Source organism: Trachypithecus francoisi, unplaced genomic scaffold (assembly GCF_009764315.1).
Source record: "Trachypithecus francoisi isolate TF-2019V2 unplaced genomic scaffold, Tfra_2.0 Contig01461, whole genome shotgun sequence".
NCBI lineage: Eukaryota > Metazoa > Chordata > Mammalia > Primates > Cercopithecidae > Trachypithecus > Trachypithecus francoisi.
Window position 1 is genome coordinate 914,166 of NW_022681433.1, and position 72,089 is coordinate 986,254.

Sequence of the window (72,089 nt, forward strand, 5' to 3'; positions counted from 1 at the left end):
TTTATTAAAGAGATGGACTCTTTCAAACTGGTTAAACTCTAACCCATGAGCAAAATCACATTCACCATTAGAAGGAAGAAGCAAGTACAAATCAGGTGGCAGTCACCTGCAGAGCCAGGATGTCCTCGTGTAGGATGGGGAATTGTGTGTGCGTGCGTGTGTGTGTGTGCGCGTAGGGAGGAACCTCTAAGGAGTTGAGGTAAAAAGGAGTGCATATGAGCCTTGTCCCAACCCCAAAATAATCTCTTGAAAACACACAGCCCACACCAGCACATTGTAGTCATTCAAATGTCATCAAAATGTGGTTTCACTCATATTTCAGTGAAAGCAAACCCTCACTGAGTTAGGTGAGTTGAATAGCTCATTGCTTGTGCTTCTGTTGTGGCATTTATTTCATTCTAGTTTGTTTATGGCTTGACTTTTAAATATTTATTTCACCCCTGGACTCTAAGTTCCTTTTATCTATGCTGAGTTGGATAGCATTTCCCCAAAATTTATGTCCTTCTGAACTGGTGCAGACTTAATCAAGGTAAGATGAGTGGGCCCTAAATCCAGTCGCCAGTGTCCTCATAAGGAGGGAGAGATTTGGAGACACAGAGAACACACAAACACAAAAAAACACACAAGGAGGAAGAACCACGTGAAGAGACATGGGAAAGAAGCCATGTGAAGACAGAGGCAGAGGCTGGAGCAATGCAGCTGCAAGGTAAAGAACACACGGCTGCCAGCAACCACCGTGAGCTGGAAGAAGCAAGGAAGGATTCCTCCCGAGAGTCTTCAGTGGGGTATGGTCCCACTCACACCTTGCTTTTGGACTTCTAGCCTTCAGAACTGTGAGAAAATGTACTACTGTTGTTTTAGACCAGCCAGTCTGTGGTCATTTGTTATCTAGGCAGCTGTAGGGAATTAATACAGTATCTATTCTGGTATCACTCACAATGCAGAGCATAGTACTTTGCTTAATGTAGGCCCTGCACAGCATCTAGAGAAAAAACAACATAAGCTTTGTACAAGGACGTAGCAAATGGGCTAGGAGGATGGTGATGGTGGCTCCTATTTGCTGAGCCCTGTCTTGGGCCAATCCTTATGACTCAGCTCAGACAGGATGACTCCTGCTTCACAAGCAGGAAACTGAATCTAAATGATGGTCGCCCACCCAGGGTACCAGGCAGTGGAGATCAGACTCCAGGCCTGGGTCTGGCTGACACCTAAATCTGCAATCTTTCTTTCAAAAGATGTTCACATCTCATGAGGCGTTTTGTTCCACCAACCTGAGGTTACTGAGATCACACTTCTGAGAAAATGAAGTGTCTGCAGGAAAAGGAAGAAACTGGCATTTGCCCAAGAGAGTGACATCCAATGATTCTAGGACCCTCTTTAGGGAGAATGAAGTAACTATCAACCTTTTTAGAAAAACTCTTTGCCTCTGAAACCACCTCTGATCCCCTGGGTGCTGCTAATGGAGTAACTTCTATCTCACTCCTTTGTCAACTGGAAGAGACACATCTAAGAATTTTCAAAACAGAAGACTCTACAGGGTTTCTTTCCAGACATTGAAAGCCAGTATCAATATGAATAATATTGTTATAACTTGTCCACATCTGATAATATCAAGAGACTACCACAAGAAACAGCCAGAGCAGTAGTCAAGGCGCAATAATGACAAGCCCCTACAAAGGAAATCAGTCACCAAAGGAGAGGGGAGGTGATGGTAGATGATTAGGAAATAAAAATTTTAAATTACAAGAATAGAAGAGTAGAAGTATCATAAAAGTGTTATTAATCAAAAGGGTAGATTTCTGCTTTGTAACTGAAATCTAACACTCACTGTGTATACATTTTTATTGTAGAAAGTGACACAAGGCTAAATCATAATAATGTGAATCAATAATTAATTAGCATTTATAAATGCAGCTACTTGGAAACATATTTCAATTTCATAGCAAGGAAGCTGAAGAATCAATTAACAAAGCCAAAAGTGAAGCAAGCACGTGTTTGGCCAGGCTAAACGTAGAAGTGAAATCTGAGTCAAAGTTGTGCTCCCAAGATGTACGAGTATAACCTGATGGCACTAGCTCAAGCCAAACCAATAATCAGACCCAGAGGGAAAGGATAGGCATGAGGTGCCCAGCTTCCCCCCAGAGTCACTCAGGAAATAGATCATCCTCTCCAGATATTTTTTTCTAGGATGTCCTAATGGAGATGAACAGAGAAAAGGAAATAGGCAAAGAGGGGGAAGCAAGTATACTAAACAAGAATTGGTGCACATGTGGTGCTTTGAAAGGTGCAAGGGTGCCTGGTCTGGTGTAGTTGTAAGTCAATTCAAGAAGACAGATGGCTTCAAATTTGACACTCTTTCCATCCTTCAGATTTGGCATGTGTTAAGAATAAGATTGAAATGAAGTCATTAAAATGAGCAAACAATTGAGTTTGCCATCATATGTGTTGGTTTCCTGATATGATTTTGTCACACCTCAACACACTTAGCTGTCACTGAGTGTTGACATGACCTGGTTCCATCTCTATTAGATGCAGCAGCCTCCTTATTCCCCAAGGCCCACCACAGACACAAAATGGTCATTTGAGGCAAGAGCCAGGCATTGCGGGGAACAGGAAAAGAAAAAAGGGAAGAGTTCAAACACACACAAAAGCGTAAAAGGGATGAGTGAGAAGAAAAACAGAAGTAAAAAAGTAGCATGTGAAGAAGAAAGTAGGGTATCGCATCCTGCATTTTAGACCCTACAACTCAGCTTGGTAAGACTTGAGCATGACTAGAAAAGAGAAAAAGCCTTTTCCATACCTCCTGGCATATCCACTTGCTACCACTGCCTCCTTCAAGGCATAGGCCAGTTTATACTCACTTTTCCTTAAGTCATAGATTCATTCCAGCAAAGCTCTGAAACATCTCTGACCTACTATGGTGCTAATGTACATAAAATTCACATTACAGGCAGGCACCATTATTGGGGTCTTCTTTTTCTTCTTCTTTCTTCTTTCTTCTCTCTTTTTTTTTTGAGACAGAATCTCATTCTGTTGCCCAGGCTGGAATGCAGTAGTGTGATCTTAGCTCGCTGTCATTTCCGCCTCCCGGGTTCAAGCAATTCTCCTGCCTCAGCCTCCCAACTAGCTGGCATTACAGGTGCCTGCCACTACACCCAGCTAATGTTTTGTATTTTCAGTAAAGATGGGGTTTCACCATGTTGGCCAGGCTGGTCTGAAACTCCTGACCTCCTGATTCACCTGCCTCGGCATCCCAAAGTGTTGGGATTATAGGCGTGAGTCACCACGCCTGGCCTGGGGTCTTCAAAAGAGGCTGTCCCTTGGCTTTGCAGGCTCTCTATCATGTTAGTTCTCCAGTTTGGCTGGTGCCACCATGTCTTACCTCACTAGGTCCTGGGGTGTTTTTTGTTTTTGTTTTTTTCTTTCCTAGAGCTTGTATTTTTAGCTCCTCTTTGAGAGACTACACATTCGGTTACCTCTAAGTTAAAAATGGTAACGGATATTCTATATCCACTTTCAAAACTTTTTAAAACCCCACTTTCTATCCAGTCTGATATCCTTTTCAGACTTTCTGTGACTCCCAAGATGGGTTCCATAGCCTCCTCTCTGCGCCCACACCCCACTGTGTATGTCCACATCCTAGGGCTGACCACACACACCCTTGCTAGGCTGGCTCCCAACCAGAATGGAAACTCCTCAAGGGTAGGGAGAGTGCCATAGCATCTGCAGTGCCTGGTACAGCGCCTAGCACATAGCTGGTACTCAAGAAATAATACGGAACAAACAAATGGATGAATGTCATTCACCTTTGGAAATGACAGATTTGAAATTGTCCCTATACACTTTATAAAATGTATCAGGGAAGCAAGGAGTGGGGAAAACAAAAATAAAGCAAGCTTGCAACACACTCAGCATCCATCACTAGGTCAGCTTGCTCTCCGACCCCTTCCTCATAGCTATTTGCCTATTGTCTTAGAATCATGTAGACTCTAAGATTATGGTTCCCTTTAAATACTCCATAGATAACAGCTTGAACATCACAAAATGTGAAGTTTTCCCTTTGAGACATTCTTTCAGGTCCTGCATATCAGTAAAACTACTGACGCCAGCTGGTCTGAAGAGGACCCCATGAGAAGCTCCCTCACCGAGGAATGCAGTTTCCACATCCTGATGATTTCATCCCTCTTACCCCAGCCAATGACCCCAATTTTCTTTCTTTCTTTCTTTTTTTTTTGAGACGGAGTCTTGCTGTGTTGCCCAGGCTGGAGTGCAGTGGCCGGATCTCAGCTCACTGCAAGCTCCGCCTCCCGGTTCCTGCCATTCTCCTGCCTCAGCCTCCCGAGTAGCTGGGACTACAGGCGCCCGCCACCTCGCCCAGCTAGATTTTTGTATTTTTTAGTAGAGATGGGGTTTCACCGTGTTAGCCAGGATGGTCTCGATCTCCTGACCTCGTGATCTGCCCATCTCGGCCTCCCAAAGTGCTGGGATTACAGGCTTGAGCCACCGCGCCCTGCCGACCCCAATTTTCTAACCCCTCACTCTCCCTAATCTGCTTAAAAACCTCAGCCCAGAACTCCTCGGGGCAGATGAATCTGAGTCCCCTTCCATCCCCTTACTTGGTGCCCTGAGATCATTAGACTCTTTCTCTGCTGCAAATTCTGCTGTCTCAGTGTACTTGGACTGTTACTGTGCAGTGGACACATGAACCTGTGAGTCCCATAACAGGATCGTATCATGAGAGCCAGGGTAGCTAATGAGGCACTCTACATAAGAAGACAGTGCCCATGGAGAGTGGAGAAACTCTCTGATTGCTTATCAAAATTATTTTTTCCTTAAACCAAGGCTCAGCAACTGGGACATGCAACACAGAAGTCATATTTTGTACCAACTGACCTTAGACGTACTGATGGTTTTTAAATAGTAGGTCTATTTTGGCCAATGATTGAGTTCCACCATTGTAGCTCTGCTGTGTGAATTTTACAGTTTCTTCTTTGTAACATCTGCTGTTTCTTCTCTCCTTCTATCCTGTCACAGTCATCTAAAAACATTTATCCATAAATGAAAAGTGCCTTAGATTATGGTGTACAATGCCTTCCCAAGCTGCTCATTTTCTTATATCTCTCCCACAAAAGTAGCCAACCTGGGTCAGACAGCTTTCCTGTATAAATTTCCATGAGAACAAGAGTCCAGGACACTGTTAATTCTTCCTTACTTACCATAGTGAGGTATAAAATGTTCAGGTGTTCCTCCAGGTCGGTCAGTTATTCTTTTGTGTGTGTGTGCATTTTCTTACTATTTTTTAAATTATACTTTAAGTTCTAGGGTACATGTGCACAACATGCACAGTTATTCTTGAAGACATTATGAACTTACACAAAGCACCGTATTTTTCTCACAATATCAACATCATATAAATTTTGGCTTTTTTGAGTGAAGTAGCCTCCATTTTCTATCTGGGTATATCCTTGCATACAAATTCCTTGCAAATTATTTTTCAAATTCCAAGGATCATTAATTTAATTGAATCTGCTTCTAATTTTTTTTTTTTTTTTTTTTTTTTATGAGACAGAGTCTTGCTCTGCCACCCAGGCTGGAGTGCAGTGGCCGGCTCTCAGCTCACTGCAAGCTCCGCCTCCCGGGTTCACGCCATGCTTCTAATTTTTAATTAAATCTGCATTTCTCCCAGTAACCTTTGGAAAGAGATAGAAGCCACATTACCATATTGAAAATAATAGGATCACACAGCAAAAGAGACATGAAGAAGTACAAAATCACAAGGCAGGTTTTCATATAAATTTATTTTTGTACCAAAAAAATTAACATTCAAAGGCAATATTTTTATTGTACAGTATAAAATAACATTTACTAAATTAAAATTGGATTTTTTGCTGATAAACCACTAATAACTTTTCTATTTTGAAAAAAAAAATGTACAATTTGCAGCACTTGTAGAAAAACACCTGTTCAACAATTATATAAATACTCTTGACAGATTTCAGTAGCCCATTATGTATCCTTTTTGGCAATGTCAGCTTTCTAAAGTCAATTAGTTTCTAAATTTGAAAGGCACCTGGTGGCCAACATCCTGCTTATTATTCAAGGCATCCATTTTAATTTTTTTGCACAGGCTTGACAAGTCTGAAAAATCTATTAACTTAAAAGGAATGAAGAAATATACTGCATTTGATATTAGGAAACAACATTTTTTTTTCCCTCCTTAGCTGCAAGTTTTCCCCAGGGGATTTACAAAGTGCACCAGTTAAATATGTCTGTACATTTAAAACATTAAATATGTCAACAGCAAGACATTTTTAAATATTTTGAATCAAATACTATAGCACAAATATAATTTACAATACTTTGCAAAGAAAACATTACATCTGAAATATAACTTTAGATATTATATAAAAATACATATATTTTCTCTCCTCATTAGAAAAAGTATTTTTTGCAGGTTCCAGCATGATGTAACAATTCAAAAGAATTTACCCCTTCAGATGATCCTTCACTTGTGCTAGATGACACCCTCTCCATTTCAGCTGCGTAGGGGCACATGACCAGGGACTAACCCCTCCCATAGCCCACATACAGTTTCTCATAAGGTCAATCCGTAATTGCTCCAATCTGGTTTAATTCTAGGAATTCATTACAAAATTTAAAAACCATTGTGTAACACACCATGAGTCTAACATCTCCCACTGGCTGTAAATATGCGTGTTCTCTACAAGGTCAAGAGCATGGATACTGAGTCTCGAACCGTTGGGGCCATGCCTCTTAGTAGTCTCACACACCTATATACATCTTTCTTGGCTTGTTTAAAAAAATGTTTCCAAACATCCAGGAAATACATAACACTCCAAAAACTGGGGCTCAATCTATATCTCGAACTTTAAAAGCCCCAAAGTATGTTGCATCCTGATCCGGATCCAGCAGAGAGGGGTTGGAGACCTCGACGCTGATTTCCTCACCAGACCGTAACTTAAAAAATCCACCAACGTTTATAGAATAAAAATGGAATTCGGAATTCCCTGACCAATATTTGGTGCTTCCTCCTTTCATCAGGGTATGAGAACTTGGGATTTTGATGCTGGTTTTAGTGACGTACACCATTAGCTGAAGATACTCTGTAGCTAGGTCTCCCGAAGTTTCATGATGTCGAAAGCAAATGTTGGCATACAGGTAATAAAAGCCATCCTGATTAACTACTAGTTTTCCATTGCTAAAAGTCATGTTGGAGATCTTGGCCCAACCCCGATCATGGTACCAAGAGGACAGACTCACTTTATGGGAACCTGTGGAGAAGAGAGGCATATGATTTAAAAGTCAGTCCTTAAAAGAGAAGGACGTCTTCACAATTCTATGAGGTTAGGGAGAAAAAATAGCATGGCAGTCATTATTGCAAAGGGAGAATAACTTCTTGGGATTTCCTTTCTAGAAGGGGAGAATACATTCAGATGTACTTGGTGCTTCTATTAGGCATGGTAGAGGGTACGAAAATGAAAACTCATTTTTCCTGGCCTCAAGGCGCCTATAGTGCACCAGGGGTAAGTACGATATGTGTTCACATCAGAAGTAAGGCATCAGTACCAATAGGCAAGGTTCAGTAACTCCTATGGGAGCTCAAAGGAGGGAGAGGCAAGAACAACTTTCCACCCAGAAGGGTAAAGAATGCCTTTGTGGAGTTGCTGCTAAGTCTGAAAACTTAAGAGAAATGGGATTCAGCTACACAGACGAGAGCAGAAAGGTCATTCCAGGTTGAAGGGAGAGATTCGCCAAAGGCAACTGAGACAGGAAAGCAAGAAACTAGGATAGGAAGACAATTTCCATATGTCACAAGTCTCAACCTTCTCTTCTAATTCATGAAGAGGGAAAGTAGGAGATGAAAAACTGGGTCACAGTAACTTTGGCTGAAAGGTCAGACATCTAAACTCAATTCTCATAATCTATTTTCTTCACCTCCAGTAGCCCAAATGTCTCCCTCTTTGGCTTGCACAACTAAAAAGTTAACCCCAGAGAAGCTCAAAAAGAACATATTCTTAGCATTGCACTCCCTAGCTTAACAACTTCACACAATCCTTCTGACCAAAGGTCTATAAAGCTTCTCCTGACTGACCAGAATTCTCATTTAGCCCTACTCACCCCTGAAATGAGGTGGCACCTGGTCCTCTTGCTACAGCTTCTGTGCAGTAAAACATTTCTAAAGAACCTTCTAAACCAGCAATGTGTCCAGTGCTTTTCATATTTCGGGTCCTTGGTGTAATTTCCTGGGTCATTAAAAATTGGCAATACCTCTATGGTAAACCCAATTAATCAAACATTTGTATTGATGTGGACAGTATTATTCAACTGGAAAAGCTGGTAACTAATGGTGGGAAAGTTGTAATACTGTGGAAAGTACAAAAATACATTTTTCCTCCAGAGGATTTTGTAAATACTTATCCTAAACTAAGGTGGTCAACAGTTTGAAAGCAAAACAAAACAGAGTGAGTCTCAGACTGGAGTTGACAGAGTTCCTGCAACCAAGAGAAGTTCATTGCTGCCTGTCACACCCACCCACAACTTAGGCCCTGAGATGCTGAGGGAGATAAATCAGCCCCCAGAGATGAAGACTTATAGTGGATTCCAGAGATCCATCAAAACTGACAACTCTCTGGTTAGAGTGAATCCTTACGAGAACCTCATAGAGAAAAAGAAACACATGGCTGGGCACGGTGGCTCATGCCTGTAATCCCAGTGCTTTGAGAGGCCGAGGCAGGTGGATCACGAGGTCAGGAGTTCGAGACCAGCCTGGTCAACATGGTGAAACCCCATCTCTACTAAAAATACAAAAAATTAGCTGGGCGTGGTGGCGGGCACCTGTAATCCCAGCTACTGGGGAGGTTGAGGCAAGAGAATTACTTGAATCAAGGAGGTAGAGGTTGCAGTGAGCCGAGATCGCATTACTGCACTCCAGCCTGGGAGACAGAGCAAGACTCTGTCTCAAAAAACAAACTAACTAAACAAATGAAAAAACAGAAACACACACTAGTTACCTTCCCAGCCTAGTCTGGTTTGGGGGACCTTGAACATCTACATCCTTCTCTAGAGACCCACAAGTTAGAGAATGTTCTACTATTTTATTTCTAAAGAACTGGGAGCCTGGGGTGTGATCAGGGAGCCTCAAAACTAGGCTGCAGGAACCAAATAGGTAGTTCTTTCAACACTTGGGAGAAAAACTGCAGCAAGGGCCATCCGATGGTGGGGCGGGCCATCCGATGGTGGGGCGGGCCATCCGATGGTGGGGCGGGCCATCCGATGGCGGGCAACCCATCATGAGAAGACTAAGAATTCAATGGTTTCAATCTGTCTGTCCAGAAACAGGGTATTTCCTGAACTCCACAACCTATCTGGAGCGGGGTCATCACAGGCCCTCTTGCCTCCTGGGCTCACCACAATAAACACCCTTCTTTTTCATTGGAGGTCTTATTTCAGGTCATCCCAGATTAAAGCACCCCAGATACAAATACCATCATCTGGTCCCAAGTGAGTGAGCATGATCATCACGCCCCTCATGAACACTAGTAAAAGCAAGTCCTCGAATCCATTGACAAAACCCATGAAATTCAAGATGCTTCCCATCTCAAGTTATCCCATGCTGCCCTCATTCTTATCCCACTCTTGTAGTCAATTCATTGTTCAATCAGTGATTTTTTCTTGTAGTTATCTCTTAACAGAAGAGAAGACTACCCTCTCAATGGGTTGAATCAGCTAGCGTTAGAGCAAGACATGGCCTAGGAAGGCAAGGAAAGAATATGAAATAGAGAGGCGGGAGAAGATAGGAACCTTGACCGATTACCACTCCCATTGTTAGGTAAGTCATGTGGAAGAAGTGCCCTTATTTCCTACTAAACATCTCTCTATTTTTGTGCACCGACTTACTCATACATTCACTGGTTCATGCTTTTGATCAGTCACACAATATCTATGTGGTGCTTTCTAGGGACAGTCACTCCGTCCGTAATTAAGAATTATATCAAACAACTGTACCCTAATGACACTTACCACTAATAGTAGAGAAAATAGAAAATAAGCATATAAAATATGCATTTTCACTTCTGCATGCTGCATAGCGCATGGTTGACATTCAGTTATAAGCAACTACCAAGTGAAAGCTGCAGAAATTCATGGCAAGCAGGAGAGTTCAGCTCAGGAAGGGGACAGAGAAGCCAGAGGACAGCGGGGCCTTGGGTCAGACTTGGATGGGCTGAGAAAAGGGAGGGTATTGTCAGTGAGGGAAACTGAGCAAAGAATGGAATATGCATGGCACATATGGGTGAAAAGGACCAAAGCCAGTCAGTGTGAAGAGAAGACTCAGAAACAGACTACGCCAGGAAAAAACATGAGAGAAGTATGCAGTGATCACATGGCGGGCCTCGCATGGAAACCTGGATTTTCATCACTGAGGCACACTGACAACCTCTGACTCCAGCCTGCCAGCTTTCCCAGCCTCCCCTGCCCTACACTTCAGTCCCTCCTGCTAAGTGCTGCAGGACAGGTCTCTGCAAATATTTAGCCTGAGTATCCTCCTAAAGAAAGCCATGTATTCTGACCTCATGAAATATTTCCCAATGCATTTTCATCTAAGACATTTTGAAAATGCAAGTGGTATCAGTCCATATAAGGCAGAGCAGATTCTGATTTTACTTGTGTAAATAAGTACAAAACAGAGCCCCAAAATGAACATGCACATTTAAAGCCACTTCCTCTGAAACCTCCACTACTGGCCAAAACTGGGTAATAAATGGACTCAAGGAATTGTGGGCCCAGCCAGAGCCACAGATTCTATTTTCTTAAACAGAAGTATACACTACCTCTTTTCACTCAGTCACAAACTCAATAACTGTCAGAAAATAACCAGGAGTTTTGCCTTGTGTTTTTGGCAATGATTTGATGCTAGGTGCCTGCAGAGAGAGTTTGATAACTAAAACACGCTTGCTATTGCCAAACAGACTTTGGCACACAGTCTAATGCAATATTTATCATGTGCCATTTAAAGTGAACTGAAAAGATAAAAGATAATACATTAATAGCACACACAGCTGATGCATTCGTATTAATCTGATTGCCTTTGCTAACATGCAAAATAGTTTTCCACTCAGAGAAATTAATACACATGCATCCATATTTATTTGATTGCCTTTGCTAACATGCAAAACAGTTTTCCACGCAGAGAAAATTAGTGTAGCTCCATCACAAGACATAGACACACAGAGAGAAAAAACTATTTATGAAGCAAGTGTCTGGGACAGGAGAGGTCATTTGGAAAATCCTCTAAAAGCCAAAGAATTGGTTTCTCCCTGTCTGTGTCTTTGGTCAGGAAAAAGCCCTCCCTTATCCATGCCATAATAAAGTTTTCCAAATAATTCAGCAAAACTTGAACTTTCTTTCTTTAACTCCAAGAAAAACTTGCCTTAAATTATTTGCAGGAAAAAGGTGGAATAGGTATAATTACTTAATTAAACTCAAAAATAACAAGTCACACTCACAAGTGCTTACTTGGCTGTTCGTCCACACAAGAATGTTAGTACTCTACCTCATTTCATCTTCATAGCTACCCCTTGAGGCAGATGCTATCATCATCCCCATTTCAAACGTGATGAAGCTGAAGCATAAGTGATTCCAATAAATTGTACAAGGTCACAGAACCAGTACAATGGAGCCTCAAACCCAGGCCGTCAGATTTTAGCACCCCTGTTATTAGACGTTACATGAATCTACTTCTCACAGGAAAAGAGAAACATAACGGCTTTGAATTCTTTCCCTCTGGCCAAGCCAACTGACCACAAATACCTTGTGGCCTGCTTATGTGATAATAGAGAGCATGGAAAGCATGGACTTGCTAAGTCATCAACGGGATGGGAATTTAACTTCTAATCCTACCATCATCATGAACTGGGAACAAATGACAACCTATGTATCATTCAGTTTCCCTGTCTGCAAAATCTGCGTGATAATCCCTACCTTGCAGGATTGCAGTAAGGATGAGAGGTAATGAGGAAGGGAAAATGCCTGATTGACAGGTGGAAGAGTTCATCGGGCAGTCACAGACTCAGCCATCTCCTGTAGAGTGCCAGGGAGGACACTTCAAGATCCCCCTTTAAGATCTTCAAGTGTTCCATTAGTTGCATGATGATAACAAGAATGTTCAATCGTCACTCTATCATAACTTTCTTTGTTATGTTTTTGATAGCTATCTAGCCCATGGCGAAGTAACCAGTGGGGGTTGTATGATGGAATAACTGGTGTATTAGGGTAGCTGTAAGCAGAGAGCTCCAGGTTTCTTCATTTTCAAGATAATCAGGTCTCTAGTCCATTGAGCTAAACATTTACTCAGAGAAAATGATAAGCTCTTGGAGAAGGGGGAGGAGATCTCATTTTCTAGAGGGTTACTGTCTCTTAAGGAACTTAACAGGGATCTAAAGTGTCCTCCCTGGACCTCTGCAGGAGATAGCTGAGTATGTGACTACCTGATGAATTCATTCACCTCTGAGGTCAGCAGCAGGGCTGTGTCAACTTCAGCTTGGGAAAGTACAGACGAGCATAACAAAGGATCGTCCTTCCAGGTTACAGGCTCTCAGCTGACAGTCATTTAAAATAAGCATCCATTCTGATGATCTGAAAATGAATAGGGTGATGATGTCCATTCTGACATTTTTGAGAATCACGGTTTCCAGGATGTGAGTCATCACCTGAGGATGAATGGTCTTTCCTTTGGCTTTGAAGTAAGGGCTCTCAAAAATTCAGTGACAGACTGAAAATAGGTTTCAGTATTGAAATGGGCTGATAAATGACTCTTACAATATTTTTCAGGCTGGATGCAAATGGAGCTTACCAGTTGGGATGTCAGTGGCATTAATAGTGAGATGAGCAAAAGGCTGAGCTTCAAGCTTGCTCCTCTTGGCCAGATCTAACCATGAACCATCCACCATTGCTGGAGATGAGAGAAACCGTATCATTATAGCCGAAAGAGTAGTGGTCCTGTGGCAATTCACACATACATACGGATCCATGCTTACCTTTCTCTGCTCTGATGTGCTGTGATCCAACGATATGTTGTAATTCCTGAAATAAAAAGGAAAAATAATTTTATTTGTAAAATCATTCTTTCCGTAAAGCAATAAGAATTCGGGGCTGTTGTATATGCAACAAATTAACCCTCTTTTCTTTCCAAAGGTGCCATAATAGCACTGGCAATGACATTCCTATGTGTACCAGGCAGCTATCAACGCTAGTTCACCCCAAAGAATTGGTGTTGACATGTTTGAGACCATACCCAACTTCAAACAAAATACTTTGGACAGTAAGAGGAAATAAAAGATGATGTAGATTATAAACCATTGCGTAATTAAACATAATTAAACATCTGTAGCAGGTACACAAATGGAGATAAAGTTAACTAAGAAAATAACAATTACACAGAACATATGACCCTCTTAAATCTTCTGGAAGGCTCTTTTCATGTCTATTTCACTAGTGAATTTCTGTTATAATACTAAAGCTCAGCCCACAGGAAAGAGAATGATGCTTAGCTCCCAGTGGTTAATTTTTTACTTTACAGTTACAGTGTACTTAAAGCACTATATGGAAGTCTAAGAGCCTTTAGAGTACCAATAATTAACTTAAAATATTGCCACAAATAGAGGGTTAGAATAACAAGCCAGAAAAAAGAAAAACATAAAGAGTACAGGCAATTGCATATCTCAATTTGAATCCTGAGAATAAAAGATGAAATAGGTAACCACATGACCACCTGTGTCAAGCCATTAGCTGACATTAAAATGTCACTTCTTAGGGCAAGAGTAAGGTGGAGAGGATGAAAGCTCAGGCTTTCGCCTTGGTTCAAGTCCCTGCATAAACGGAGGATATTAACAGCACCCCATCACAGGGTGCTTGTGAAGACTAAAGGAGATAATGTGTGTAGGCACTTAGCATAGTGCCTGGTAAATTTAGATGTCTATTATATACCCATCATCCCAGGACTTTGGGAGACTGGGGTGGGCGGATCATTTGAGGTCAGGAGTTCAAGATCAGCTGGGCCAACATGGTGGAACCCCGTCTCTACTAAAAATACAAAAATTAGCCAGGTGTGATAGTGGGTGCCTATAATCCCAGCTACTCAGGAGGCTGAGGCAGGGGAATCGCTTGAACCAGGAGGTGGGTGGGGAGAGGTTGTAGTGAGCTGAAATCGCACCACTGTAATCCAGCCTGGGTGACAGAGTGAGACTCCATCTCAAAACAAAAACAAAAACCAAAAGAGATATCTATTATATGAATACTGAAAAAAAAAAAAACAACAACAACAAAACAAAACACTCCAGAGAGATTCCTAATTTCCCCTATTACTGGAATAACTATTCATGCTAACCATTCTCCCCACGATGTTTGAAAGGTAGGCCATGCAGCTTAAGTTCTTTAACTGTCTAGAGAGGAGTGCTTTGAGATAGAGGATGGATGGATAGATAGATAGATAGATAGATAGATAGATAGAGGCAATAACATAATTTCAATTGTTATTAGCTGGAAGGATTCTGGAGATAAGATAACATTTATTCTTCTTTCTGCTTCCAAACTTCTGAGAGAGAGACAAGAATCTACATTGTTTTTAACGACCATTGGAGGAGACAGCACAGCTGTCTTCACTGATCTGTTCTGAAGTTCTAAAGTCACAGTGTGGCTGACTCTTCAAAAGAAACCCTAGGACTCACCCAAAGCCACCTTCTGCTTTTGCTTAGACGCAGGCACTGCACTGCACAGCTCTGGGAGCGCCGTGTGTAGGGCGGGTATTTAGGCACATGGTGGCCCCTTTTGGGTTGAGTGGCCCTTACCAGGCCTCGTTTTCTTCCCCACTCATGTCGACCTCCAGTCTTCCAAGATTTCCTCAAGACCTCAATGGTGCCCAATTTCTGGAATTTCCTGGTTTTGTCTCCCCTGCCTTCATGACAGACTTACAGATACACAGTGTATCTTTTTTTTTTTTTTTTCCTTTCTTTCTGCAGGTTTTTATTTTCTCCCTTAAGGCTATAGGAGGATCTCATTATTAAGCTGCTCATGGTGCTCTACTACCTGCTGCAAATGTGAGTATAATTGTGCTATCTTTCTCCCATCCGCAGTTTCCCAGCCATTGGGCCCCTTATCCTTCAAACGCTGCCACTTGTTGAGTGGCTTCCAGGCATTTTCTTGTTGTAGCAGGTGCAAGTGCTATGGAAGTGTCGAAGTGTGTGGAGGGATCTGACACGCAACAGGGATGTGCCTTGATAGCAGTTTCTTCTTTCTACCCAGCTCTTGTCAGGCAGGTGGATGGCTGGCCTTAGGGCACAGACCTTACTCTGCTCATCTCTTCTTCACTTTGGTGCCAGCAAAGCTGGATATACAGTATATCTTTAAACATTGTGTATATCTTTATATGGTTATATATACACAATATATCTTTACTCGATTACTGGCTCTTACAGATTGAAAGAGGAACCTTGGTGACAGAGTAATTCTGAGATTTAACGCTACCTCTCTTTTTCCCTCTAGCTCTAATCTGCCTTTCCATCAGAGGAGAGACAAGGAAGGGGAGAAGGAAGCAGAACTAAGTCTGGCATATATCTACAAATACCTGTTCTGTGATTTTTCTATACAAACACATCTACAATCAAGAAAGCCAGGCCAGGCATGATGGCTCATGCCTGTAATCCTACTACTTTGAGAGGTCTAGGTGTGAAGATTGCTTGAGCCTAGGAGTTTGAGACCAGCCTGGGCAACATATGGAGACCCCGTCTCTATAAAAATAAATTTTAAAAAATTAGCTGGGTGTGGCGACATGCACCTGTGCTCCTCAGGAGGCTGAGGCAGGAGGACTGCTTGAGCCCAAGAGGTAGAGGCTGAAGTGAACTGTGATGTGCCACTGCACTCCAGCCTGGGTGACAGAGCAAGACCCAGTCTAAAAAAAAAAAAAAAGAAAAGAAAAAGAAAAACAAGAAAAGTGTCTTTGTCCTAGCTCGGTGGTCCTCAAACTTGAGCATGTATGCATTGTACCACCAGCTCCTGGAGGGCGTGTAAAACAGGCTGCTGGGACCAGCCCCAGAGTTTGTGATCCAGCAGGTTTGGGGTGGGGCCTGAGAATTTGCATTCAGCACCAGTGAGCTGACGTTGCTGGCCTGGGGCCTCATCTAAGAATGATAATCCCTTTCACATCCTAAAAGGGTCACAGAGGCACAGACTGGAGATTTTCTGGAAGCTTGAGACCCAGGCCAAAGAAGCAGCAGATTCAAGCCACTGATTCAAGGGACAGGGAAAGTTCGTCCTCTTCTACCCGGGAATGAACTTTTCTTTCCCATTTAATCAGAAACTTCTAGGTCAGAGTTGCTACAGACCCATTTTGTTTCAAGAAAATTCAGTAACCAGCAGCACCTCTCAGATGCACTTTCAATGTCTGCTTTAAGAAAAAAAAAAGAACAAAAGGCTTCATGATCCAGGATGAATTCAAACTCTAGCTAGAGACCCATGAGGTAATGATGCTCTCATTTGATATCTTTTGGGTGTCGAAGGATTGCAATTCCCCTCAGAAACCTTATAGGTAAGTTTCAGAGTCAAAAAGAGAGCACATGATGTGTCTATAACCTCAAGGTACAAAGAAAGTATTCCCAGTATCTGTATCTGCACCCCAGCTTTTTGAGCTCTAAAACCATTGTTACTTATGTGCACATATATCAATCATAAAAAATAACATTCTTCTAAGACTACACTTTTAGGGTGTCTTCTGGCCTTGAGAGTGTAACTGAAGTTTTGTAGGTAGTACTTGATGCATTCCAGTGCCACCTAGGCAGTTTAGAAGATAACCCATACCCCCAACCTCAGCCAGGATAACGAACCCAATTAGTCTGACAGTGACTTGGTAGTTTTTTAAAGATGCTCCCAGATGATACTAATATGTAGCAGGTACTGAGAAACATTGTTACTAATTAAGTGTTCCTACGAATACTTGTTTGGTGACATCTCAGTTAAGGATTTACTATAGTCTCACGACTTGCATATATATTCCACATATTGAAAATTTAATAACCTCTTACATTTGTAGACAGCAAAGTATTTTCCTTGTTACCATATTTTATTTTTATTAGAATCAGAGGCTGGAAAACCATAACTACTACTAACCTCACTTTTCAGACTAAGAAATAGAGGCAGAGAGAGAATAAGGCTTCACCTAATAAAGCTGAGACTTGACTTTGGTCTCTGGATCTATACACCCATATCCTTTTACAAGGTATCATCATAAAATACACTCATGAAAGCTGGGACAAAGTACCACTCGTCTGCCCAGGAATCCTGAGCGCGATTCCCTCCCTGAAGTAGTAACTCTGAAAAGGTGGCTCACCTTGACTGGCATCTGGGGATCCTGGGATCTGACAAAAAGGAGCCAGGACATCAGAAAATATGATCTCAGAATTTCCAGGGGCTTCAGAAAACAACTGGCTCAGAACCGGCCAACCCATGTTTACGGCTGATGAACCCCCAAGACTAAGACCTGCAGGACATGGATAAGGGACATCGCATCTCCAAACATGACCCTATCGAGTCCACTCCACAGAGCAGGAGCCATTCCGTGTTGCCATCTTCTCAAAGATCAGAGACTTTGCTCTACACATGCCAAGCACAGACCTTCTGATGGCCCCTTAATATTTTTCATTTTCAGGATTATAGGAGTCCTTCTTAAGAAGAACACAAAACTTCACCCCAATTGACAATCCCGTTTATTTTCTAAGCTTTGCATTTACATTTCTTTTCATCCACATTAGTCCTCTACATCTGCCAGATTAATTAGAGTGTTTTAAAATTTCTATAGTTCTTTATTCCAAAATCTTATCATTCAGACGGCACTGCCGGTTTCTTTGAATTCAGAAAGTTCTGATAATCTAATTTTGGGAAAACAGTACAAAAGAACATCCCGACTCCTTTCTTCTGAACAAATTATTCACATGAAAGAAATCTTTTAAAAAATTTATGTATGTTTTATCTTATTTTAAGCCAGCTGTAAATGAACAAAAACCAGTTAGTTAACACTCTGAATAAACATCCAACGCAACCACATGTTACCCACACCATCGGAATGCCTGTAGATTTGTGTAGAGAAGTGCAGGTAACTTCAACAACGAACAGCCTGGAGCAGAAGCCAGAAACAGTTCCCAGGCTGAGGAAGCCGGGCAAAGGGCGCCCCTAAGTTCTTCTCTTGGCTAATGAGCACCATGTCCAGCTCCCCAGGAGGATTTGTGATCTACCTTCTCAGGATACAGCATATTCATCATCTGTTACATGCAAAGGGCAGAAAGAATTGCCCCTTGGTTTCTATAAGCAACCATGACAATGAGGATCATTACTTACAATAAGTTACCAAGAAAATTCACAGGAATGAATCAACTTATTCATGGTCACCCTGTAACAAGTAGGCCTTGCAACGAATTTATACATTTTTAGATAAGAACAATTTTAGACAAGTAAATTATGATAGCTTTACTTAACCCTTCAAAACAAGACAAAAAAAAGGAAACCAAACTACCAGAGCAACCAAAGAAATCTCTGCCCATGCAAGGATAAAAGAAACCTTCTGACATACTGCCACCTAGTGGACACTGTCCCACATTGACAAGCCTGGGACACCGCCGCAGTCAGTCTTTGCAGATTTGAAATCCCAATGTCTGAAAACAATAGAGATGAGGACATTTCACAACATTTTTTAAAAATCTTCTCATTGTGGTATTTTTCTATTTAGACTGCATTAACTTTTCATCTTTGCTGTCAGAGTACATTTAAACAGACAGGAAAACAACCAATGTGATTTTTTTTTTAATTTCAACTTTTATTTGACTCATAAAAAAATGCTGGGATTACACAATTTCTTCTCCAGGAAACAAAGTACACAAAAGATCAATGTGATTGTGTAACTGTGGTCTCTAGTACTGCCTCTCCTGAACTCAGCATCCAAAAAGTGCAATTCCCAGGAGCCTGGCTGTGCAGACTTTGTCTCTGGTCCATTGAGATCAGCTTCCTTCAGATCTTTTAAACATCTTTTCAAATGTTTTAGGATATTTGCCAAACTTAAGGAGGAGGGAGATGTCTCAGAGCTGGCTCAGTCTCAATAAACTAGGGCCACTTAGGAGAGATGGTACTGTGTAAGAATAAATATAAGCACAAGTATTTTCAACTCCTTTAAGTAGTTATGGGAATTTTGCTCCAGGCAATTTAAACATTTACAGCAAAGGATACGCCTGCCCCCTTTGTAAATTCAGCTGAATAACTGCCCTAAACAAGACTTTGATAACATTCCAATTCAGGAGAGAATGTTATTAAATTGTTTTTAAGATTGTTTGACTACAGTTTTTTTTTTTTTTTTTTTTCCCAACTTACAAAATAATATAAATAGGCCTGGAGGAGGGGCTCACACCTGTAATCCGAGCACTTTGGGAGGCCAAGGCAGGAGGATCAACCTCAGGCCAGGAGTTCGAGACCAGCCTGGCCAATACAGCAAAACCTCATCTCTACTAAAAATATTTTTTAAATTAGCTGGGCATGGCGGCAGGCGCCAGTAATCCCAGCTACTCGGGAGGCTGAGGCTTGAGATCGCTTGAGCCCAGGAGGCAGAGGCTGCAGTGAGCTGAGATCACACCACTGCACTCCAGCCTGGGCAATAGAGTGAGACTCCATCTCAATAACAATAATAATATTAATATTAATATTAATAATATAAATAGATTTCAGCTCCAACTGAGAACATTCTCAGCTGCAAAGATATTCTGAAAAGGTCAAGTTGCTGGAGTCTGAGCTTATCAGACTGAAAATCTCACCTGTGCGTTGTGATGTGAATTGTGTGAGCCATGTGGTACCTGTCAATCAGAGAATAGAAGAAGGAATTTGTACAGCCAGATGCTTTGGAAATCACTGGCACCAGCTCATAGCTGGGGTCTCAGGTGGCTGCCTCCCTCTGCAATACCAGCAGCAGCTGCAGAGACATCTGGCTGGTTGAACAAGGATTTAACACCCCGTTTGCCAGATATAATACAGGGTTCATACACTTGTTAACATATGTAATGCATTCATTTTAACATCTTAATGATACCCTTCATGTAATTCTTCTCCAACCTAGTTACAAGAATAGTGCATTCATCAGCCGAGTTAGCACATGAATGCCACACACGGGTTATTTCTGAAAATGAATAGCCAGTTTCCAATTCCTGCAGAGAAGTCCTGCAGATTTCCACCTTGTAAAGAGCTAGGAAATCCATTCCCTCCTCTCCAACCTGGGTACCACCGCCTTCCTTCAAGTTTTCATCACCTCTCATTAGGACTACCATAATAGCTTCCTACCCCCTCTTCCTGTCTCCTGCCCTCCTCAAGCTGATCCACTGCGGTTAGAGAGGGCATCCTAAAGTACACATCCCTTCTTAAAATCCTCCAGGGGCTGCTTCCAGACTTTGGGTACAAGTCCACGTTCCTTACCAGGGCTTAGAAGGCCCTGCATAACTAGGCCTGTGTAATATTGTAATTTAATAAGAAATATGCAGTTTGTCTTCATCCCAGGTTCCTGGCACAGAGGTCCTAAAGCCTTTGGAATTTCCTGCATGACGGGTGTCACAGAAGCATCCTTTGTTATTCATAATCGGCCCCTTCCAACCTTACCTTAGTTTATGCTAATGATGTGACCCTTAGAGAATGGGGTCTGGTTTCCAGAGGGACCAGTCATGTGATTAGAAGATCGGACCTTTCAGTCCCAGCCTGTATTAGTCTGTTTTCACATTGCTATAAAGAACTGGCTGAGACTGGGTAATTTATAAAGGAAAGAGGTTTAATTGACTCACAGTTCCACATGGCTGGGGAGGCCTCACGAAACCTACAGTCATGGGGGAAGGCAAAGGAGAAGCAGACAAAGAAGAAGCAGACACCTTCATCACAGGGTGGCAGGACAGAGTGAGTGCAAGCAGGGGAGATGCCAGATGCTTAGAAAGCCAGTAGATCTCATGAGACTCACCACCATGAGAACAGCATGGAGGAACCACCCTCCATGATCCAATTACCTCTACCTGGTCCTGCCCTTGACACGTGGGAATTATGGGAATTACAATTTGAGGTAAGATGTGGGTGGAGACACAGAGCCAAACCATATCACACCCCTTGACTTCCTGACTTCCCAGTTGACGTTAACCACCAATGGCCAATGATTCAATAAACTATGTCTATGTAACGAAGCCTCCATAAAAACTCTCAACAATGGGCTTCAGCCCGGGTACCACTGCCTTCCTAGCAGGTGAACATGTCCAGGTGTTGAAGGAGTGGCATGCCCTGAGAGGCATGGATGCTACATGACCCTCCCCATCCCCATACCTGGCCCTAAGCATCTCTTCCACTGGGTGGATCGTCGTTGTATCCTTTATAATAACCTGGTCATAGTAAGTCCAGTGCTTTCCTGAGTTCTGTGAGCGATTCAAGAATACTACCAAACCTGAGTAGGAGGTCATGGGAACCCCCAATTTGTAGCTGGTTGGTCCGAAATACAGGCAACAACCTGGCACTTGCGACTGGCGTCTGAAGTGGGGCAGTCTTGTGGGGCTGAGCCTTTAACCTATTGGGGCTGTGTTACCTCCCATGAGTTAGTGTCATAATTCAATTGCAGAACACCCAATTAGTGTCTGAAGAGTTGGAGAACTGCTTCGTGTGAGGGCAAACTCCACATAGTTGGTGTCAGATGGGTTATGAGAGTATAGAGAAAAACATTAATTTTTCACTTAGTCTGGTTACCACTCCCAAACCCCCTACTCTTCCTCCCCTATATCCCCAAACCTCACAACCTGGAAGGATGCTCTGGGATGCCATAGGTTCCAGCCCCATGAAATTACTGTTAGTTCCACCTGCAAGAACCCCACCCTCCTGTACATGCAGACTTTTGCACACACTCTTCCTTGGAAAGATGCCTTAGCCAGTGTTTCATCAATATCTCATCCTTAATTGCAAAGCTCTTATCTCCATGGCATTCTTGGCTAACAAGGTGCAGAAAGAGTAGCCGCCAGGTGCTGTGCAATAGCTAATGAGACAGGCTTTAGTATCGCTGCCTCAGCCTCTTGCTTTCCTCCCTCCCCTAAAGCTCACACTGACCCTGTAATCCATAGGATCTGGGGGAACACGTATATGCACCTGGATGGAGCTGGTGACCACGGGTTCCTTATGAAGAGTCCATAGTGCAAAAACACCCAAAGCAAAGAACTTTAAGAGCAGGATTCATTGAGTTCTCTGTTGCCTAAATACATGTTATAAAAGATCACGGTGGGTTGCCCTTCTCAGCCTAGGTTCCTTAGAGCAGAGCCCTATACGACACCAGGAAGGGAGAGGACAGGAGCACTGCGGGAGGTGAGAATGCAGGTCCTCACCCTCCCCAGAGAGAGGGGGAATATCATGAGGTGGATGAGGGGTCCAGTGGCCCAGCAGACAGACAGGAGGAGAGAAGGCAGGTAGGGTATAAACCCCACTCATCCCGAAGGTAAAAGCCATCCTCATCTTAAATTTGCAACTTCACATTCTGACCCCTATAATCCTTTATTTTTAATATAAAAAGTACTGACTAATCAAATTCTCCCAAAGCCAAAGTCTTCTCAGCATGAATTCTACACACCCCGCACCACCACCACCACTGCACTCAGCCTCCTAATGCTCCAGCTCCTGCTGAATCAGCGGCCACCATCCCATGCCCATCTATGAACATCCTCAGTGAAACACTTTACCAATATGTGAGTTGGCCTCCTCCCCAAACCCCACATACAGTCACTGGTGGATCATTTCTTCCAAAAGGAGTCTGCTAACTGGAAGAGACACATTTTTGCAAATAGCTCATGTCCTCTACCTACCAAAGGGCTAAAGAATAGTGTGTCCTTGTTTTCATAAAGCAGACGGATGCTTTTCCTGGGAGTGCGATGGGTATGCTGGGAATAGAAAATTAGTTTTTATTGTTTAACCTTCATGGTTTAAATGAGAAAGCTTCTGCTACAGCTAAAGGTCCCCTTGGGTTTTCATAAAGTAGTCTTATGACAGCAATATTAGTCTCCATAAAGAGTCCAATTTTCAAATGTCTTACACTATACTACTTGTTTAAAAAGTGCCACCTAAAAGTTTGGCAGAGCAACTGCAGTGTGGCATCTTGGACTAATTGTGCTATTTACTATGTCTCTGTTTTCCTCTGCCACTTGAAAAATAATGCCACCCTACCTTGGCAGTGCTTTCTACATTGATAAAACCTCATCTCTTCTGGAAAAGACTTTGCTCTCACAGACTTCTGTCTAAGAATGAGATGCAAAGGGGGTCAGAGGTACCAGGCCAGCTGCTTTAGATCCATGAGGCCAGGAAGGAAAGTGCCAAGGCTGCCAGTGAAGATGCACCCCCAACCCCAAGGTCCCTAACGTGTTCACGCTCCAAAGAGGAAAAGCGCTCTCCTCTCAAAGAAGCAGGAAAACACTGAGCTTGCGAGTGACCTCCAGCCCCTTAAGAATCCTGTGGATTGATCACATGGCTGGCTAGCTTCTGGCAATATTAAATAACTCACCACCTGAGCACAGCAAGTGCACAGTGTGCACAGGTCACTCGCGTGTTCATTAAACTTGTTCTTTAAACTTTCATTGAGCACCAACTATGTGCTTGCCACTGGGGCTGGAAATATAGAAAGGAAACATCACACAGACCCTGTCCTTGGGAAGCTCACATTCAAGGGAACCAGCCCACCCCAGGTCCATGTGGTTACTGCTGTTACTAGAAGCCCTGTGTGTGTTCAGGAGGGGCATCTAACCCCACAGGTGGGTGGGCGGGCATCCGTGGGCTCCTTCTCCAGGAAGTAATGCCTGAGTTGGATTTTAAAAGACAATTACAAAATCGACTACACAAAGCAGGGCATGGAATGGCATATAAACGACTATGCACAAAGGCTCATCATTCATTCATTCATCCATTCAACAAAGTTTACTGTTGGAGGCTAGGAGTCAGGCGTCCTGTGGGTTTCTGAGGACACTGTTTGCAGGACAGACATGCCCTCTGCCCTCTCTGCACTTGCTGATTACAGCAGAGAGGCGGAGAGGTGAAAGGGCACGGCTAGGTCAGGAGAATTCAGCACCACAGTGTGGTGAGACCGTGGAGTACAAGCTGCGATGGAGGTGATGCCACGGAGCATTCAAGGTAACGAGCCTGAAGAGGCAGGGGCTGGAACGAGGCTTTCCAGAATACAGAGGACTTTTTGTTAAATGTTCAGCAGCTCAGACTTCATCCTGACAGCCACAGCGATCTACTGAAGGATGCTTTAAGCAGGAAAATAAATGACCTGTTCAGACGTGCATTTTAGAAGTCCTTCAGCTATAGAAAGGATGGACCAGCGGCACTGAGACCAGGATGGGGTGGCCAGGTGCAAGGATCCAGGCAAGAGAGGATGATGAACTCTTTTCATGTGACCACCATAGTGTGCAGAATAGAGACAATACTTGAAGATTTTGTAAGTCGGTAGAATGCACAGGAGCCGGAAGAGGTGAAGAGTGGGTGAGTAAAAGGATAAGACCATCTGACTTCTAGTTTGGGGTGGTGGAGATAACGGTATTGTCATTCACCATGAAAGACTAGATGAAATAAGAAGCAGCCACGGGCACTGAGAAGAAGAGTTCTGAGTGCTTTCAAACTTTTTGATGCATATGAGCCTTCAGGTTTATCATTATAATGATTATTTTTACTGGTACCACAACCGCCACTACCTAGTGTTCTTGAAGGGCAAAGACCGAGGACAGGGGTAGCAGCCTAGTGATGCGGAAGCTAAGTGAGAATGGAACTCCCTCACACCCTGAACTTGCAAAGGTTTGAGCAAGCGTTTGTTGTCTGGTCATCTCAGAAACAGACAGCTCTTGACAATTTCTGGGACCCACCTCTTCCATACCACAGGCTTCACCCTCCTTCTCAAATACAGTCACTTCATTCACCATGGCTTCCCTGTCTACCAGTGGCTCTCACCTCTTCCTAGGATGCTGTGAAGAAATCACAGAGTCCACCCCTGAACTACCAAATCAGAGTCCCCACTGATAGATCTGGAGGCCTTTTCTCTTCTTTTTAAAACAAGGGCCCCAACTGAGTCTTAAGATCCAGCAGGTTTGGAAACACTGCTCTAAGGCACATCCCATTCTTCAATTACACAGGCTGTACCTCTCCTGCCGCTGCTGGTAGAACAATCCAATCTATCCCTTGTCGTCATGCTCTCCAACCAAGGACCCTCAGTTTCATCCACTTCTGGAATGTTAGCCCAAGATCCCAGGCCACATAATGAAGGCTCCTCTTTCAGGCATGTCCTTCCAGCTCTCTGTTTCTTTGAAGATGCCATGCAGAGTATCTTTTCTTCCATCCTGGGATACTTGTAGCACAAAGAAAAGCCCACCTCTGACATCACTCACCCGTTATTTTCCTCTTGCAAACCCTCCTGCTTCCTACCTTCTTCCCTGGGTCTCCCCTGAAGTTGAGTACAAAGCCAATAACTTATTGTTGAGCTAAAGGCAATAGATGGCCTTGGTTTTGTAGGAAAACTCTGTGGTCTTACTTCAGCTTTCCCATAAAGACAGTTTTTATAAACGCTAAATGTGATTGGGGTTGAATTGCAGTTTCCAAAACTATTATGGCAAACAGAGATGAAATCCTATTGGAAAACCACTACATGACTATGACTAACATCTTGACTTGGGAACATGAGTGCTCCAAAACCCAAGTACCCTTGTGGGTTTATGAGAAACTTTCTTCGGACACATACTCTTGTATACAAAGGCAAAGAGGCAATGAATGGGGTTTAATCTCTCCCCTCTTTTTTTTAACTAATAGGCAAATGAGAAATAGTGGCATATACCAACTTCAATGATTACAATTTCACAAGCAGTTACAATCTACTTAAATTTCAATTGATTTCTTATTTACTTTAGCTTAAAATAAGAATGGGCTCCTTTAATAATGAAGATTGCAATTCAAGGGGATCTGTTTCCCATATGTAGAAAACACAATCACCTAATCTGATAAACTTGCTAGTTTTTAATTAACGCTCTTTTTAATCTACAAAACCTAGCAAAAGCTGTGCAGGTGACAATCCAGGTTTACTCAATAATCACAGATGCAAACTCTAAACAGACCTTTAAAACTTCCTCAAAAAGATGAATGCTGTTGAATCTACTTTCAAATTTCTCTCTCTCACACAATCTAAATAATCCCAAAGTATTTTTACCTTTTGGAAATACAATCTTGACCATTAAAATTTTTAGTAGACTTATGTATTCTCAGAGTTAACTCCTGCTCATATAATGAGTCCATCTTCCTACCTAAATGGGGTTTAGTGAGCATCAGAAACTGCTCATTGTGCCCCTCATCTCCTTCCACTCCTTTTTGCCTATTAGTTATAGGCAACTCCCTTCTTCCAGCTTTGTGGACAAATGGCTGCTCAGTTAGAGACTACCTTGTCCAGCCTCCCTTGCAGCAAGATGTGGTTTATGAGTAACTTCCAGCCGATACAACGCTACTAGAAGTGATGTCTCTACTCCCAGGTACTGTCTTCAGTTTTCTTTTACCCTTCCCCTATCTAGAAATAACAGCAAATAGAGAAGCCAACTTGGAAACAGAGATGGAAGGTTCATGTTGAGGACAGAGGAGCATCCCTACTGGTCCTGGATGACTCATGTCTGGATTGTTATGTGAGAGAGAAAAAGCTTCTTAGTTCACAGAATGGATGGGTCTCTCTGTTACCCAGTTCAGACTATAGCAAATAACAGCGAATATTTCACTGAGGATCAAAGTGCTACAAATCTTTGGGTACATTAATCTTAATATCAGAGAATACTGTGAATTCTGAATTCTACATTATGAATTCTGAAGATGAGGCCAAATATGTACCTGATCCCCAGGGAATAAAAAAAACTTTCAGGTAAAAATGAATTGTTTAATAATTATGGCTCCCTGGTCTTACTTCCTGTTCTCCAGTTAAGTCTTTAGAGACTCCAAGGCTTATACTCCAGGAAATGGTTGGTCGAGGATATGACAACAAGATAACTTATTGGCAGTCATTACAATACCATTGGCTTTTCATATTCTGGAGGGAAGTTAGAGAGTTTTATAAAATTCAACTCATATATGGAGCCAGAATCATGTTTTTAGTTCACATTATAAGCCCCCTTCTACATAGCAGGCTATGCAGGGCAAAGAAGCCTGATGAAAATGTGACTGATGTGAGAGGGCCAGCTGGAGGTAACTTCTAGCAAAAATAAACCTGTGTTATTATTGTACTGAAGCACTATTGCCTCAGGCTATAATATTCCCAATTATCAATTGTAGGACTGGTAAGACAGCATCATATAAATGAGAATCAGGCTCATACCATTCTGAATGGCTTTATGAGTTGGCTGATGTAAAATATTAGTTTACAGAGTTCAATAAGTTATTGATCATTTGTTCATGCTTTTCTTCATTCATTCCCGAAAATAAATTAAGAGTGATATATTCAGATGTGTACGAATTGGCTGCGGCCCTTGTCCTGATGGAGCTTGCAGCTTCACTCCATGATCTTTAAAAATGGCTGACTGTGCAGCTCCATCAGGGAAAAAAGTTTTCATGCTCTCAAACGTACATTTATTTATTTAAATATTAAATAAAACCACACCCATATATTTGTACATTACAAAATATTTACTAAAGCACAGCTTTTAAAAGCTAATATTAAAAAATACATATACAGAAAGTCCCTATGCTTCTTTCCCACATCCCAGGGGACAATCCTGAATGCACTGAACATCCCATTTTGGAGAAGAAAGTGATTTGTGCTATGTGTTTATTGACCTTTCTCCTGCACATTATTCTTTCAAATACCTCTGCAAGTAAGTTTCAGGAAGGTATCTGCAAACAGGTACCCAATGTGAAATTAACAAGCCAGCGCACTAAAGTCAAGTGCAGTCACAGCTCAAGTGCTCAGAATGCATAGTAAGTGCAGAAACAGATGGCTTTCCACCCAGTCTGGCCAGGGGGTCTATGGGCTGAGTGTCGTCTCTGCCATACTGGGAGTCCTCGTTTGGATCTGAGCTCATTCCTTCCTCACCCCCCGGCTGGCAGAAGCAGGGAGGCTGCCAAAACTAGAAACAAGAATCACTTTATAAATCAGACACCATATTTGCACTAGTGTTTTCTTTATTGTCATAGACTGTTATGATAGACTTTATAAATTGTGGTTGGTAGGGTTGGATCACTAAGAGGCTTTCAGAGTTCTGTGCTAAAGGGGTTGGGGGAAGCCAAGAAAACCCAGCCACAAACAAAAATGGGGGAAAAAACAGCATTACAAGTCTGACCAAAGACATTCTGGGTAAACACCACTTTTCGCACACATATAATGTGATATTGTGCTTATGTCTGGTATCTGTTACCGCTGGAGGGGTTGATCTCTCAATAATGATTGCAGCCACACATGTAATTTTGTTTTAAGGGTTCACTCAATATCTGTATTAGAAATAAAACTAAGGTACAAACTGACTTAAGAATGCCTAATGCATCCATCCTATTTTTAGCATTGGCAAGAGAAATGAGAAATCTGATTATTTTGGCAAGATGTGTAGAATGTCACATTAACCGATAATCCTCATCGAAGGATAACACATTTGACAAATCATTATTTGAACACAGTAAGGGAAGGGTAAATCCTTGGATACAGGGAAAGACACGGCAAGGTGCCGAGCACATTAAATGCACTTAATGAACATTGGTTGATTCTAATGATAAGGTATAAATAAGACTCGTCTCTTTCCTAAACATCTTGTCTAGGGGGAAGAAATGGCATCTTCTACCTCCAAACACACATTGGTATAACAGCTTTAATTTATAATTCTTTAAAAAGGATTACTTGTGTCTGATATTATTACCTATGCAAAAAGGCTAAGATCCTATAACAAAACAAAAGCAAATGTGAAATTGATGAAATAAAGTTCTACTCATCCTTTGAGTCATAGTAACATATCTGTATAATGAAGACTATGTGCCCTTAATAAGTGCAGCTGATTATTCTTGCCTGACCACCAATTTTCTCCTTATGGTTTGCCAAGTAGTGAATCTCTCATTATTAGTGTTACTCATTTGGAATGAGGCATCATGTCTCCAAAAGGATCCTAAAATAGTGAAAATTCAGCCATTATTGCTCACTAACACCTTTATACACAAATTGCTTTTCCATACTGCCTAAGGAGTCACTTAGAAATCTCAAAGGAAGTGGAACGATGTTCTGATGAGGCAGGAGATGGTAGAAAAGTTCACTGAAGCCACACTAAGTGTTAACGGACACTATTGCCAGTGAGCAACATTGACTACCAAGTACTCTCTCAATCTGGGATTTATTTTTACTTAGGACAAGATAAATTACTATAACTTTTAAAAAAGGATAAACAATATGTTTTTTTTTTTTCAGAGGATGTTCACTTATTTAAAGTAAGGTTGTATTATATTAAATTATACACACACATACATTCACACACAGAGAGCCACACAGTAAGCCATTTGTTCTCTTCCATGGATTTGTCTGCTATCCTTGGCCCAAGTTATACTGCAAAAATTATGATGACTGTGCATAGTTATGTCTTTACATTATCCAATCATATTTTAAATGCCTCTGTAGAGGTTTCTAGTTTTATTCCTGTAAGCCTTGTACATTTCTTGTTACATTTATTTTTAGAGCATTTAAAAAATTGTGAATGAAATCTTTCATTTATGTTTTCTAGTTATTTGAAATAAGGACAGCTAGTGATTATTACTTATTAATTTTTACAAACTGATTTATTTTATTCTGCTTGTAGCAATTCAGCCTCTTTTGAATTTTCCTAAGTATATAATCATATCGCATGCAAATTCTGCCCTCTTTTCTCTATATATATTTTCTTATTTCATTCTCTTGTGTAATTACATTAGTTGGCACCTTCAGAACGACGTTTAATAATGTAGAGACAGTGGGCATCCTGGTCGTGTTCCTGACTTTAAGAAACACACTGTTATGTTTAATCATTAGGTAACTTTTAGTTTGAGACATTCATAACAACATCAGGAATCCATCCAGTTCTGTTTTCTAATGGATTTTAAACATCAGAAATAGTGCAAAATTTTGTCAATCGCTTTTCAGGATCTATAAGATGATAATATATTGTTTCCCTTTAACCCGTTGGGATTGAACCACTCTTGCAGTCTCATAAATAATGTTAATAATCTTTTCCCTTCCTTCCTTCCTTCTTTCCTTCCTTCCTTTCTTTCTTTCTTTTTTTTTTTTTTTTTTTTCGGGGTCTTGCTATGTCACCCAGGCTGCCAGGCTGGAGTGCATTGGTGCAACCGCAGCTCACTGCAGCATCCAGCTCCCAGGCCCAAGCTGTCCTCCCACTTCAGTCTCCTGAGTAGTTGGAACCACAGGCACAGGTTGCCATGCCCAGCTAATTATTTTTTTTCTTTTTGTAGAGATGGAGGTCTCACTATGTTGACCAGCATGTTCTCAAACTCGTGGACTCACGTGATCCTCCCATCTGGGCCTCCCAAAGTGCTGGGATTACAAGTGTGAGCCACCACGCCTGCCCTCGTTCGTAATATTATTTATTTTCAGAATTAACTTGGCTGATTTTCCATATCTATTCCTCCATAAGAAACTCAAAGGGTAATTTTTAAGAACCAGCACACCACTGAAATAAAAAGTTTATCTCGTCATTTTGAGGAGTTACAACATGGGTCAATCTAAACAGAACATTAGGGCACAATCTTTTGCCTAATCAGAATTACCTTAATATGAAATGCCATTTTGAACTAGCAGACTGCCCCTAGTGCACGTCAATAGGTTGTTTATAGACAGATTACTCAGTATTTAAGAGATAAGCTTCACAAATGGGATAAAAAGCAAATGAATGAAAACAAAATATAAAACAAAACAATAAAAATGAATAGATTAACAGAATTGCTGTTGCTATAGCTCAAAAATTATACTGTAAGATTAAGGATCACTGAGTTTAAACATATACATCTACTCTGCATAAAGCCAAGCACCTACACACTAATTATAAGGAAAAAGTAATTTTCATAAGCAATATGTTTTCTTATAGACACATTAAGAGGTACTTCATGCATTCTACAATGCACAATTTTTAACATTTTGATATCTCTGGAATTAAGATGCAACTAGAACCTATGATGATCATGTTTAATTTTTTTAATCAACAGTTTCTTCTTTCTTAGTGATGCATGAAATAACAAAGTAGGCTGAATATTGGTATCTTAGATTCAATAAAAAACAGCAAATCTTAACTTTCAGGCTATTACAGACCTTTACCTTTGTTAGCTGGCTTTATAAAATAGCTATATCTTCCTACCTCTACTTCTGATGGTATTACAGACGTTCACCTTTGTTAGCTGGCTGTACAAAACAGCTACATCTTCCTACCTCTACCTCTGACACATGTCCTCTTTTTAAATAATGACCAGAGACCCGGGGAGTTGCTAGATAGAGGCTGGGATGCGTAAATGGATGCATGCATGCATGCAGGTATGTAACGCACACACAGGTTTTGCACTTGGGTCACTCTTTGTGTTCTACCTGGGTTTTGGTGGAGTCAGTGAGTAAAATAATTCTTGGGCTGCAGAATTCTCAGGTGGCTTTGTTCAAGAAAGTAAAACTGGCAGTTATTACAGTGTCTCCCAACTGGGGCTGTCGGTGTAAGAGAAGTCATTGGTTTACTCTGTCCCTAACTCTTCTCTTGTCACTCAGCTCTCCCAGAAAATGAGAACACGGACACAGAATCTCCATCTCACATTGCTTCCTGCTCTCCCTACTTCACCGCAGATGACAGCAAAGGACCAAGAGTTACAACTGCTTCTCATCAGAGCTCTGGATCAACAGATGTGCAATAGGGGGTCCTGCCATTATGAAGCCAAACAGAAAGGAAACAGCTACCAGAAAGTTCTGTGAACTGAGCGGATGGTTTCTAGGTCAGGGAATTCAAACTAGCAAACTGACTCACAGAAAGGCCACAGCCACCTTAGTCTCTCTTCCAAGCATGAATTTAAATCCCTCCTCTTTAAAAGAAAAAAGAAAAGAAAGAAAAGAATATTTGCATGAATGTCCCTGGTTGCCATAATCAATCACTACCAACTTCAAAAGAATTCTGCTAATCTCTTTAAAGCATTCCCTGTAGCTCTTTTACAAATTATTAGAATAAAAAGAACAAAGTCAACAGCACTTAGCCAGTTTTAATTTTCAGTATTGGTAGAGTCAGCAAGGGCCCTTGACTTATCAGCCTCAATGTGGACTTACCTTTTGCACAGCTCCTTGAAAGGCCTGTTTAATTCTCCTACATGAATCAGGTATTAATTTTGTATCTTGACTCTCCAGAGTTGTGTCTTGAAAATCTGCACTTTCATGGAGTCTCAAAATTCTATAAATGCAGTGAGTGCCATCTTCTGATATTCTATTAGGATCCATCTGAGGAGGAGAAACAGTAAGGACGTTAGAGTGCTTATCACTAATCATCCTGCTATTTAATAAAGTGTGACTTCAGAACAAAAAATTCATACTTGCAAGAGTCTTTATGTCCCCGACAATCAATAGTTAATAAAATGACCCTCAAGATGTGAAAACATGACTTGTAATTCATTTGAATGAGTAGCTAACTGTCATCCACAGGACAAGGCACAGTTAGTCCTGCAGTGGGCTTTTAACAACGACAGAAGTGTATGTGCATGATTCATGGGGGAAATTGTCAAAATTGTCTGACAATATGAAAGTGTTCATAGAGGGGAGGGGCACCAAGGAAATCACATGTGATCACTGTAGGGAGAGGAAGCTTTTTGTCTTTAAATCAACTATATGCAACATGCTAGCTGGGATTATAAGGCCCACTTTGAAATGCAAAGCATGAAGCCTACACAAAACAGGCGAAATCAACATCATCTTTAACCACTATGTTTGCCTGGCCTTTTTTCCTTTATCAGCCAAAGAAGGGAGAGAAAAATCCATTTTTTACCTCCAAACGAAACTCGAAGTCAGACGTGTAATCTCTCTTTTTTGTTGACTCTCTCATCAGTGTTTCTCAAGCTCGAATGGTATACCTGGCAGGGGGTGTTCGGGAATGGGTGCAGGTGATATCTGGTGTCATCACATTAGGGTGGGGGGGCTGCATGAGCAGATATTACAGATGTGTGCTGGAGGGATGCTAAGATTCCTGTCATGTAAGGAATTGTCCCACCCAAAATATACTCATTGAGTAATTAGCTGATTGCCTGTTAAGAATAGGTGTCCAGCATTAGAATATATTTAATCACTACTCTTTAAAATTGTCAGCCTGCTCCTGCCAAGCCTTTGCAGTGGTTTCAATTGCCAAGTAAAGGGTGGCAATAATTAGCTATCACCTGTTTTAATAATGAGAATTTAATTTGTCCTCTTTGTTTAATATTCAAGGTACTTCATCTGTATTTTCTTATTAGCAGGCACAAACTAGGCGAAAAAGAAAAGCTACGTAAGTTTACAAAGCTCAGTCAAATTAATGACAAGTCTCTCTTTCTCTCTTTTAAAAAGTAATGGGAATGATGTGTTAGTTTATTAACCAACCATTAGAAATAAACTAAAAAGAGCCTATCCATATCTGAGATTCTCAAAATGAAATGACAGCCTTTTTTTTTCTTTTTTTTTTGAGATGGAGTCTCACTCTGTCACCCAGGCTGGAATGCAGTGGCACCATCTCGGCTCACTGCAAGCTCCACCTCCTGAGTTCACACCATTCTCCTGCCTCAGCCTCCCAAGTAGCTGGGACTACAGGCACCCGCCACCACCCGGCTAATTTTTTTGTATTTTTAGTAGAGACGGGGTTTCACCCTGTTAGCCAGGATGATCTCGATCTCTTGACCTCATGATCCTCCTGCCTTGGCCTCCCAAAGTGCTGGGATTACAGGCGTGAGCCACTGCACCCGGCCAAAATGACAGCCTTTTAACAAATGTACACTCACGAATACAAATTTTATTCTTTAGTCTTGCACATATAAGGACTATCTATAATCATCACGGAAGAGACACCACCGTAAAGCAAAACTGTGTACAATCTGTATTTATTTTTCCTATATTCTTTAGAATAATTAATGCAAGTCATAATATGTGAATTTTTATACAAGGAAAGTTTTCAATCACACACTTGGCAAAAAAAGGCTTACTTATGCCAGTGTGTATCCCACAAGACCAGAAAAGCCTAGGCAACTGATATGAAGGGTCACTGGGTTTAGACCTCAGGAAAGAAGAATCATGCAAAGGCCTGAATTGACGCACCACCAGAAAACTGCTGAGCCAAAGGAATAATGTGGCCTTAGTGGGGAAATGCCTGGGGACCCTAAACTTGGTTAATCTGGAGTCCTGCCAACAAGCCAAGAGCTGTCTAACAGAAGCAGCAGTCCCCTTTATTCTTTTTCTTTCTCTTTTTCTTTTCTTTTTTTTGGAGACAGGGTCTTGCTCTGTCACCCCCACCCAGGCTGGAGTGCAGTGGCATAATCATAGCTCACTTCAGCCTTGAAATCCATGGGCTCAAGCAATCCTCCTTCCTCACGCTTCCAAGTAGCTGGAACTACAGGTGCAGGCCACCACGCTTGGCTAAATGGCTAATTTCTTTCTTTTTTTTTTTTTTCTTGGTAGAGATGGGGTCTTGCTATGTTGCCCAGGCTTGTCTTGAACTCCTGGGCTTAAGCAATCCTCCCTCCTTGGCCTCCCAAAGTGCTGGGATTACAGGCATGAGCCACTGCACCTAGCCCCTATATTCTTGATACTCAGGGTAGTCCATTCAGTAGCATTGTGGGCTCACTGAGGGCTTGCTAGAAATGTAGAATTTCAGGCTTCACCCTGGCATACTGCCTGGGAATATGCATTTTAACTAGATCCCAGGTGATTCTTACACACATTAAAGTTTAAGAAGTCATGCTTTAAAATATAGATTTTCTACTATTAAAACAATTACAAAGTTCCCTGGACACCAGTTTTAAAATTGTTTCACAAGTAACATCAATTAGTACAAAGATACTCCAACAGTTAATCATGGTTACTGATTTGATGCAAATAAGTACAGTGCAAAGATTTTGTCCCCTTTCTGTTAAAAAAAAAACGCCCACATTCAGATCCCATCTCACTGCTACCCCACCCCTCACTGGCCAATTTCATCAACATCCCTAAGGGTAGGGTCCAATCATTGAACCTCTTCCCAAATACTTGGAATGTGCAATTGAGAACCACTGTTTTGGAAGGCAGCATTAGAGCTAAAATATGTATAAAACCCCATCCATTGTTTTTTCCCAAAAGAAATCAAGAATGCATGGCATAATTGCTTTTAATATACTCATTTATTTTGTTTACTCAAGGATCACACATTAGAAATTTATTTTTAACCTACAACCACGTCTTTCTCATTCCAGTGCCCTTGCAGCTCTCCTTTCCTGAAAATGGATACTAGGAGAAAAGGGAGGAGGAGAGGTTTAGGGTGCAAGGCCAGCCACACACACAGGTAAATGAGGGTCTCTAAGCTGAAGGAACTGCAGAGTAGGGAGGGAGCCAGACTGATGCTGGACCCTCAGCAAATGCCCACAAACTGACTGAACGAATGTATCACCTACCCCACAACTTATCTATTGGCACACATTAGTCTGGTTGGAGGACTGCATGATTGAAAAAGTATACTCTTTTAGCTACTAATCTGATAATTCGCATATTACGATCAGAAACAGACATATTTGTAGTGTTGCAAATCATTAGAAAAGACTTTGCAGTAAATTAGACATACAAGGCACTGGGCTAGATGCTACAAATAAGGTGGTGTGCAAAGCAAGCAGTCCCTGTCTTTATGGAACTTACACTTCATTGAGGAACACAGAAATTCAACCAAAAGTCACAGTAAACTGAGTAGCAAATGAATTCATTGTACTTAGACATGTCTGAAAACATGAAGTAAATCTTGAATATCTGACTTAAAATGCATTTGTCAGATAATGTGGTGCCTATGAAATAAACTGTCTCATTTTCTTTTAACTTCCCTGAAACTTAATCATTTCTAGGGTTAAATGAGGCAGGATGCTTGACGTTTGTGCTACTTCGTTATCTGTGTTTTCAAACAGGCAGTGCACACCTCTACATCAGATTTTCAGTAGTGACTGCTGTCCTATGGTAACAAACAACCAGGGAGGTTGGTTTGTGCATATTGGGGGATCGAGGGAAGAAGTTAAAAGAGCAAAAGATCTTGAGTTTTCTGAAAAGCTTATCTTTGTAGCTAAACCCTAAGCTTTGAATATGGTTATGCGGATGTTAAAGACACACACACACACACACACACACACACACACACAGAGCAACTTTTTGAAAGGGTTTTCTTTTTTTTCTTTGTAAACCAAAGTATGAATACTATGTGGTAAATATATAGCAGAAGCCACACACTATTTTCTCTTTGTCAGGGTGGTGGGGGAAAAGCCAAGCTACACTGGATCAAGTAGATATATATTTTTTAACATCGAGGCACATGCAATCTGCAAACATTTAGGAGGCTGATTCAATTTTATCTATTCAAATATTTAAGAAAACAAAATTTTTAAAATCGTCCCTGTAATTTTTACACTATTCTGGGCATTCTTCTAAATGCATTTAAAAACTCAAACTGTTTTTCCTTGAGGATTTGCATACATTCTTTTCCCCACCTTTAAACAAAAACAATAAAACGAATCCCTCATTTTTAACTGTAAACTACAAACATGTTACTGGATACTTTGTTCTCATTCAAATGCATTTAGAAACCCCAAATAGTTGATTCACAACTTTAGTGGGAATCATAAAACTACTATGATTTATTTGGTACCAAGTTCCAATCCAAAAGAGCCGACATAAGTGAAAATGTTAAATCAGCGGCAGGTCAAATGGAGACTATTCTCTTAGCTAGGACTTTGAAAGAAGGTCTCTAACACATATAAAAGGGGAAAGAATTACAGAGTGAACCCCAATGAACCCATTAGCGCTTCAGCTATTACCAATGTATGGCAAATCTTTTTTCATCTGTAAGCAGCCAGAAATTATTTTGAAACATATTCCAGACACCATAGCAGTTTTATCTGTAATGATTTCAGAATGTATCTCAAAATGATTAGGACTCCTTTGGGTAACAATTGTAGACACAATATCCAGTAAAATGCATCCAGATCTAGTGGTATATTCAAATGAACACATTGTTCCTAATATTATTTCTTTACTGAAGGAGATGGCCTTTTTAAAATGCAGGACAAAATTGGGTTCAGAGTAATGGCTAAATTATTTTGCACAAGTCAAAGGAACCGAATCTTCATGGTATTTAAGAAAACCGTACCCAGAAGTCTGATGATATTAACTTCTCCAAAGGAATATTTTCTGGCTAGACTTACTAACTGACATGTTTACTTTGAAAAAGAGTTCTGAGTGTTTCACTATTTATCCATACAGCATCAAGACTGCCAAATGATGATGGGAGATCACTGAAAGCCCCGACTCCTCAGCCCACGGGGAACACCGAGAATTCCTAGGGAAAAGTTGAACAACTCTAACAAGAGCCCAGCAGGTCACTCTTTCCTACATAGCCACGCCACCGATTTCCACAGCTCCTGCCAAGTCAAGCTGTTCATGGTTCCTAGAACTCCTTCATTTCCGACTGCTCTTTCAACATTGGACACTCTCTTCACTGTTATGGCAATGAAAATGCCATGTCCCTAAGGTATTAGAAAAGATAGACAGTGGAGAACTACTGCCTCTTTGATCCCTTTTCTAAATGTTGCTCTTTTGTTTGACTAAGAATTTTAATGGTTTTATTAGGCCCCTCGGCTCCATGCCTATAGTAAGTGGACACTGTGTGTTGAATAAATGATTCTTAACTCATTCCATGGCATGTGATGGTGCCATGCACAACGCTGGCACTCCATGCACAAGCACTAAATGGGATGATTATTAACAAAATGCTGGATGGGAAAATGGGTAAACCATTCTTACTGCAACACACTCCAATGAAAGAAAGACGTTTAGTCACTTTCACATAGATTGGTGTTATCTGTGTTGCAAGTAAATCACTCAAAAGTTGTCTTTTTAGAAAAAAAACTCTCAATGGGTAGATTATATTTAATGCAGATTTTCTTAAGTGTGGCTCATTGCATTTCTACTTTTAGTAGGTAATCACACTAGTTCTAGAAAATGCAAACTAGCGGATAATGAATTCTTAACAAAAAGCCTATGATTAAAAGTAATGGAGTTCGAGACATTGGCACATGTCAAAAAACCATACAATCCAAGCAATGCCATGTTTTGATGCATCCCGTTTGGTTTAGTAATCACCTTTGAATCTGAAAACGAACGTAGTCCAAACCCAACTTTCTTTTCCCATAAAAAAAAATGCATAGTCAGCCCCCCACTTCCTCTGAGAAAGAGTTCACAGCACCAGACAAGAATATTTGAATGAATCCAACCAACTGCACTGCAATTTCCAAGAAAACACAAGAGCATAAACCACCAGAAAGCATATTACAAATTTACCCCTTCCTTCCTACTATCTCCCTGCAGTTCCTAGCCGTCGTGCAAAAAACCTCTTCATCTTTTCGAAGGTTGGTTATTTGCTAGACTGTAGTAACACCGTGCCATCACACACACCTCGCTTCCTTCCTCCGCCCACCTCCCTGACAGGCATGTGGGGCTGTCCTTCCTTCACCCCCACAGGACCGCACCACAGCCACAGAGCCCCCATGCCGAGCCCGCGCCTCTCTGGTCACGCCGTGTCATTCTGCCCACCCACTGGGCGACCTGGGCACGAGCGCGACCTCCCGCTCTGCGCAGCCCTCCAGCCCTGTGGCCCCAGCACACCTGCAGAGCAGCCAGGCGCAGGAACCGAAATCCGCCGGGTGGTGGGTGGGAAGAGAAAGGTAGATGCCCAAGTGAAGGCGCTCAGTTTTTTTCCTACATGAACAGAAATTGATTCTTAACTTCAAGTGAGAAATGACAGGGAGAAAAAGCACGCAATCGCTACCAGAAAAAGTGAGAGGCCAATGCTGTTTCCCAGCCTGGGGACGGGGTGAGATTCAAACCCATCGTCTGGGCAGGGGAGCCTGCCCTCGGCGCACCGCGGCGCTGGGGTGCGTGCGCGGAGAGAGAGCAGAGTGCGCCCAGAGAAAGCAGAGTGCGCCCGACAGCCCCGCGCCAAGTTGTCCCCAAACTCGACACTCCCTCTCTCAGAGTCACTTTCCCCCTCCTGAATATGCAAGCTCTGGGGAGCCCAGCCCCGCGGCCGGACTCGGTTTCCAAGTGCCGGGGAACGAGATGGGCGCTCCCGGCCGCGCGCCCATGGGAATGTGGCCACTCACCTGCGCTCTGAAGTAGAGGAACAGGGCGACGCTGCAGACGACCTGGCCCAGCCCCAGCCCAAGGAGGGCCACGAACATGGAGCGGGAGGCGGCGGGGGGCTGATGCGGCGCAGGCGGCGGCGGAGCGTGCAGGGGGCCCTCGTGCGGGGCTCCGGGGCCGCCGCCCATTTCCTCCGAGCCACGCAGGTACTTGGTGTAGTCTCTGCTGGCGCGGCGCATGGCGCTCGGCCCTCTGGCCCCGGCGTTCTCCTCCCTCTCCTGCTCCCTCCCCTTCTTGTCTGCGGCCAACTCCGGAGGCTGCGGCGGAGCCTCGACGTGGGGCGCCGACTTGGAGCCCGGCTTTGGCTCCTGGGGCGCGCGGGCAAGCGGGCAGGGCGCCCGGCAGCCCCAACTCTTATAAACCGCTTGGAGAGCGCTGGCCTCGGGAGCCAATCAGCCCCAGGCGAGGGTGCCTCTTCCACTCCCACCTCTGGCTCCCCTTCCTTCCTTTCGCCCTCCCTCTCTCTCAATCACTGTCACTGAAGGGCCTCCTTCGTGGGGGCCCTCCGAGGAGGAGGCTGGGGGCGACTCCAGTGGTTCCAGACTCCGCCTGCCATTCTCAGCTGTCTTTCTGGAGGTCCAAGAGATGGGCTAAGGAAGACGCAGAGGAGACCTTTGCTAAAGAATAAGGATTGCACCTCAGATATTCCTCCTGCAGTTCACATCCTGGAGTCTCGGTTTCCTCCCTAGCATTTAGAAAGTTGAATTTGATGGTCTCTGAAGACCCTTCCTATCCAACCTCGACCCCCAAAGTGCTTCCAAATAGTTTCTCAAAGTATTTTCGAAGACTTCGAAAATTCCAGAATCCCCTTCCCAAATCCCTATTTCTGCATCTTGAACGTGATGTTGAGTGAGGCAGGTCTTGAATGTGGCAGTAGAGAGCCTATAGACACCAACTCTGACTTTATAAAGGTGAAAACGGTGCAGAGAAAAGGGTAAAAGGGTGTGTAGCCAGAAGCAAGCATCCGAGGAGGGCTCACCCAACCGTCAGGAAAGAGATGTAACACGAAGCTGATAATATAGTTAAATGTTAGTTTCACTGCTAAAGAAACCTTGCTAGGGATTTTTAAAAACCTCTATTCAGAACTGTGGCCCTTAGTGAGAAAACAAAAATATTAACATTACTTACAAAATTCTGATATTTCAGAAGGAAGCTGCTGACCAATTTAACACACATGAAACTTAGGATATTTCCACTTTTTTATTAATACTGTCATCCCACAGTATCCATGGGTTCTACATCTGTGGGTTCAGTGAACCATGTATCAAAAATATTTGGGAAAAAAAAGGATGGCTGTGTCTGGACTAAACGGGTAGACTTTTCTTGTGATCACTTCCTAAATGATTCACAACTAGTTACATAGCATTTACATTGTATTAAGTATTATAAATAATCTATAGTATATGGGAGGATGTCTGTAGGTTAAAAGCAAATACTATGCCAGGATATGTTAAGAAACTTGAACATCCATGGATTTTGGTATTTGCGGGCAGGGGTTTAGTGGTGTCCTGGAACCAGTCTTCCATGGATATCAAGGGACTACTATGCCTTTTTATTTTGCATCCTCTTTCTGCCTAATTCGCTAATGAGTACTTCTCTAGGCAAGATTTGTGACAAACGACAGGTCTCTGAGTTATTAAAGCATGTGTTCTAAATTGAACACTTAGACCTCAGTAAATGTTAAAGAAGAGTGACCAGGTTGGATTTTTTTTAAAGGCACCCATACAAAGAAAATGATCTATTCAAATTCAAAAATGCCTTTAGCATTTATATGTGTATCTAGCTTGGTGCAGAAGGGACAAAAAATTTTCAAACTCAAACATACAAACAATTGATGTTAATCTTCTACTACTTGTAGTCTTTAGCCTCTTCCTATTTTTTGTTTGTTAACTTTGGGAAGTAGGTTTATTGTCTTCTCCTCCTCCTCCTCCTCCTCCTCCTCCTCTTTTTCTTCATTCTCTCCTCCCTCCTTGACTCAGGAAATAATTCCATATTTCTTCTTTCTTATAAATATTTATTGGGATCAAAGATTTTAAAAGTGTTATAACAACTAAACCCACAATGACTTTACTACAGTGTCTTCCATTCTTTTTAATGGGTTTTTATATAATGTTTTATACATGTTTTTAATTCCTTGACATCTTGATTCTCAGGTTACAAGAAAGTCCCTCAAATCATGTTCAGGTGTGCTTGACCCAGGAGTTTCATATATGGGACCATTCCTACAGAGTTCTTCATATGACATTTCTACTAGCACTCCAAAAATGTCATCCTACTATATTCTGGCTTCCATAGACTGTATTAGATACTCCACTGTCAGTCTACCTGCTGCTCTTTCACAGGTAATGTATTTTTCTTGCCTATGTATTTACTTATTCCTTTGTCAACATTCACTCTCCAATTAATAGGTAAACTCCATATGTTCAAGGACTCCTGCTGTATTATTCACCTCTATAACATTCACCATTTCCTAAAATGTTGTTGCCTGCTATAGTAGGTGCACAGTAAATACTTGCTGAATAAAATTTGAGCAAAAGAATCTTCAAAGCCTCTGCCAGTCTCCCAGTCTAAGCCACACTATATCTTATCTGAATGAATCACACTTGCCTCCTGAAGAATTCTGTGCATACTGATCAGGATTTTCTTCTAAAAGCAAAAGTATATGTAATTTCCATACCTGCAATTCTTTAATGGCTTCTAAGAGTTGTTGGTATAAAGTCAAAACTCTGGAAATTAGAAACCTTCAATAGGCCAGGCGCAGTGGCTCACTTCTATAATCCCAGTGCTTTGGGTGGCCGAGGCATAGGATCACTGGAGCCCAGGAGTTCGAGAATAGCCTGGGGAACACAGGGAGACTCTTTCTTTACAAAAAATGAACAAATTAGCCAGGCATTTTGCTGCACATCTGTGGTCCCAGTTACTCAGAAGGCTGAGATAGGTGGGTCGCTTGAGCCCAGGAGGTCAAAGCTGCAGTGATCCACGATCATGCCACTGCACTCCAGCCTGGGAGACAGAGCAAGATTCTGTCTCAAAAATTTAAAAAAAAAAAAAAAAGATAAAAATAAAACCGTCTAATGTTCCTTCACAAGCTGGCTCGAGACTCCTTTTCTATATCAGCTTCAAATGCTTACCCTTAACTGGAGTACTCCTCTCTCCAACTGCTACACCTGGAGGACTCTCCCACTTGTCTTTCCTTACTCAGCTCAAATGCCGCTTCTCTAGAAGTCTTTCTCAGGTCTCCTAACCGAGGTGGCTCCCTCTGTTTTATGCTCCCATGGCACCCTTAAATTTTCCTGTCATGTCACTCATGCATTTCTTCATTTTCTTCTACAGATATGTCAGAGAGAACCACTATATGCCAGCACTGGGCTGGATCCTAGAAACGTGGTGATCAAGATAGAACATGGGGCTTACACCCTAGTGGGGAAAAAAAAAAAAGATTCAACAAATCATCACACAAATCACTAACAAAACCGTGATTAGTACTTTGAAGGCAAAGTGCAAGTACAATGAGAATCTTATAATACTAGGGTCTTTAGACTAGAGATTAAAAATGTTAGATTTAACATTTAAATGTATACAATTAGGTCTTTAGACTCTAGTATTATTATAAGACTCTCACTGTACTTGGACTTTGCAAGTACAATGCAAATGTGGGGAGTCAGAGAAAGCTCTTAGGCAAAGATAATGATTTAAACTACTCCCAGAGTAACCACCACCCAGAGAGAAAGTGGCCAGAAGCTATCCTAAGCTGAGAGTGATTGTATTATTAACATGTCTTCCCAATTGCATGTCTGTCTTATTTATCATAAATTCATTAATATATTTATTTTAACAATATATTAATCAATTCATTATCAAAATTATAAAATAGTTAATGTGAACAAAATAGTTAAATAAAATAGTTAAGTGAAAGCCTTGTAAGCTAATAGGTATTAAGAGATGCCAAGACCCCAGAACATAATTGAAGATTCAAAGTTTATGTCAATACTCCACTATAAATAACATAATGTTTAGATCAACATTTCTCAAACTATATTTCCTAGTACCTTAGTGTATTAACAGAATTCTTTTGGACTCATGTGAAAATTGATTGGTTCATGTTAGTGAAAACTAGGGCTAAGTCTAGCTTCAGGAATGGTTGGATACAAGTCTGAATTAAGTGCTTTTCCCTTGAGCCAGGGAATTAAGTTAACCTCATGTCATGGGCTGAGAGGAGGCAGAGATATTTGTCAAAGGAAAATTAAAGTGCAGATATGAGAAGGATGAGGAATTGCTGCACTGCTGGGCAGGTACAAATACTAGCTGTTCATGATCAGTCATTTGCTAGGTCAGCAATTTTCAAACTTTTTACATTCTTCAAAATTATTGAGAACAACAAAGAGCTTTTATTTGTGTGAGTTATATTTATAAATATTCGGTGTAATCAAAATCCAAGCAGAAAATTTTACCATATTAACATGTTAACATAATGTTAATATGATTTTTTAAATGATTCATAATACTTTTATAAAATTATTTTATTTAAAAAAACAGGTTTTCAAAAAATAGGGAGAAACGTGCCACTGTTTTACATTTTTTCACATCTCTACTATTGGCCTGATAGAGTCACATTCAGTCCTGCACTCACTCTGCTACAATATTGCACATCATGCAGCCTCTAGAAAACTTCACTGTATGAATGAAAATGAAAAAGGAAGTCATTCGTTATTATGATGACACACTTTTCACTTTGCTGAACTCCAGAGAGGATCCAGCTTCTAGAGGTCACCTAAATTCCTTGGTTCCTTCATCTCCAAACCTCATTACTCCAGTCTCTGACCTCTGATTCTGTCCTCACAACTTCTCTCTGACTCTAATATCTCCCTTTTTTTTTTTAATTTTTATTTTTTTGAGACAGAGTCTCGCTCTGTCGCCCAGGCCTGAGTGCAGTGGCAAGATCTCGGCTCACTGCAAGCTCCGCCTCTGGGATTCACACCGTTCTCCTGCCTCAGCCTCCCGAGTAGCTGGGATTACAGGTGCCCACCACCAGGCCTGCCTAATTTTTTCTCTTTTTAGTAGAGACAGGGTTTCACTGTGTTAGCCAGGATGGTCTCCATCTCCTGACCTCATGATCCACCCACCTCGGCCTCACAAAGTGCTGGGATTACAGGCGTGAGCCACCGCGCCTGGTTAATATCTCCCCCTTATAATAAGAACCCTTGTGATTACATTGGGCCCTCCCAGACTATCCAGGATCATCTCTGCATCTCCAGATCCTTAACTTGATGACATATGCAAAGTCCATTTTGCGATGTAAGGTAACATATTCAGAGAGTCTGGGGCTTAGGATATGGATACCTTGGTGGCGGAGGGCATTAATCAACCTACTGCAGTGTGGGAAAGCCATCCCACTTTTGCTAGCCCCTGGGTTCCTTACCATCCCTTGTTAATCTGCTTAACCCTGACCGCAACTCTTCAAATTAAAATCTTTTCAGTTAAATCCTTTGGATTTGCCACCTGTTTCCTGCCAGGATCCTGTATAATATACTTGTTAAATCTGAAGCCAGTTACAACTAATTTATAAGTGTGGGTATTATAAAATATATATGCAGCCCCTCATGCTAATAACAATTTTTAAAATGTGTATAATCGTAACTAATAAGTTTGTGAAAATATCTTACCCTGGAAATGGGGTCAGCCTGAGCAACTTTATGAAACTGGTGGACTTTGTCTTTGGTACTTAACATCTGTCCTTTGATCACTCTTCTTCCTTTTCTGTCTGTTCCCACCTCTTCTGATTTCAGGTCTGGGCTCATATGCTGCTCACTGAAAACCCAGTGAAACCTCTCAAGTAGGACTGGCCTCCCTAATCCAGCTTGCCCATTACCCTTTACAGGCAACTTGGTCTTATAACATTCCCTTCAGCTAACAAATTAACTAATAAGTGATAACAAATTAACACTGACTGTGTCCATGGACAATTGAATTAAAATTTTACATTGGCAGTCTTCTGGAAATATACTGCCTTACCCCTGTTAACTTAAATCACACAATTTATAAATTTAGAAAGGTGAGTTTTATTTCTTAAGAATGAAATTACAACCTGCAGGCAGGAAAGGCAGCCTGTCACTGGAAAAAACCTAAAGCAAGCCCTTCAACAGAGGGAAGAGTAACACAGGAATTTAAGCTGAAGGGGTTGGCAAAGTATACATATTCAACAGGACATAGGAAGAGCTATGAATATTCATGAAAGGGCGTGAGCATGCGTGATAGGCAAACATCCATGTTACCTGCGTCCCAAGTTCCGTTGGGCTGGAGATTTAACATTTAAATGTATACAATTAGGTGAAGAAGGGACAAGAAGGCACTCAAATGTATATCCTTTGTAAAACCAGCCAGAACCAGTCCATGGTTGGTGGTCTCTTATCAGGAGAAAATTACAGAAATCAGTCTCTTGTCCAATCAAAGCTGTCACTGTGGCTTGTGTAACAGGTGGGGGCTCAGTTATTCAGTGTCTGATGCTGGGGAGCTGTAACTGCTTCAACATCATTTATCTCAAAGCCAGTGTTGTTTAGCTGCTGGAGAAAGAGGGAGAAGAAACCTTGTGGGAATTAGAACACAGTTTATTCGTTAAGTGCAAAGCGTGCGACTTAACCCTTGCCTGGCATGGCCATAGGTCTTGTTTACAATTTGGTATCTTATTGCCATAAACAGTCTATTCTGTCACTCTTCTGATCTCTGTTTTAACATTAATGCTGTCAATTGTTGTGTCTAAACAGCAAAAGGAAGGGAATATAATGAGGCATCTGACCTACCATCCCATCATGGTCGGGAACTCAGGTGGGGTCGGGAACTCATTATTATTTTAAGGTTTCTCTGAGGTCCCCTTGGCCAAACAGGGCCTATTCGGTTGGTTGGAGGCTTAGGATTTTATTTTTAGCTCTCACCCCTAAAGGAGTGCATTGTTCATGGTAAATTATCAGACATCACAGAAAACCAGATGGGAGGTGGGAGAGGAAAAAAATCTTGGTCATATATGAAGGAAGTAAACCTGTCGATAACTGTTTATCTCTTCTATGCACAATGCTAGAAATATTTATAGTAATTTTATCTCTTACTTACTAGAAAGCAACTCTGTATGATAGGTTTTTAATTCATTAATATTATCTCAGGCTTATTCCTAAAATAAAATTAATCTAAAGTATTACAGCTTTTAAATAAACTTTTGGGAAATACAAAAATTAATTAGAGAGATTGTCGCTGTTTCTGAAAACATAATTAAATAATATCAAAGGGTCTTATTGTATTCATTTCCTAAATGTTTCCAGAATCTGAGTTTTCCTCAGAAAATAATTTTTTAATAATTTCTTCTTTGAAACCCTTATTTTTACCATATTACATCTTCCATAATATATTGTTTAACTTGCCGTCTCATTTTATTTATGTATTTATTTATTTATTTTTGAGACGGAGTCTTTCTCTGTCACCCAGGCTGGAATGCAGTGGCGTGATCTCAGCTCACTGCAACATCTGCCTCCCGGGCTCAAGCAATTCTCCTGCCTCAGCCACCTGAGTAGCTGGGATTACAGGCATGTACCACCATGCCTGGCTAATTTTTGTATTTTTAGTAGAGATGGAGTTCCGCTCTGTTGCCCAGGCTGGTCTTGAACTCCTTACCTCAAGTATCTGCTTACTTCGGCCTCACAAAGTGCTGAGATTCCAGGCATGAGCCGCGGGCCTGGCCTTTGTTTATGTTTTCATCCTGAGTATGTTCCTTCATTTGATCTAGATCTATGTTCAATTTTTCAGCAGTTTCTGTTCTATTATTCAGGCAATCTGTTGGATTTTCAAGTCCAAAATTAAATTTTATTTCAAGAAATCCTTTTCTCTCTTCAATTGGTCTTTCACAATAGCTTCTTGTACCTCCTCAATAATTATCCTTACAATCATTTATAAATTCACCTGTTTCTTTACCAAACCTTCTCGGTCAACAAGCTGCTGAGTTTATTTGATTCAAGTCCCTCTTTCAAGCTCCTGAGACCCTTTGGGTGATACCTGACCTTTCTTTTCCTACCAATGTCCATTGGTGTTGGTCCCCATTGCTTCTGGTATGTCAGATTATTAGAAGGGTCTTAGGCAATGGTAGACATCCATGAAGTGAGGGATAAGGAAGGTGCTTCCTTACCAGGATGGCAGCTTAAGAAGGACTGGGGCTCTCTCAGGGCTGGAAATTTCAAGTAGATTCCATATGTCTCTCAGGATGCATAGGGATCACCTGGGCAAGTGATTATAGTCTCTCCATAAGCTATGGGATTGATTCTCTTGTCAGACTTCCCCAAATCTACTAATACTTAGGTCTGCTCATTGTTGTAAATAATTTTGTCCAGAAGTTGGCCTGTGCTCTTCTGTTCCTATACTGTCTCCTTAGGTCCTAAAGCCTCAGGTAGACTTCGTATCCCCACATACTCTCTGTGTTATTGAGATGGGAGTGGGAGGGTGTCAAGGAATAAGCCTATGCCATATTCCCAGAGTGCTTGTTCCCTTCCTCTTGTCTGTAAATGAGCCTCTCATCATTTCCTGCCTAAGTACTAAAATGGCTTCCCTTTCATCCTTCCAGCAGTCTCCTCTCACTTAAACCCATCTTCCAGATTGATCTATTTTTCATGAACAACTGTATGTATAACTTCCCCTCTTGAAACCACTCAGCAGCCTACCAACACTTAAGATAAAGTCCAGGCTCTTTACAAACTCTTCCTTAATTTTTTTCCCATCTCTTTCTTTAGCCTTAATATCCATCACTGCCTTGCACTTAAATTTCTAGTTTTAAAACATAAAGAATAACTTGTAGTTTTCTTCTATGTCATACTATTCATTTCAAACCTCTATTTCTTTGTTCATGTTAATAATTTAGTCATTCAACAAACATGTACTGCATACCAACCATGAGGCTGGTACTCTGGTAGGCATGAGATATAATGCTGAATAAAATAGATAATTGTCATGCCTACAAAGCTCACACTCTAAGGCAAATGTTGTAGAAACATTGAAAGAATAGAACCCAATAGAGGCCAAGAGAAATTAAAGCATATTATTTCCTCCCCGCAGTGAGAGTTTAGTTTAAAACCATTCAGTAAACTGCTTTATTTATTACATGGAAGATCTCAGTAGACCATGGCATTACCATAACAATAACAACTAGACAAAGCCACCCAGATACACTACAGAAAATATATATTTTTTTCTTTAGTGTATATATATATATTTATATATATATTTAAAGTTATCGATGAGCTGATAATGCAAAAAAAAAAAAAATCTAAAGGGACGGAATTTCACATGAACATTCTTTTCTAGGTAAGAAAGATTAACAGTCCCTTTCCTCCCTGGGAACATATGTCAAGCATAAACACAGATAGGTGTAGTGTTAAGTTTGCTGTAGGCAGGGAGATTTTACTGGAGCTAATGTAACAGATTAAAATCTACAAATGCCCAACTATTTTCTCCAATTACTGGTCTTCTTCTCCCACAGACTTTTTGTTGAGTACTGGGCAAAGTGGCTGGGGAACCGGGCTGGAAAGGTAGAGAGAGATCTTCCAGTGTATGAGAGAACCTTGCCAGAAAAAGAGAACAAAATAAGAGCACAAAAAAAAATCCTTCAAGATATTTGAAACAAGAATTGCACTGAAACTACTTAAAGCTACAACCCAGCTCAGTTTCTGATTGGATTGAAGTCCTCACCTTAGCTGCAAAATAATATCTATATTAGTTCTTTTATATACAATGCTTGGTATACAATTTTCAAAATCACATGACATGACAAGAAGCTGAAATGCATGGTTCATAATGAAGAGGGAAAACATATCCAATTAAAAACAGACCAACAGATGACCCAAATATTGGAAATAGTAGGCAATATATATATAGTTTTTTTTGAAATGAAGTTTCGCTCTTGTTGCCTAGGTTGAAGTGCTATGGTGCCATCTTGGCTTATCACAACCTTCACCTTCCGGGTTCCAGCAATTCTCCTGCGTCAGCCTCCCAAGTAGGTGGGATTGTAGGCATGTGCCACCATGCCTGGCTATTTTGTATTTTTAGTAGAAACGAGGTTTCTCCATTATTGGTCAGGCTGGTCTCGAACTCCTGACCTTAGGTGGTCTGCCTGCCTCAGCCTCCCAAAGTGCTGGGATTACAGGTGTGAGCCACTGCACCCAGCCTACAATAATTTTTAATAATTCTTATACATACAGTAAAGAAAACAGAGGCAAAGGTAAACAAAATGGATGAAGAGAGAGAGAACTGCAACAAAGAAATGGTATGTTTTTAAAAATAAGCATGTGGATATTCTAGAACAAAAAAAATATCTAAAATTAAGAATTAACTAGACTCAATGATGGACTGGATAACAAAACAAATTAGTGAATTCAAAGCCAATTCAATAGAAAACTTCTAAAATAGAGGAAAAATAATTAGAAAGTTAAACAGAAGAAAACATGAGAAATATGTAGGACATTGTGAAATGATCTAACATATGTGTAATTGGAGTTCCAGAAGGTCAGGAAAAAAATGCACCAGAAGGAACATAGAAGTATATTATGGTGAGAACTTAAAGGCATTAACTCATTGACTTAAAATGTCAGAAAATCACAAAGTGGGTATGTACAAAGAAATCTACACCTAGCCACACCATAATCAAACTGCTAAAACCCCAAGACAAAGAAAAAAACCTTAAAACCAACAAGTAGTCCCTATTTTTTCCCTCTGGCTGGAAATCTCAGGTAGGTTTCATAATGTCTTTGTTCTTTTTTTTTTTTTTTTTTTGAGACGGAGTCTTTGCTCTGTTGCCCAGGCTGGAGTGCAGTGGCACGATCTCAGCTCACGACGATCTCAGCTCACTGCAACCTCTGCCTCCTGGGTTCAAGCTTCAGTCACCCAAGTAGCTGGTCTGACAGCTGTCCACCACCACACCCGGCTAATTTTTGTATTGGTATTTTTAGTAGAGACAAGGTTTTACCGTATTGGCAAGGCTGGTCTCGAACTCTTGACCTAAAGTAATCCACCCATCTCAGTCTCCTAAAGTGCTGGTGAGCCACCACATCCAGCCTAATTTCTTTGTTCTTACTTAAATAATAAAAAGTCCTCTGGTCACTTTTAGTCCTGAGAACACACTCATTTCAAAAATTAAAAGAGGTACAAGTTAATAATAAAAGCTTTGATTCAATTTCAAGTTAAATCTTCTTCCCTCCCTCAATTCAGAACTTTCAGTCTGGAAACTTTACTATGGGAAGGGGAGCCTGCTGTGGGTGGGATGGAGCTGGAGGGGTCTTATTTGACCAGTAAAGTTATAACCTGGGTTGGTGCTCTCTGAGCTTGGTAAAATGTTCAGAGTGAATTCTTTCATTCATGGGACTCTTTCGTGTTTTCTTAATGATTTTCCCACTGGAAACATCTGACTGAATCTCCCTTTCCCTAGCTGACTGTTTACAATTCTCCCTTCAATTTCTGCAACTAATAGTACCTATCATTCTTTTTTTCTGGCTACAGCCTGCCTCTGGCTAGAAACCTTCTTGGATGGGGTCCCTTTAAAAATGATCCTCAGACTATCCCCTTCCTGGTTGCCTACGTCACATCCCTGGTACACATTCTGCCTTGTTGTCAGCGAAAACACAGTTTGTTTTCACTGCGTGCAGCTTGGTCTTAGCTCTGCCACCAGAGAGGCAGCCTCAGCCACACCATTTGCTTTCAGTCTTCTTAGATGTGAGACAAATCCCAGGCTCTTTGTTACCTGAAACTTCATAACAAATATCAACCTCTCCAACTGCTTGTCTCAAAGCCCCTCTCACAGATTCTCTAAACAAACTATGGCTTGATTACTTCAACCTCAATTATGTATATCCTTAACTTGGTTTCCAGATTCCTTCTCTACGAGTATCTTTCTTTGAAATATGGGAGTTTTTGCCACCTAGGATTTAGTTTCCACTTTAACATGCTGATCCACAAGCAAACAGGCACTCACCATAAAGTGTAATTAGTAAGTAAAATGTGTCCTGGGAGCACATGAGAGAAGTTCTTAACCTAGACTTGGGAGTCCAGAAAAGACTTTTTGGAGGAAGCCATATTTAAGATGAGGCTTGTGGGATGAGTCAGTTATCCAAGCAAAGTGGGAAGACACACATATAAAAGCCAAGAAGCAAAACAGGATGTATTCAAGGAACTGAAAGAAGTTTAGTGTAGCTTGATCAGAGTTGAAGGAAGAATAGTGAAAAATGAGACTAGAAAACAAGCAGGGATTGAGTCACAAAGCTTTTGTCACTCACAATAAAAATTTGAATTTTATTCGGGAGCAATGGAGAGTCATTGAAAGTTTTTCTCACAGGAAAGTGACATGTCTGTTGTGTAATTTAGAATGTGCTTTGACTGCAATGTGGAGAATAGGTTTGAGGGAGGGTGGTAGAAAGAGACAGGCAGAGCAAGTCTGGACTCAGAGAGCCGGTCACTAGACCACGGGCCACATCCAGGCCAGGACTGAGCATGGTGGTGGCAGAAGGGGTGGAGAGAGGCAATGGGTCTCAGAGGCACTTAGGAGTGGAGTCCATTGGGTTTGGTGACTGACTGGCCATGGCAAGGTGAGGAAGAGGAAGGAGTCAAAGATGCCACACAAGTTTCTGTCTTTGGCAACTGAATTGGTGCCACTTGCTGAAATGAAACTCTCTGGAGGAAGAGCAGGTTAGCCAAGCTCCACTTCACACTCATAGTATCTGAGATGCTGGTGAGGCCTTTCCTGCTTTTGTTTGTTTCATTGACAACCCTCTTCAACCTTCAAACCTCAGCCCAGGGGATATCTCCTTCTTGCTGTTCCCAAATTCCCAGAATTTTCTAAGAGACCTTCCTTTCTTGCTCCTCACTCACCTTTATTTTTTATTTCTTTTATTTTACCTTTTTGAGACATTACCCAGGCTGGAATGCAGTGGTACAATCTTGGCTCACTTCAACATCCACCTCCCAGGCTCAAGCAATTCTTGTGCCTCAGCCTCACGAGTAGCTGAGACTACAGGCGTGTGCCACCATGCCTGGCTAATTTTTGTTATTTTTAGTAGAGACGGAGTTTCAGCATGTTGGCTAGGCTGGTCTTGAACTCCTGGCCTCAAGCAATCTGCCCAACTTGGCCTCCCAAATTGCTGGAATTATAGATGTGAGCCACTGCATCCGGCCTGTCATTCACCTTATCCTATCACTTTCCTCATTACAGTGACTTTAACTATATGAGTGTCTTCTCTAGTAGATTATAAAAGCCTTGAAGATACAGAATCTGTATTATTCATCATTTGTACTCTCATCACCTAGTAAAATGCCTGCACATAGTAGGCTCTTTATTAGTGTTGTTGAATACAGGGGATCCTCCTGAATCTGAAAATATCGAAGCAGTAATACAGATGCAAACATGGATATGGTAAGATGTTCCTGAACAAACACATATCAGACATACCCACGGGGAGCAGGCATCATCACAACAGTACACATGCATCACATGCAAACAAGGTACTGCCAGCCTTCTAGGAAAGGTAGAAGAAAAAGAGTAAAAACTGAGATATCCAGATGGAGCTTTGTTAAGAAGGATTGAATGCCTGGACCAATGTCATATCAGCTCTGTCTGAGTGGAGATCTTATGGATCTCTCTGTTATAACAAGCTCCCTCTCATGAAATTGTACACAGGTTTTACCAAAGTCACCCCCTGCAAAATAAGAGAATAGAAATAAATGATTGTCTTACACATGAATATATTTATGCTCCATTACAGAATGAAAGCTTTAGAAATCTATCCTAAACCAAAGTGGCTAAAAAGAGGGACTCTGAGCCCACATGTCCTGTGATTCATTCCAAGATCTGCCACTTACTGGCTGGTTGATATTTCTGTGCCTTAGTTTCATCATTTGAAAGACAAAACACTCAACGGGAGTGGTTACAGTGTTCCACTGCTGGTACACTTAAGTGGTACAACGGTCTGCTTCAGTACTCATGGGGTTGTTTTAAGTATAATATGAATCAGTCTATACCAGATCCTTAGAACAGTGCTTAATATATGCATGTTGTTGTTCTCACCATTCTTCTTTTTACTATTATGATTTTGTTGTTGTTGTTACAATGACTACTACACAGCATCATTCTTCAGCCCGTCAGATTTCCATCAACATCAGTCAGCCCTGTAAGTAGGAGGAAAGGCACCGAGGAAAAGCACTGTCACAAAGTCCGTGCACTTTCCTTAGTGGCAGCGTAATGAATCTTGAGTAATCATTCTGACTCTTATCTTTGAAAATAAATCCAGTGTATATGAAAAGAGAGAAAAATCGAAGCACTGGCTAGACATCCCCTATAGTAAAGGACAGCCACTGGCCATTAGAAATGATAGGTGAAAGCTGGGGAGGAGCCAGAAGAATCCCACAGGAAACGAGGAGCACACAATAGGACAGCTGCAGGCTCACCCAGCAGGGGCCCCTCAGCAGGGCGATGGTCCCATTCAGGCCCATGGTGCCGACCATGGCAAGACCTTGAGGAAAAGTCGGAGTACATCAGCATACCCTGTTTACTCAAGTAGAAGCATTCTATGAAAATATGGTTGGGCGTGGCAGCTCATGCCTGTAATCCCAGCACTTTGAGAGGCCGAGGTAGGTGGATCACTTGAGGTCAGGAGTTCGAGACCAGCCTTGCTAACATGGTAAAATCCCATCTGTTAGCAAGGCTGACAAAAAATACAAAAAGTGGCCTGGTGTGGTGGTGTATGCCTGTAATCCCAGCTACTCGGGAGGCAGGAGAATCACTTGAACCCAGGAGGCAGAGGTTGCAGTGAGCCGAGATGTGCCATTGCAGTCCATTCTGGGTGACAGAGCAAGACACTGTCTCAAAAAATAAAAAATAAAAAAAAAATAAAGAAAGAAAGGAAAAGAAAAGAAAAAAAGAAAGATAATATTTAAGTATTGCTACTGTGATTGGTTATAATTCTCTCAAGATGTGTGTTATAAAAGTTAAGATTAATCTTTTATCTAGAATATTTACTTATTTTTCAATTGTAAAATATTTTTGAGAAAAAATTATTGAGAAATACATAAGGTCATTGTTCATAGTAAGTCATCTGTTAGCATGTTAATATGCCTAAACTCTTTTATGTTATTATTATTAACATACTTAAGGAAACCACAGGACAAGTGGGCAGACAGCATAACTTCATTTTATTTTGGACATTTACACTTACATTTGACATTTACCCTTTCTATACACAATTTTTATGGAAATTGTATGACTCATCTCTAAAGGCATTTATAACAATATAAAATTTCTTAATATTTTCAAAGAAAACTTAGCATTTCTAAGAACCATGTACTGAATTATACTAACCATCTTGGACTACAAAAGTTCAGATAAAATCTACTGCCTTTGAAGGTAAATGTCTATTGTTGGAATTTACAAGCCCAACATGGATAGAGGCTTGGTGGGGAAGTTGTAGAGTGGATTAATCATTGGGTGGGTAGCTAATCTCAGTAATCTTTAAGGTTATTTCCAGTCCTGACATATAAACTAGCAGTCTTAACTGGCCCTTCCAGGTGTCATAAACTGCAGTTTGCAAAATGTTTTGAAATAAAAAATATTCTATATGAGTCCATGTTTATTGTTCATTATCTGTATTCACTAGAACATTCTGCAATGATGAGAATGTTCTCTATCTGTACTGTCCAATATGGCAGCCATTAGCCATGTGTGGCTATGGACACCTGAAATGTGGCTGCCACAATGGAGAGCACAGATCTATATCCACTTTTTAGAATCTCTTATTTACTTTTGCTTATGAGCATTTTCCATTTAATGCATTGTGTTTCAAATAAGTGCCTGGCGCAGAGTAACTCTCAGTGAATATTATACAATTTTTTTTAATTCCTTGAATCTTTGGATTCAAAGTCAAACATTTAATTCACTCAATCTTATAGGCTGCTTTTAAATATAGTAGCAGTTTCTTATTTCATTCTCATTGTGTCAGAAGTCCAAGGATAATAAAAGTTCAAGAACTTCATGAACCAGCTCAGCACATGAACTCAGAGATTAGTCAACAACTTAAACAAACAAGGCTGGCCAGCTGGTCTCTGCTCTATTTTACCACAGTCTGGGGCAGAAAAAGGCATTTAGGAAAGGACTCGAGAGTGTTTCCCTCTCCTCATCACCCATTCCCCTCCCGCAATCCATCGGTTTAACCTGCACAACTTTTGGCTGATGATAAAGGAGATGGCAGTTGGCCCTAGGGACCCCACCAGTCACACCAAAACTGTGCCCCATGGAACCTGGGGCCTGTAGGGCCCCATCCCAGTGAGACACAGCATGGTTCCTGTGTCCCAGGTCTTCCTATTAGTCTGGCTGGACCTCCTCACCATAGACCTGCAGTCACAGATGACTACAACTGCATGGCTTCTCACTTTTCTGTTATTTAATGTCCAAGGAGGGCAGTTTGGCAACACCAAGAAGAGTTTAGACAAATAAACACGATCAGGACACACCACAATGAATGGGCTCCACCACATAGCCAGACTACCCAGCTTCATGGTTTCAGACTGTTTGGATTCACCATAGAATTTTGCTTTTTCTGCAATTGCTCCATTTAGAAGGACAGAAGGTCCAACTAGGCTGGCTTTGAGTACATGGTTCATTTAGTACTTGCTGTAAGAGCGAAGTCTTGCATGCAATGTTTGCTGGCTGAGTTTTACCACTGCTGTCCTACTGGTGAAAAGGATTGAAGACCTCAGACCTATAGGCACTAAAGAATAGGAGATACTCCTACGTCAGAGTTTACAATAGTCTGAAATAAATGGGCTCTGTCAATGGGCTGAATTTTGCACCTCTTCCCCCTAGCCCCTACACAAAAAAAAACCCTCCTGTGTTGAAGTCCTAGCTCTCAGTACCCCAGAATGTGACATATTTGGAGACAGGGCCATTATAGAGGTATTTAAGTTAAAATGAGGTAATTAGGTTGGGATCTAATCTGATGACTGTCCTGATACAAACAGAAAATCTGAATACAGCCACATACAGAGGGAAGACAGTGTGAAGACACAGGGAAATGACAGCCATTCACAAGTCAAGAGGAGCCCCTGGAACAGATCATTCCCCCATGGCTTTAAGGATAAGCCAACTCTGTCAATACCTTGACTTTAGACTTGTGGTCTCCAAGACTGTGAGAACATAAGTTTCTGTTGTTTAAGCCACCCAGTCCCTGGTACTTTGTTACAGCAGCCCTAGCAAACAAATACAGACTTTTTCTCATTCCATCTCTGTAAAGCCACAGACTTCTTAGTAGGGATAGGACCTCTTTGCTTGGAATCCTCTTTTATTGTCTTGAATAAAGAGCCAGGAGGAACACAGGGAACTTCTCTGACCTAGGTTGGAGCTATCTTTCCTTCCTGGACTCCTTTGTCCTAAATGTCACAAATAAGTTGTGTCAATTTACTTGATACTCCTCTCCCTTTTCTTTCTTCTCTCCCATTTCCCAGAATGAATTAGTCTTCCCAGGAAACAGCTCCAGGATCCAGTCTGCCCCCAGCGGGGCCAGGGAAGCTCTGAAGGATTCCCCAAGTCCAAGTCAATTCGTTCAAGGTTGGCCCTAGGAAAACCCAGTCTGCTATGAATAGTAACTCTTATCAGATTCTTCTAGTCCCAGTAGTATTTTTGTCAGGATCTCTGGGAACAAAGTACCTGCTCCATAAAATATATTTTTTCTGTGTACTGCCCCCAAATAATCAAACTTATTGATGAAATGAAAGGTATATTGCCTTTCATTTTACTTGAAAGATGAGATGTGTTTATTACCCACCACAAGTAGGTGATTCCTTTTACCATTCAGGATGGCCATATTATAGCCATTCTATTAGACAGTTAGTCACATGTGGAGAACCCCAAAGGCTACTGAAGACCACAGAGGACTCTTCTGCCCTGTTCTGATGCCTACCCTGGTCTGGATCTATATCCCTGAGAAAAATGGACCTCACAGTTCAAGAACAATGGTCAGAGCCAAGCTTAGGCTGCTTCTGGTTTTGTTAACTAAAACTATCATTTACTTCGTTAGCATGACTCATGCACCAGTACAGTACAACATATAGGAAACAGCGGGGAGAAGTAAATCAACCCCACCACTCAGGCTTCCACCATCTGTAATGGGGGTTATACCGAAAGGGGACCTGAATGGAGGAAGGTGATAACAAGGAGGGAACTTATTAAGGAAGGTGAAAAATAGGAAACTTACTAAGAGAGGGCATTATAATAAATATCCCGGGACAGGTGTTTGAGCCTCCTCACTGGTAAAGCATTTGTCAAAAAAAAAAAAAAAAAAAAAGGAAAGAAAAGAAAGAAAGAAAAACAAGGCCCGGCAAGACAGTGACCCATTTTTGGCTGCAGCACTAAGCCGTCCTTCCTGTGTCACCATCATTCAACAGGTGTTTAGAACACAAGAGGTGTCCTGTGGTCCAGGGTTGCCCAGCCCTCACATTCATTAACCTTTCAGGGAGAGAAATTAGCTTTCTTTCTCCATAACTCTTAAGGAGGAAGCAGCCACATATTTTACCTGAGCAGCTCATTTCAAGTACAGTATTAAATACTTTTTGATTTTCCATCAATAAGTTTTTCCTTATAGTTAACCAAACTCCATCATGCTATAATCTTAATGTTTTTATAATTTTAATTTAATGTTATATTTAATGTAAGTTTAATTTAATATAAAATTTAATGTGAAATCAATGTATATCTCTGAAAAAATATAAAAATATTAAGAAGAAAGTAATAATTATTCATAATCACTTACTGGTGAAAATCAGTGTTAATAACTGAGTATATGATACCCGTGTATATTTATGTAAATGTATGCACATGTGTGTCTTGCTTTTATTTGATGTTATAAGTATTTCTCAATAAGTTATCTCATAAGTATTTCTCAATAAGTTATCTCAATATCATCAATAAATATATTTTATCATAAATAAATAGAATCTTCATAAGTAAGAGTTTGACTCTGTTTTTGGTTGTCACATTTCTTTTAACATCCACAGTTATTTGGTGGCGCTAAGAATAAATTACTAAACTTTTTATTCTAAATCCCAAATTATGAGAAAGGTAGATGGCCTCATCCAATCTCTAAAACCCACCCAATCCCCAATGCTCCTGGGGGTTAGAGTCAAAACTAGAAAGAATTAGGGTTCCAGAGACCGGCAAGAATTAAACACATTACTCTTTTTTTTTTTTTTTGACTTAGAAATTCAGTGGTTTGTTCTTTAGGGACAGAAAACATTCATGGTATCAAAAGAGCCACAACAAAATGTCCTACTTCCCACTTTAATAGCTGCACCCCATAATTTTCTCAGCCATTGCCCATTGTTGGACATTAAACTTGTTTCCCACTTTTGGCTCGCATATATAACAATGCGATGAATTTTACTGGGTATGGATCTTTCGCTGACTTCCATATGTTATCCTTAGGCTATATTCCTCGAAGAATTACTTGATGAAAAGGTAAAATTGTAAGGCTCTTGATTCCTGTGTTAAGCTATAATTTATAGTCTTGCAGCCAACACAATCTTCAAAAGAATGTAAACTTTTATCATCTTAAAGTGGGCCATTCAACTTCCTCCTCAGCAGATCCAGTAACTTCAGTTTCTTTAAACTTTTAACTTCTCTCCAAGGAGAGATGGGATTCCAGGATCTCAAAGAATTACAATCAATCCTGGATGGAGAAGCCTGCATATGATAAGACTCCACAAATAGGAGGGAAGAGCGTCCGGAGTCCATTTTCACAGGAAATCACAGGCTGCCTGGATATGCTGTTCTCAAATGCATCTTCTTCCCAGCTCTTGAAGGGCCACTATCCCTGCTTCCACCACAGAAAAGGGAAAACAGATGCAACGACCATATTGATAAAACCCCAAGCCAGCATGATTGTTCTGGCAAACACAAATGTAGAGATGCAAAGGCAATGAGGCTTAATATATTTTAAATCAAGACCATCCCAATTGATATGTATTTAGTCTATTTGTAGACATTTCAACAAATAGGCGGGAAGAGTCTGATACTGCTAGGCACTGTGGTGATGCTAGGTGTGCAGCAGCCAACAGCATAGGCACGTCCTCTACCCACGTGGAATTTAGTTTCTGTGGGTAAGTGAGTATGTACAAGAAGTGCCATGATGCAGTCAGCGGGGGAAGCCTTCCTGCCCAGCTGGAAAGCCTGTGGACGACACAATGCAATCTGACCTTTCTATCATCAGCCTAACCAGCCCCACTCCCATGCCCTCCCACACCTTCAGAAGAGAAACCTTCGTGCATTTCTTTTACTTCTCTACACTTCACATGTTATCGAGGAGCACTGAGACAGAGCACAACCAAAGAGGCAAAGAACTGGGTTGCACTGAGACACCAAACCTGAAAACAGGAGAGGAGACAGCCCTTGCTGACCCCTTTCAGCCCCCACATTCGATGTGTCCACAAAGGTAGACAGTAAACAGGAAAACTCACCACCACCCTCACTGTGACCTACTATCTTGGAGGCCAGACTGGCAAATTTCCTATGCAAATAAAGTCTCTTTGCTGGATGTCTAAGGCAGGTTTTATTTGCAGAGCAACTGACCAATTCCTGAGGTTCTGATGAGAACCCAGACCTTCCCAGACCTCTCTGCAGGACCCTGGGTCATCCTGAGCATGTCTGCTCATAGTGCTAGTCTGTCCAGGGGTGTTTGCCATCTGCTTCTTTGTATGTCTGTTTGTCTGTTTGTCTTCTCTCCAAATCTTTAGCAATTCAACAATAAACACCAGAAACCTAACTCTACTCAAAACATTCACGAAGGCGCTGCAACCATGCTTAATGGCACTGAAGCGAAGGAAGTGGGGCTGGGGGAAACAGGGTGTTGGTGGGTGTTCCCAGCTCCTATGGTCACAGTCTTAGCCACAGCCTTGAAACACAGAGTATCGGGTTCTCAGCTAGCCCCCTTGGCGGGGAGAGCTGGGAGTTTCTGACCTTCTTTGGGGTTAAGGCTGCTGGTCTCAGTCTGTGCGTAAGCGAGTGGTCACAGTCCTTAATTGCAAAGGGGAAGTGGTCAGAAAACACACTCTGTCCTGGCAAGATTGATAACTTGTAAGATACTTTGGAAGAATGCCAGAAAGTAACACTGAGGTTGTCTATGAAACTAAATATACATACATCACTTACATGTTTGCTTATAATTTCCAATATGTTCTGAAAAGAAAAAGAAAGGAAGCAGAGGGAAAGGAATTAGAGGTAGAGTTCACAACAAAGCCAATAGAATTCTCTGCCATTCCCTTTTTTCAGTGAAGAGATCACTTTAAAATAGTAACATCTAACAAATCCAACAATTACTATGTCCAGGGTCCTAGTCAATGCATTTTACATGTATTGACCAATTAATTTATCATAACAGTTTTATACACCAGTCCTTTATTTAAAATAAATAAATGCCCCCAATTTATGGATAACGAAACTGAAGTCCAGAAAGTTAAGTCAAATATCGGATCCCTAAGATCTAGGAAGTACCGGAGCCAGGATTCGTTCCCAGGCAAATGACTCCAGGTTAACACTAAACAATTACACCCAGCTGTCATTTAGGGCTGAACAATTTCTATCAAATTCAAAATGAATTGTCCAATGGCAAAGGGACATAGGATTTGGATCATGCTGCTAATGAAGCTGCTGTTATCATGATCAAGACACAGGGTCAAGAGCAGTTTTAAACCGGACAGGGAGGCTCAGTGAGGTCCATCAGCTGGGAAGTATATTGCTTTGGTGCTACCTTCACATTTCTTAAGAAGAAAGCAATCTAGAGAAATGCAGTAAACTTTGACCATATGAAGTTTCCAATTTGATCTTGAATGTTGTTTCTGTTTGGGTCCACCATGCTATCTGAGCTGTCATTTTGTTACCTGACCGGAGGTAAAGGAGTTATTGCCAGGGCATGCTGTAATATTCCTCCTGGAGTTCAAAGTAGTTAAGTCTGGAAACAAAATAAAACCTTATAAGCTAGCAGGCAGTGAAATTGAGACCACAAAGCACACTTGGTGATCATATGCCCACACTTTGTCTTCCAGGAAAAACATGAGAAAGAGTGATTCTGTCTTTATGAGCTGGCTCTGCTTAAAATGAAAGTGAAGGGTGAGGCTCCCAGTCTCCACTTTTCATCTCTGAAGGCTGGTGAACTTTCTGGAGACTGCTTGGAAGCCTTCATTGGGGTGACCTGGATACTGCATTAAGTCCAACAACAGTTTATGGAGTATCAACTGTATGAAGAAGGCCATGCTAAATACTGTGCAGGACACAAAAATTGAAAAGACAAAGGCTGAGCCTTCCAAGAGCTCATGGGGCTAAGAGTCACAACTGTGTACATTGGAAATCTGGCTAGGAAACAGGTCCTAAGACTTTGAGTTAGAGGGGAAATAACTCAAATGAAGAGATGGGAGAAATGTCTGGGGATTGTGAGGTTTGAACTGGACTGTGCAAGTGAGTAGAATGTCTTCAGGTGAAAAACGAAAAGGAATAAGTTTAAGCTCAAGAAAATATCTAGAGCCAGAGGTGAGGTATAAGAAATACATGGTGAATCCTGGACTAACAGGGGTAGGCCAGCACGGCTGTGAGCCCAGAATGGGTCTGAGTGTGTGCATGCCTTCCCTTGTGCACATGTGGGGAGAAAAGGCATGGATATTCTAGCAAAGACTGACAACAAAGGCCTAGCCAATGCTGTATAAGGTCTCGAATGCTGGATAAAGGACTAACAACTTTATTCTGCGTGTCAAGGACATGGATGGCCATCCAAGTCTTTGAACATTGAATGACATGAACAGAGATAGAGTTTAAGGAGACTTTAAATGCCTTAAAAACTGCACCCTGGCCGGGCACGGTGGCTCAAGCCTGTAATCCCAGCACTTTGGGAGGCTGAGACGGGCGGATCACGAGGTCAGAAGATCGAGACCATCCTGGCTAACACGGTGAAACCCCGTCTCTACTAAAAATACAAAAACTAGCCGGGCGAGGTGGCGGGCGCCTGTAGTCCCAGCTACTCGGGAGGCTGAGGCAGGAGAATGGCGTAAACCCGGGAGGCGGAGCTTGCAGTGAGCTGAGATCTGGCCACTGCACTCCAGTCCGGGCCACAGAGCGAGACTCTCCCTCAAAAAATAAATAAATAAATAAATAAAAACTGCACCCTAGTCATAGGTCATAGTGACCCTAATCATCAGATCCAGAGGCTGACCTGGACAATAGCATCCCTGAAGTCTGTTTCTGGTGCTGAGCCAGTATGTGTCTTCAGATTGTAGGACAAATGTACATGGTCAATTTGGCCCTGGCCTCTCTGTTGGGAATAATAATGTAACTGATATTTTACCAACAATGTAACATGGCAGACAAGCGGTTACCGTGCGATATTGAAAATGTATAGGAACCATGCACCCCACACAGATGGACTCATCCATTTTCATGGAGCGTGAAGCCTACGAAGAGATTTCATTCCAACTCAGTAAGGAATGCAGAGAGTGGTGTCCAATTGAGCGCAGGCTCCAGACTCAGACACCTAGGCTATTGTGTCAGTTCATAGCTTTAGCAGATGAGTTTCCTTAGGCTGCTGTAACAAAGGGCTACAACCTAGGCGGCTTAAACAACATACATGTATTGTCTTACCGTTCTGGAAGCTAGAAGTCTGAGAGTTCCTTCCTAGTTAGTCCAGAAGCTAGAAGAAACACCCTGTCAGCAGGGAAGTTTCATCTGAGGGCTGTGAGGGAAGGAACTGTTCCAGGCCTCTCTTCTTGGCTTAGAGATGACCATCTTAACGTTCATTATTCCTGCATGCCTGTGTTCAAATTTTCCCTTCTTATAAGGACACCAGTTAACTGGATGAGGGCCTACCCTAATGACCCCATTTTAACTTGATTGTCTCTGTAAAAACCCTATCTTCAAATATAGTCATATCCTTGGGTGCTAGGGGTTAGGACTCTAATATATGAGTTTTAAGGAGACACAACGCAACACATAACACTCAGTTTCCTTATCAGTGAGATGAGGCTAGTACTATTACCCACCTACCTATTGTATGTGTTATCAGAAATAAGTGGCTCCAGCTTGTGAATTGCTTAGAACAGTGCTTGGCACACAGTAAGCCTGCAGCAAATAATAGCTACCGTTACACAAATTGACAGAGGAACGTAGAGCGTTCTCCATCCGGCCCCTCCATCCTGACAGCTCCTACGCCTTGCTCCTAGGCAAAAGTCAGGCTGATTGACAAGTAAGCAAACCATCAAAATTCTGTCACCATTCCTGATGAAAGCAATCCCAGGGGCTCTTAACTCACCTCTCACAGTTTTAAATGTAACTATTCTTTACCAAGCAAAGTTTCCTATTATAAAATGAAAAAAGGAAACAAGTCACACTTTTCTATTTTTCCCTTGGAGAATATCAACCCCACTGCACCTTTAAACAGAGACTGACAGCAGCCTGACTGATAAGCTTGTACCTCCAAAGCCAGTTAGGGTTGCAACGTCCTGGCCCACTCAGCCCTAGCATCCCTCAAGTGGGACGGAAGGAACCCCAACAGCCCTGGGAAATAGACTGTTTAACTGGCAGTGCCGAGTCAGCAGCAAGCGTGCAAGGCTGGTTATTTGTGGACGGCACCAAAGAGTGGCTATTATTTTAAAAGAAATTCTCATAGAAAGAATGTTGGATTTAAAACAAATAAATGGGCTCATGGAAGCAGAATAAAACTGTAATGTAAGTGAAATGCTGAGCATTAGACGGTGTCCATCCACACTCAGGAAAACAGCTGTCAGAAGGTCCAAGCTTTCAGTTCTTTCAGAATTCACGTGATAATTGTGATAAAACAGAGTGTTTCTGAAATACTAGTTGGTATCATTGACAATGCCTACTTTATAAAGCATGAAATGTAGCTTTCATTGGGAATGCTCATATTAGTGGCTCTAACAATGGGTGAAATGAACATGTATGTTTTGTTGATTGTTTTTCATATTTTAACATCTCTGAAATCAAAATATGTATTAAAATTATTGTTAGAAACACCATTGTGGCCTGGCATGGTGACTTATGCCTGTGGTCCCATGTACCACCATGCCTTGTAAGCGGGAAGAATCCCTCGAGCCGGGAGTCTGAAGCCAGCCTGGGCAACACAGTGAGACCCCCATTTCTAAAAAATAAAAATAAATACAACAATATGTACTGTAGGAATCTCATTTTTTTTTTTTTATAAAAAAGAAACAGCATTGTGTCATAGTTTAATTGGCTGCGTGTTGTGTTTTTTTCAGGGCATATACAATTAAGTCTGCAGTTAACAAGCAATACTGATGCAGATTTGATGCAGATTCAATGAAATACGGGAGCAACTCCAAGTGCATTTGAATTTCCTCTGAAAATAGAAACATGACTTGTTTCTTCTTCTTTATGTCTCCCTAATCTCCTAGACTTATATTGTGTGGCATAAGTAAGAACATCTTCAAGTGGCAAATGTTACAAAAAAAAAAAAAAAAAAGGGCAACAAGGTTAGTGTTCTGCCTGATGTCAAACTGCAAATTAGCAGCAAGTGGTTGAGACTCAAAAAATCAGTGGAGTGGTTCTATTAGATCATGAGTAGCCACGAAATTGCTTGTGTATGTGTGTTTTGTAATGTGACTTTGTAGCTTTAGCACCATGACATAGCCTGGGAATTAGAAAAGAGATAGAAGCAGGGAGTGACAAATATAAGAAGCCTGAGTGGCAGGCAGTTGTCGAGGCCCTGAACCTCAGAGGAGAATCAGAAGCCAGTCTTTTTATTGTGTAATATACTGTCCTTACCCAGCTTGTTAGCTTTGTCACCACATTTGAGCTGCAAAAAGTAGACCATGCATTCTCTGTTCCTTACATCTTATAGAGCAGGGCATCCAATCAGTGCTTAATGGACATCTCCCTTTCTTAAGAAAGTGTTTATAACATATTCCTTTGATGATATCTACTATATACTAGTGGAGAAGAGAAAACAAAGATGGGTAAACTTCCATCCCCAAGCACCAGGAAAATTCTTCCAACAGGACTAAGGCTTCCAGTGTCATGGAAGGTCAAAAGAGAAATTGAATTTGTTCATACAAACTGGGAACTGATCACTCCTGTAGGTTTCACTGGTCTAGACTACCATGTTTTCAGTAGCACAGTTTTTGTCCCTGTCTAACAGAACTTTCCAACAATGTTAGACAGATGTGTGCCTAATTAAGGTCAAAAAAGAGCAAAAATATTTTGAAACAGAGAAAGGATTAAATAGACTCACTGCATCACTCAAGGAAACTCAGACTTTAATGTTCTTCCGTCTCCAGCTGTGAACAATGGAAGTAATAGCAATTCCTTAAGAAGCAATCCCTTTAAGAAGGTGTCTTAAAGACAGCCTGGGAAAGATAACTGAATAAGGAATATTATGAAAGAAAATAATGCAAGCTCACCTGTTGCCAGTCTCCCTCATTTTCCACATTTTCTCTTACTTCCCATCTACATGGGAGGTTTCCCAGCCATCTCCATGTTGTGTTTACTTTCCACACATACAGAAGATAAACAGATATTTTCTGAGAACATTAAATGCTAAGCACTCTGCTGGGCTCTAGGAATATGGTGTTGACCAAAACAGATGCAGTCTCTGCAATCATGGAGTTTAAGCCAGTTACTAGGACAACAGCTAAATCCCCCATCTAGGTCCTCTGTGAATTTCTCAGTGAGTATTTTTCCTTGAGTTTGCAAAGCAAACAAGAATGTGGCCCCAGGAGTTTACACTAGAAATCCAAGTAAAAGGGAATTTCCAGTGGAGAAGAACACCTCTTCCATCTATGCCTGGGGCCTTGAATTGTCTCTTCGCATCCCACAGGTGTCACTGGGATGCAATAATGGATGTGAAAAGTGTCATATAACCTATAGAAATCTGTAATAAATTCCCATTATTGTTTCTGCATTATGATTATGAGCTCTTTATTCCCATCACTGTCTCGTCAAGACTGGAAAAGCTCAAGGCTTCATTACTCCTTGGTGTATAACACGTTCTGAAGCATTTATATGGAAATAGTGAATTTCAACAGCCTGCAGGGACTAAGATGGAGGGTAGACAAAATGGAAACAAGGAGAGTTTGTTTAAAGTGGAGCTGTTGGCAGAAATAGGCTTCAGTTGAACATGAGGTATGAGTTCTTAAATCAGTAGCAATCTATTGAATGATGCACATTTGTAGTGACACGTTTACATCCTGTAAATTCCATGTGTTGTCTGGAGAAATGTGATTTGCAATGAGAAGGAATGACCAGGAGAAGTGGTCTATTATTTTATATGTCATTACAGACTTGGGATAGAACCACAAACCAGAAACTGAGGAGCCAGACAAGTTCACGACCCATCAGAAATACCACTATCAGCCGTTACCATTAACTGTTTTTTTTCTTGCCTACTGTGAAAAGTTCTGCTAAAGTACGGTTTGTCTGAAAAAAAAAAAAAAAATCATGAATTAGATTTTACTTAACTGTCACCATCTGATTTTTTAAAAAATCACCAATTATGCATGCTAGAGCCCTGAGCAGCACTGCTGTGGCTGAGATGTGATTGGAAGGTTTAGGACTACCTATCCTTTGAACTAAAGACTGGGACTTTTTTCTTACCTTGGAGGGATCCACAAAGAGAGCTTCCAGCACATCTTGCCAGCAGCTTTCATTCAAAAGATCGTAATGAAAAGTCCTTCAGCCAGGTGCAGTGGCTCATGCCTGTAATCCCAGCACTTTGGGAGGCCGAGGTGGGCAGATCACGAGGTCGGGAGTTCGAGACCAGCCTGACCAACATGGTGAAACCCCGTCTCTACTAAAAATACAAAAATTAGCCAGGCATGGTGATGGACACCTGTAATCCCAGCTACTTGGGAGGTTGAGGCAGGTGAATCGCTTGAACCTGGGAGGCGGAGGTTGTAGTGAGCCGAGATTGTGACACTACACTCCAGCCTGGGCAATGGAGCGAGAGGTCATCAAAAAAAAAAAAAGAAGAAAGAAAGAAAGAAAGAAAAAGAAGGAAAGAAAGAAAAGTCCTTCAAAAGATTTCTTCTCCACAGAAAAGTGGAGGGGCTGGGGAACAGCTTACAGTTGGTAGAGAAGGAAAGGCTGGTTGAATGATCAATAACTGAAAAAATGGATGTCATATTTTAGAGAGCCTTGGGTGGCCACGTATCCATAAAAACTGAAGGGAAAAGGAAAGAAGATGAAGAGAAGGAGGGAGGAAGTCAGTTAATACTAGCCTTCTACATCTTACAACCCAGAGGAGATAGACGTTAATTACATAATTACCCACTAGTGTAAAACCATGATGGTGACAAGTTCTACAAAGGAGCCCTCCATGATGATACCAGTGCATTTAGCAGGGGGAGCCTGATTCTTTCTGTGTGGTCAGAGAACACTCTCCCTAGGAAGTGATGCTTGAGCTGACAGATGAACACCAGAAGCACATATCACTACAAGTGGGACAAAGTCTCAGATAGAGGAATGGCATGTGCACAGGCCATGTGGCTGGATGGATCACAGTACACTGGAAGAATGAAAGTGGAGCAAGGTTGTTGGGGCCCAAAAGACAAGGGAGTAATGGGAGAAGAAGAGGACACAGAGCAGCTTGACCACACAGGGCCATGCCAGGCAGCAGAGGACTTTGTCTTCATCTTAAGAAAATAGGAAGGCCCAAAGGGCTTTAAGCACAAGATAGACATGTTTTAAAAGATCACCGTGGCTTCAGTGTGGAGAATAGGTTTTCAGAGGGTGCCTTAATGCATTTGCTATGATGGAATAGCTGAGGCTGGGGAATTTATAAAGAAAAAAGGTTTCTTTGGCTCAAGATTCTGTTGTCTAGAAAAGTTCAAGATTGGGCATCTGCACCTGGAGGACCACTCATGGACAGGACGTAAGTTTGAGTCAGCCGGGCGCTGTGGCTCAAGCCTGTAATCCCAGCACTTTGGGAGGCTGAGACGGGCGGATCACGAGGTCAGGAGATCGAGACCATCCTGGCTAACACGGTGAAACCCCGTCTCTACTAAAAAATACAAAAAGCTAGCCGGGCGAGGTGGCGGGCGCCTGTGGTCCCAGCTATTCGGGAGGCTGAGGCAGGAAAATGGCGTAAACCCGGGAGGCGGAGCTTGCAGTGAGCTGAGATCCGGCCACTGCACTCCAGCCCCGGCAACAGAGCGAGACTCCGTCTCAAAAAAAAAAAAATAAAATAAAATAAAATAAGTTTGAGTCAAGCATCTGGATGCAGATGCTTCCACTCATGACAGAAAGTTATGGGAGCCAGCGTGTGCAGAGATCACATTGGAAGAGAGGAAGCAAGCGTTGGGGGTGAGGGGAAATTCCAGGTTTTGTTTTTTTTTTTAACAACCGGTTTTCATGGGAACTAATAAGAATGAGAGCTCACTCATACCCACTCCACAGAAGGCGTTAATCTACTCGTGAGGGGTTCACTTCCCCAACTCAAACACCTCCCATTAGGCCCCACCTCCAACACTGGGGATCAACTTTCAACATGAGGTTTAGGGAGACAAACATCCAAACTATGGCAGAGGAGGGAATATAGGAGACCCATTAGGAGGCAGCAGTTGTCCAGGCTAAAGAGGCCTAAACCTTAGGCTGCTCCAAACTCAGTGTTGCAGACAGAGCACAGAGGATAGATTTGAGAGGTGTTTAGGATATTTTATATATACATATATAATTAAGAGATGTAGTGATGATTGTAATGGACCAGTCTATTCACTGCTATCCTGGCTCAGTGGGAGATTTTTAAGCTAGTTTAGTCTAGACCAGTGGTTCCCAACTGGGGCAATTTTTCCTCCCCAATGTTTGGTAATGTCTGGAAACATTTGGGGTTGTTATAAGTAGGGTGATGGTGCTGCTGATAGAGTATCTAGTAGATAGAGTTCAGAGATGTTACTAAACATCCTACAGTGCACAGGTCAGCCCCCCACAAACAATCATCCAGCTGAAAATATCAATATTGCCAGAGTCTATCAACCCTAGTCTAGACCCATCTTGTCACTGCACAGGTCCCCATCTTCACATCACCCTTATGAGTAACTGAGTCACAGAATGGAAATTGTCCACAAGACAGCAGCAAGAATGACCAGTCAGTGGCTACTCATCATCTGCCAAGCTCTCAGCTCTCGCCAAGGAAGTGCCTTGCTACAGATGGTGGCATTCCGCACTGTCCTCCCTCGTCTGCTCCCCTACCTCACTCTGTGCATCTGTCGCAAAGTCCATGAGAACTGGGAAGACTTGCATCCTCTCTCATGCATCTGCATCCAGATGCTTGACCCTCACTTACATCTTGTCCAATGTTTGTAGTCTCTGTTACTCCTGTGACAGTGGGTGACTAATGAGTGACCATGTCTTCTAGCTTGGGGAAGAAGAGGCCTTCAGGATATAAGTACAGGGATTTTTGGAGTGTTGAGGTTGGAGAGAAATTTACTAATTAGTACTTTGTATAATTATCCCAACATATCATTTCTAATGAAACAACAGTTCACCTTCCTTTGCTGGCTCTACTTCGCTTCCTTCACTTGGCAATATCTTAGGCCATCCCTTGGAATCAGGAGGAAGACCCAACCCCAAATCCCTGGTCCTTCTGTGCTTTTCTTGTTGGGTGCCTCCTTCGCCTCTTCGTCAGCTGATGCTCCCCTTCTCCCGACTCCTCCCAGGAAAGTGAGCTCTCAACCAGCTCTCACAAAGGGTTAGTCACATTTTATCCCAAAAGGTGAGTCATAGTCCCAGGCAGTAAGCTTTTCTTAAAATTTCTGCCATTGTTCTTCTGTTGCAGACTTCCTTCCTCATTGTCATAGACAATACTGCCTGGATGCTCTGTTTCTGTTGCAAGATATGGAATCACAACCTCTGCTTCTTGCAATTTATGGTATCCATGATCTCGCGAGGCAGACCAAAAATCAGAAAAAAGAGCAGGCGAGTGAGTGAGAATGGGTGAGAATAAGTGATTGTCAAAACAGTGACAATAAAAAAGAAATATAGTAACTATGTTCTATCAATGAATACAAATTTTCAAGATTTTCATGCAGAGAAAAAAAAAATCCCCCTAATAGTGGTCTGCATTGTAGAAACCAAAACCCTTTGCTATTTTATCACATTTCAGGTGGAGCTCATTTCTTTTCCAAAGTCCACCTTGCCTTCCATTATCATTGTCCTCTCATTTCTGAAAGGATGCAATATTACTACCCTTGTAAGAACCATGATGACTCTGGAGGATTTATTGATGACAGTCTTTCACATGAATAGCTAAAAAAGAAAAAGACTTTGACTTTAGACTGATTGATTTTTCTGCCCTAACGTAATGGGTAGAAGGCTGGCTTTCTTCCAGGAAGTTTCCGAGAAAAATTTGATTTTGTTTCCTTTCAGACTCTTAAGGAAACAATGATTCATGTTTACCTTGCTGTTATGTCTATGATGAATAGGTGAATTACACCAACACTCAAAGCAGATGCACAGAGCAACACAAAGGCTATTTTTATTTATATGTGATTCCCAAACATTAACCCAGACTAAAAGAAATGTGTGTGGTATGCACCAATAGCTAAAGTCATTTCTACGTGTACCATGCACAGCTTCAAGGGAGGAGGAAATAAATCCAAATATGAACCAGCCCAGGGCCGTCTCATGAATAGACCACTGCTTATATGAAGTGATTTCAAAGTCACTAGGAAGCACCCCTCCACTCTTAACTGACTCTCTGATGGTGTTCAGAAATGTTAACATCACTCAGTTTTTAAAGCTGAGACCTTATTAAAATGCAAATGTCAACCAAAGAAAATAAGACATTTAGCCATGTTAAGTATTAATGCTGCATTAGTCAAGGGGCTCCAGAGAAACAGAACCGATAGGATGTGTGTGTATGTGTGTGTGTGTGTGTGTGTGTGTGTGTGTGTATGAAGGTTCCTTTATAAAATTGGTTTATGTAATTGTGGGAATTGGCAAGTCAGAAATTCACAGGGCACACAAGCAGGCCGGGAATTCCAGCAGGAGCGGGCCATGTAGTCTTGAGTCAAAAGACAGTCTGGAGGCAGAATTTCCTTCCTTCTTCCTCCCCTTCTGTGGGAGAACCTCAGTCTTTTCTCTCCAGGCCTTCAACTGATTGAATGAGGCCCACCCATGTATGGAGCAGATCACTCAAAGCAGATCACTTTGTGATCTGCTTTACTCAAAGTATACTGATTTAACTGTTAATCCCATCTGAAAAATACCTTCACAGCAACATCTAAACTGGTGCTTCACCAAACAACTGGAAACCATAACCTGGCCAAGTTGACACACAAGATTAACGATCACAAACACCTTGGCTTAAATTAGTTTATTCTGTTTATTTGTCAGTTTCCTCAGAGGTCAGTACTTGGGAAAGGCTAATTTTCACAAGATATAAAAGAAGGGAAGGGTAAAAAGAACAACAGAACAGGAATCCCTGACATCAGGAAGCATAAGTCAAACACTGTTACAGGGAGTCCAAGACCAGGAAGGTGGCAAGGAGGGCACGAGGTGCAGAGAATTTGTCTGTGGAAAAGGGGAGGCCAGGGATTCTAAAAG

The 72,089-nt window shown here is 41.6% G+C and overlaps 1 protein-coding gene across 2 annotated transcripts; it reads right to left on the reverse strand.

The window, feature by feature from the left end:
* Positions 1-5,778: 5,778 nt before the first annotated feature.
* On the reverse strand, positions 5,779-51,206 carry TNFSF11 (TNF superfamily member 11). 2 transcript variants are annotated; one of them, XM_033234115.1, is made up of 7 exons: positions 50,976-51,206; positions 47,155-47,296; positions 42,156-42,315; positions 32,369-32,536; positions 13,056-13,101; positions 12,872-12,970; positions 5,779-7,292 (listed from the first exon to the last, which is right to left on the reverse strand). In XM_033234115.1, exons 4-7 carry the CDS (start codon positions 32,534-32,536, stop codon positions 6,871-6,873), a joined length of 735 nt encoding a protein of 244 aa, XP_033090006.1. In that variant the 5' UTR covers positions 42,156-42,315; positions 47,155-47,296; positions 50,976-51,206; the 3' UTR covers positions 5,779-6,870. The 2 variants fall into 2 exon arrangements, with proteins under 2 accessions (XP_033090006.1, XP_033090003.1); XM_033234112.1 differs by lacking the exons at positions 42,156-42,315; positions 47,155-47,296; positions 50,976-51,206 and adding an exon at positions 39,439-39,815.
* Between the last annotated feature and the right edge of the window lie 20,883 nt (positions 51,207-72,089).

Excerpts from the sequence above, each read along its gene's own strand:
- TNFSF11 (XM_033234112.1), bottom strand. The coding sequence starts at position 39,657 with ATGCGCCGCGCCAGCAGAGACTACACCAAGTACCTGCGTGGCTCGGAG. Across the intron at positions 13,102-32,368 it reads TTCAAGGAGCTGTGCAAAAG|GAATTACAACATATCGTTGG; the intron begins GTAAGTCCACAT and ends TTTTTATTTCAG. Across the intron at positions 7,293-12,871 it reads TGCCACTGACATCCCAACTG|GTTCCCATAAAGTGAGTCTG; the intron begins GTAAGCTCCATT and ends TCTTCTCCACAG.